The sequence below is a fragment of the Malus sylvestris genome, chromosome 8 (genome assembly GCF_916048215.2).
Source record: "Malus sylvestris chromosome 8, drMalSylv7.2, whole genome shotgun sequence".
Lineage (NCBI taxonomy): Eukaryota > Viridiplantae > Streptophyta > Magnoliopsida > Rosales > Rosaceae > Malus > Malus sylvestris.
In genome coordinates this window covers 4551932-4620229 of record NC_062267.1, presented here as the reverse complement: position 1 = coordinate 4620229, position 68298 = coordinate 4551932, and the positions used below count along the sequence as shown (strand labels likewise).

Genomic DNA, 68298 nt, shown 5'->3' with positions numbered 1-68298 from the left:
CATCTCTTCGCGTATGATCAAATTACATATCAGATGTGCTCAACTATGCTACTGTACATTCTGGGGTAGCTTTTTATGTTTCCCATTTATCTTTAGTATGTTCTAGAACCGTTCTTACTAGCTACCTGTTGCAGGAAATCAAAGTCCTCCGCACCCTAAAGCATCCAAATATTGTGCAGTATTATGGTAGTGAGATGGTGAGTATCTTTCTTACATGTGAAAGTTTATTAAAATCTAATCTTTGCAAGTTTTGCTAAATTGGGGAGTATTGTTTATGCATATGCAGACCGATGATCACTTCTACATATATTTGGAATATGTTCATCCTGGATCGATTAATAAATATGTCCAAGACCATATTGGAGTTATGACAGAATCTGTAGTTCGCAATTTTACTCGCCATATCCTCTCTGGGTTGGCTTTTTTGCACAACACGAAGACAGTTCACAGGTGATAATAATGCTTGGTAGCAGATTTATATAACATATTGTGACATCACTTATCTGTTAAAAAGAGCTTGTTACTTCACAAATTGCCACGGCTCAACAAATGATGAGACAAGAACCTTAGGCAAAATGTTTTTCTTCAAAGAGAATATTTGGATATGCTGCAGAGATTCTTAATACCTTTCCAGCTGGTTAAAATGGGCAAAACATTTGGAGAATCACTGTTGCATTCCTTCCGAGCTTTCTTTGCCTTATTAATGATGTTCCAATTATTAATCTAAAGAAAGGTTATTAGCTGATCATGTTGTATTCCTTCGGAGCTTACTTTGCTTTATTGACGATGTTTTGATGTTTGTTCTAGGGATATAAAGGGTGCAAATTTGCTTGTTGATGCCTCAGGCGTTGTTAAACTTGCCGATTTTGGGATGGCAAAACTTGTGAGTAATAAATTGTAAACACCTTCAGTTTGCTTTGGCTCCTGACATAAACTTGACAAATCAATTTTTGAACAATCCAATTCATATGACTCTGAGCACTCCCTGCAGTACTTTCGGGGTTTCATATTTAACTTACTTTTTGTATTCAGCTCAATGGGCAATCGTACAATCTTTCTTTGAAGGGCAGTCCATACTGGATGGCTCCTGAGGTAAGCACATCATCATTATATACAAAATTGTAGATGGCCTGTAAACACTGTATATCGATTATATTCGCTTGGTTTGTTTCATGCAGGTCATAAGGGCTGCAATGCACAACAATGCTGATCCTGATCTTGCTTTGGCTGTTGATATATGGAGCTTGGGTTGTACCGTCATTGAGATGTTCAATGGAAAACCTCCGTGGAGTGACTTTACAGGAGTGAGTTCATGTTGAAACTGGTTATGTTTTATTCATCATGGCTTTGGATTTTTTCAGAATATTGTCAACTACCCCTAGTTTCATGTGTACAGTAAAAATCCAACAACATGGGGTTCGAGAATAGCTTTATTGCTTTATAAGTTTTTAACATCATGTTGTCTTCCTTCTGCCAGCCTCAAGCTATGTTCAAGGTTCTAAACACCATCCCGGATATACCAGAAACATTGTCTGCAGAGGGAAAGGACTTCCTCCAATGGTGCTTCCGTAGGAACCCTATGGAGAGACTATCAGCTAGTGACCTACTTGAGCATCCGTTTGTACGATATTCACCCGTCAGACCTTTTCAATCATAAACCTAATAGTAAGTTTTCAATTCAACATCCATAGGTCAATGAAGTTTGGAAAACTAAATTTCAATGGTAACTAGAGCCTGAGAGTTTTTTATATATGACCACTAAGTAGATATCTTGGCATGTTACGTGTGCACCATTGCAGGATAAATTGCATATATCGATCCCTCCACACGCTTCTAATTGAGAGGTGGCTTTGCATCATTCTTCATCCTTGTCCCGAATTGCATCCCTTGTTCAAAGTCTCCAGCCATAAGCGTTTAAAGGAACCATGGAGTGGAAGTCCCAAAACCTCTGAAATCGGATGAAATGGAACCAAATTTTATCTCACGTTCCATTTGGAAGAAGCCCTTTTCTTCGGGAATGCCAATGCGCAGCTCCAGTAGAGATTTTCCATTGCTTGGTGTGCCTCTGATGAAGTTGCATAAGCTTCACCGGTGAATCAACTGAGCGGGATTTGGAAGCTGGTGTCGAGTTGAGGACTTGGAGCTAACACGGCGGGTTCATAGTCGGGGAGAGGATCGATTTTTCCGTGGAGTTAAGATTATTAGTAGGGAAATGCAGATAGAGACTGTATACTCACTCACTTATAACAGGTGATGGGAGTTGGTCAATCATTAATTTGTAAATACCAATTTATGTGTATTCTAAATAAGAACTTCAAAACTTTGTTTCCCATGTTTGTGAGGATGTCAAAAGATATGTATCTAATTTGTATTTGATGCCTGTGTAGTTGTGTTTTTTTGTCCATGTGGGACGCATACATATGGAAAGGATTCTTTCCATTATATTCACCCAATAAATGAATCTAAATCTTTAAAATTTGATTCAACGGTTAAAGTTATTATAATTTTTAAATGAGCTTTCTGTTTTTAGCTGCTTGATCAAATTTCAAAAGTTCGAATTTATTGATTGGATAGATTCGATGGAAGGAATCCGAAAATGATTCATTTTCCATACATATTATATAAAACAGTACTTTTTGGTGGGACTCAGTCAAACCAATGAAAAATAAATAAGTTGCTTTGAAAGTGGTGGAAACTATTTGAAAAATCATAACAAAGCATTTCACGCTAGACTAGGATTTTCTCTCCTTCCTTTTTCATTATCTTTCATCATCTCTTCTTACATTCTCTTATTTTGTCTTTCTCTTGTTATAAAAAATTAATATAAAATGTTGACGTGGCTTAACCGTAACCGTTCAAATAGAAGAGGAGATAACGGAAGGGAAAAAAAAAGGAACTTTAATGAAAAGCTTCCGTTAGTGTTCACTTTAAAGAAAAACCACATTTTTACACTAAAAAGTCAATCCTGGTACTATTCACTTTACCTTTTATTTTGTCCTTATCATTAAAACTCAAAGTTTTCAAGCCTTTTTCATTAGTTTTCCTAAAAAAAAAAGTAGAGAATCCTACTTCTTTGACGCTAGCAGCTTTATATCAATTCCCATCAACCTTAACAAATCGATTAGAGAAACATCTGCTGTCAAAACAAAATGTTGGAGCATCTATTGTAAAATCAAAGACTCGGTTGGAGATGTTCTACGTAGCTTGCAAAACAAAGTAAAAGTTCGAAGACAAAAGTGATACAAGGCTTATAGGTGGGTTTAGTAGGAAAAAGATCCTCGCTAGATTATTTTTCTGGGGATCCAGAGGATCTTGTGATCGTGTTCACTTATCGTATATCGTGTGGTAAAAAATTATTTAAAATTTAAGATTTAAAATTAAATATAAATAGCACACGATCTACAATAAATGGATACGATCACGGATTCTTCAGATCCTCAGAAAAAAAAAGGGAACTTTAACGAAAAGCTCCCGGTACTGTTCACTTTAACGAAAAACCACATTTTTACACTAAAAAGTCAATTCTGGTACTATTTACTTTACCCTTTATTTTGTCCTTATCATTAAAACTCAAAGTTTCCAAACTTTTTTTATTAGTTTTTCTAAAAAAAAATCCGATGAGGATCTTTTTCCGGTTTAGTCAAATTGAAAGTGGTGAAAAATATCTAAATAACAACTTTTAAGTTTTCATTTTCCAATGAAGATTTTTGAATTTTTTGTTTAAGTGGGACCCATACATAAATATACAATATTATTTTTTGGTGAATCTCAATCAATGAAAATTCTTTGAGTATAAGTTCAGACTCAAAACTCTTAGTGTTTTAATCTTAGAGTTTTGTGCTCATGATAAGAATCGTTCATATTATGAATCACACTGTAAAGATCTTCTCTACAAAAATAAATTAAAATTAAGATCGTTTAGTCAATCTATTGTAGTAAATATATAGAAGGTACATAATGTTTTTACCAATACTGTTCATTTGTTTTTAAACAGTTTGATGATGCGACCTTAGTTTTAATTGATTTTCGACAAAGACGATCTTTATAGGCTGATTTATAATATGAAGGGTTTTGATTATAAACACGAAGTTTCATAAATTGACAACGAACAATTTTGAGAAATTTTGAATAAGAATTCCTACTCATCTTTGAGTAGCAAAGTATTACTCAATGAAAAATGAATAAGTTGCTTTGAAAGTGGTGGAAATTATTTAAAAAAAATCAAAACAAAGCATTTGACGCTAGGAGCTTGATATCAATTTCACATCAACTTTAACAAATTGGTTAGAAAAACATTTGAGGTCAAAACGTAACGTTAAAGTCATCACCGTGAAATCAAAGTCTAAGTTGAGATGGTATAAGTACTGATTTGATACTGATGTGTTTTTATAAAAAATAGATATACAAAAAAATTGAGCTAAAAAAGATATTTGGTAAATGCTTAAAAACAACTTATTTTCACAATTTTTTGTGAAAAAAGCCTAAAAACGTGAAGCAGCAAAAATAAACTTATTCTTACAGCATAACAAAAATAATTTTTTTTTCAAAACACAGCAATACCAAAATGGCTTGCAAAACAAAGTAAAAGTTCAAATTCAAAGACAAAAGTGAAGTAGGGCCTATAGGTGGGCTTAGTCAAAATTGACCATTTAGAAAAAATATATAAATATCCATGAATCTTCTTCTTTTTTTTCATTTATTTATTATTATTTAAAAAATGCGGGTACACGTGTTAACGGGTAAAGTGATGCGCGCTTCCCTTATAAAATAATTGGATTTATTTTAGGGACACTTTGGATGCGGTCCCTAACTATCAATATTCTTTGATTGAAACCTTGTTAGTTTTTAATTTTTGATTGAGATCCCTAACATTAATGTAATAATGTAAGTTACTATATTTTTTTAATTAAAAATTAAAAATTGAAATTTGTAATTGTTTATATTAATGAGATTTTAAATAAAACCCATAATTTATGGGATTAAAAATAATAAAATATAAATTATACTCTCTATTATATTGTGTGTGTTTATATATATATATATACATATATGTATGGGTACATTAACCAAAATTAACAAAAAAAGTTATTGTACCAAAACATGGATACATTCTCAAATCAACGAAAAAGAATGTACCCATATAAGTTTAAACATGGATTAAAAAATTTGAATGGATTTTATATTAAAAAAAGGGTACATTTTACATATAACAAATTGATATATTTGAGAATGGGTACATTTAAGATTAAAAAAATTGAAAAATTATATGAATGGGTACATTTAAGATTAAAAAATTGAGAATCTTTTTATATATAAAAAAAAAACTAATAGGTACAAACTTAATTTAATTTAATTTTTTATTATTTTGGAAATGTTTGAATTGAAAATTAATTAGAAGTTTAATAGAGGTGTGAGTATTAAACCCTAAATTAATTACTAATTTTTATATTAAAAAATTATATAATAAACAAGTAAATTCATTATCACATTAATGCTAGGGACTTGAATCAAAATTTGAGAACTAATAAGGTCTTAGTTAATGAACAATAAAAACTAGGGACCGGATGCTAATTTTTCCTTTATTTTATTTCTTTTCTTTTCGAATTTAATCGGTTTAGTCTCACATTCTCACTGGGTAACGGGAATGAGGCTTCTGCTACTGCAACACCGATACAACAGCTCCTACCAGCCATCTCGCGGCCGCTGGAAGCCCCAAATTCTCCGATGGGGAAGCCTCTTTGCTACGGTATTCGACTCCCTTTTCCTTTCCGTTCCTAACTTCATCGCCGGCGTAGTTTTTCACGGAATCAATTTCGTGCTTTGATTTTTCGGCAGACGCAGGGAATGCTGAAGTTTCTCAAGGCCTGATCAATCGGCTTTACAGCGTCTTCTCCGATGGCATACATTTTGCAACGCCGGCATCCTCCTTGAGGGCCAGTGAACTTTGAATTGGTAATCTCGTCTCTTGCTGTTAAATTTGTTAGGTTTTAGTTTTACCACTCAATGCACGATATAGGGACTGTTTGGAAATACTTTTTCAGGAAACACTTCTGCTCAGAAGCACTTTTGGTGGAAGTCCTTTTATCTGGAAGTTATTGAGTCCTGGGAAAGCACTTCCTGAAGGACTCCCCCGAGCAGATTACTTTTACATGTCGGATACTGGAAACCGAAGGACTCTCCCGAGCTCCAAAAATGTCGCTTCGAGAGCGGGAAAGGCTTTTCTCTGCCGAACGGAGGATTTTGGTTTATTTATTTTTTGAAGCAAAATATCACATATTAAAACAAATTTAATTTGCTATAAGGAATTGGAAATCCGGAGATAAAGATAATTAAAAACAAAAAAAGGCCGAACACTCTTCTGTTTATCTACTCAGTGCAACCTCGATCTCTAGCTTGCACAGCTCGGCGTCTTTGCACCACTGTTCGAATTCGGCGAAAGCTTTAAACAACTGCTCAGCCCCGTCATCCTCCTCCTCGTCGTCGGCTAGGGGTACCTTCTTCACCGCCCTCTCAAACACATTCCTCGCCCTCGCAACGTCGCCATTCTTCATCTCGAAGTGGGCATACCGAATCCAGTTCCCTGCTTCTTCAGGATGGAGCTGTACCATCCGTTCATAAATATGTCTAGCACTCTCGATTAGTTCATCCAACTTGACGGAGGAGTGCTCGCTGGAGTTTGTTTTCTTCTTGGGAGGTCCGAACATATTAGCGTTCTGGAGCTCACTTGCCTGACGGAGAATTTGGTTGGCGTTGGCTCGGATTTCGTTGACGGAACTCATGGCTGTGAATCGGAAAAGAGAGGGTGATGGCTGTTAGAAGTAGAAGTTTGTATGCAGATCGATCGGTTTATAGAGACTTGCGTGTATATCATATATATACATATATATATATATGTGTGTGTGTGTGAGTATTTATCCCATAATTAGTAGGAGAGGATTAGAGGTAACAAGAAAAATCCAGAGGCAATTAGGAATCCCGTTCCCATTTGAAATAGGAAACTTAAAACTTTTTCTTGTTCGTAATTAGGTGGTTTAATTAGTTAATTGGGACAGACGGGAAGAAAGGGAGACAAAGAAAAAGAAAGACGTTGCCACGGGAAAGAGCCGCCCGCCACAGGCATAGAATAACGGAGAAGCCGCCCCGGAGGACGGCGCTGAGCGGAGCTCTGTCTAGAACTCATGCATGCATGCATGCAACTTTATCATCTCTAAGAAAACATGTATCTTACCGGATAATTGAGAAATTTACAGAAATTTAAAGTAATTTTCTTTTGTTGTCAAGAAAATTAAGTATTTTTAAAAAGTACATATTTATGTTTGTAATATTCAAATTAATTTATTGACTAATGGTAGAACTAAACAATATCAGCAACCACAATAGAACTTTATCTCACTAAGGGGACTGGGGTCCGTTTCGACTGTACAAATCTCAGAGCGCCAATGTTCTCATTAAGTAAGGTTGGCTCAGTTTTGGGTATAACTAAACAACATAAAAAAAAAAAATTCTTCTACAAGATAACACATAAATAAAAGACTAAAAACTAAATTCAAGAAGCCACTTAACACTACAGTCAACTAACCACTTAGTACTACGGTATGATGATATTCTTCTTCACTTGAAAGTAAGAGGTCTTAAGTTTGAATCTCGTGAATGACGAATTCAATACCAAATTAGGCTGCCAATTGTGTGGCTTAGCCGAACTCTCGCTATCCTTATGTTGAGCAAAAATTATACACAATATGTAAACAAATAATTCACTTGACACAATTTCACTCTCATTCATTTTTCTGAAGAGGGTTTTATTAATTTAAGTTCGACCAATTCTAAGCTATGCTCCTATTAATTACAACCCTTCTTTTGATAAATGAATACCCTTTGATTCTAATATGAATAAATCATAGTTTGGGGATTTGGGTGTTTATTTGATTTTGTGACTGCATCTAAGTAGAGCCCTAGATTGCCTACATACCCTTGTTGAGGGATCACGTCACTCGTATTTCATGATGTATTTGTTGGGGTTTCATGCCTTGTGTAGTTTCAGCTCATTCAGGCAATGAGCATTTGATGTCTTATGCAGTTTTAACTCGTGCGGGCGAGGACTTTGAGCCATTGGAGCATTTGATGCCTTGTGCGGCGAGGACTTTGAGCCATTGAAGCAATACTCAATTTCGTGCCATTTAAGATTTGATACGGCTTTGTGCCCTTTGAGACTTGTCGTGGTGCAATCGATTTTGTAGCTAGCTGCTAACTCTTCTTATCGGGCATGTAATCATGCTTGTCATCTAGTCCTTTTGTTTTGATTAAGAAGAAACTGCACTGGGGCTTGCTAGTAACAATTGACTTTTCTTCATGAAGCTTTCTTCCAATTCACTTTGCTATTTTGGAATTTGGGCATTTCTATGGTGCTTTTCTTTACGATTTGTTGTTTGTCTTCATGGAGCACAACCACTTTTAGGTTTGATGTTAATGCTTCAAAGCTTTTCTTAAATTTGCCTTTCCTCCACTTGAACTTTTCAAAAAGCTATTTTTGGTGACTTTGGATTCATGGAACATGCCATTTTGACGTCCTCTGTACTTTGGCCCAAATACTTCTTACTGGGGGCCATGCTATGTGACACCCATATGAACAATACTATTTCTTCCTCTTTTTCCAGAACATCATTTGAAGAATGGAGCAACAACCAAAGATAAAGTGTCATCATGAGCTGGACATTTCTTCTTTCAACTAGTATAAAAAAGAACTTGTCATTATAGAAAATAGTTTCCTCCTAATTGTTCTCCCTTGTGGTCAACGAGGGTTGTTGTTTATGTTTGTCTTCTCGTGAGATTACCATAGTCTCTTCTTCACATACAAAAGACGTGAGGCATCCTCCCTCCACATTATTTCTTTGTGAAATAATATGATATTCTTGAGTTCCTAGTGTAATAGAGCGCACATCAACTTGTAAAAAAAAAAGTCTTTGAAATGGCTTTTCCCTTTTGATTTTCACCTGAGTGCCTTTCCCAAGGGAAGGTTGATAGCAGGTATTTTCCTTTTCTGTGAACTTGGGACAACTTGAACTCTTTTAGGTCACATAGGACTTTATGTGCTGAAAAGAAGACCACATCCACAATTTTTATTTACTTTCTATGTAATAAAAGCCTCTTTTGTATTTTTGGCTGAAGCTATTTCTTCCTTTTGAGTTTTAAACTCGTTTTTTCCCTTTTCCTTTGCAGTTTCTTTCTTTTGACAAATTTGTAGAGAATTATGCTTAATATTTCCTCTGATTCCTTCACGGGATTTATCCCACAAGGGTTTTGTTCAAAGCATCCCTTTTTTTATATATTCTTCTTTTGAACTTTCAATCCCACTTAACATGGAACTTTAAACCCATTTGTCCCGAGTTTATCTCCAACTTTGTCAGCAAGCTAATGATGACTAATATTGATGACTTAGTCATAAAGATGATTAATATTTAAGTCATATGAGTTACTAAGGCGGTAGCATTTGGACGCTTCTTTTTGGTTTACATCCACTTGTTGTCTACTTGCTCTCCACGTGCTAATTTCGGTGCTCAGCATAAGCATAAAGGATAAAGAAAGGCTTTGCCTTTTGGTGCATTAAATCAAAGAGGAAGGCCTTTTTAATTGAACTTTTTAATTCCAATGCCACGTAAGTGGCTTTCCTCATGGTGATGACGATCATGATTTGCCGTCTTTTCACCATTTTCTAATAATATTTTGACCCTTTTTCTAGGGAATCGTATGCATGGCATCCCGATTTGTTTGCTCTTCATCACGTGCTATTTGCATTTCCTTTCTTCATGGAACTTATGAAAGCTCCGAAGACTTTTAAGAAAATTGCACCGAAAAGCAGCAACATGTTTTAATATTTAGAGTAGTGATCATTATATGAGGAAGGCAACAATGCTCTTTGTTCTTGCTACGAACTCCATAGAAGCGATAAGAAAACAGGGAGTCGTTTGTGCAGTAGATTTTTGAGAGCCTTATTTTGACCTTTAAACAGACTTTTTGAACCTCATGCTATACTGGTTTCCTTCAATTAATCCTTCTACTATCATCACATTGAGGGTGATCAACAAAAGAAAGAGAACAATTCATTTACAGCAAGCCTTCTATGTATCCATGCGCGCATCGTCCCTTTTTCTATAACTCCTGGCTGCCATGAGATGCTTGTTTGGTCCCAAAATGAACTCTTATGTGGCCTATTCTTTCTCGCTGTCCGTGACCAATGACGACAATAATTGTCCGTATGAATCCATGAGCTTGCCACCTGGATCATCATGCTCAGATTTGTGCGGTGGTTGTGTAACGGCGACGTTGAAGTGGCTGGTGTTGTCCTTGGCTTTGTCTTCCGTTTGACATCAGAAGTGGTGATGCAAATGTTGCCTTCTTTAACTTTTTCACACTGACCACCGCTGCCACCTTTTTATTCGAGCCTCTGTCGAATTTATTGATGGTCTGGACCCGCGTGCCCAACTACATCGCTTGGTTCACCGTCCTCCGATTGTGGATTACACTGCCCTTGGGCTTTTTTTCGGATGACTGCCGAAGACAACTGTTGAAGAACGGTGGTGTTGCGGTGTTTGGTTGCAGTTCTAGAAATCTTTAATTTTGAGAAGACAGAGCATGGTGTTGGGACACTCACGGAGCTTTCAGGGATGTGGTAGTTGATGACAGAGTGAGTAAGATGTGGGCGTAACTACTTTGGACTCAGATATACGGTTGTGATGGCGGTTGTTCCTTGAGAGTTCATGTGGCTTTCTTTCTTAGTTAGACCGTTATGCATATCACAATCAATTCAAGAATACGGGGAAGCGTGCTTGTCCTTGAAGATGCGATCACGGCTGTTTGACTTTGACACAAGCTCGCATGTTGTAGGGCGTTGATGACGGTGAAGGCACAACGACGGTGGTGTTAAAGCCATTACAGCGTCTTGGATTTGATTGGAGGATTGACAGCAGCAGCAGGGAGCGAAGCTCTTGTGTGTTTTTGTTCTCTTCAAATTTAGGTAGAAAGAAAACATGTGGTTGCTGCCATTTTTAGACTGTTTCGTGTTGTTATTGCAAGTATAGAAGAACGCAAGGGTTGCTAGCGTATAGATTCTTTGCTTACCAAAGTTTACTCAAGAAAACACCTACCTGCAAAACAAAATTTATGGAAAGAAAATGAAAAGAAGAGAAACATAGGTTTTGTACCTTCTAGTGGTTGTTTTTTGTTCGTTCTCCTTCCTTGAAAGACTTGGTTCAGATTTCTCTCTCAATTTCTCTCCCAATTTTTGCAGAGTCTCCCTTTCTTCTTCTCTTTGTGTCATCTCCCTTGATGCAGTTAATGCCTATTTATAGGCATCCTAGGAAGGCTCTAGAGTTTGTTACGTGGGGGGAGATGAAGGCCATGACCTCCTGCCACTTTCTCTTAACCTCTCCCATCAACTGTGCAGTTTTTCCACGCCTTACAGAAAAATAGGAGACCCTGTTGCATGTTACTTCCCCCTTTTGTAGGAAGAAATACATATTTTTTTTCTTTTTCTTTTTATTTTATTTATGGATGTTTATCTGTATGTAAAACTCATCCTCATTTTTTTTGGGTTGGATTACATCTTTGTTTTGCCTTGTAGTTTGACCCAATTTGTATGGACTCTATTTTTATATATGTTATATATTTTTGTTGTTCAACACCTTAGTGTAAAAATATCAATGTACTCAAAATAAAATAAAAAACACTACAATCGACTAGTATTCCTCCACTCTTTTGGATAAATATATAATTTATTTAAAAAGATCAAAAAAGACAAATTCAATATCAAATTAGGCTGCCCATTGTGTGGCTTAGCCGAACTCTCAATCTCCTTAGTGTAAAAATATCAATATACTCAAAATAAATAAATAAAACACTACAGTCGACTAATATTCCTCCACTCTTTTGGATAAGAGTATACTGCCGATTTGCCCCCTGAACTATCACCCAACTTTCGATTTCCCCCCTGAACTTTTTAATTGGAAAATTAAGGACTTAAACTAATTTTTTTGGCCAATTTGCCCCCTGCTGTCAATTTTTCATTCATTCCATTCAAATTTTTGTTAAATGGAAGCATATGCACAACATGTGTGGGTAGTTCGGTCGCTTCATTCTTTAAAATAATTGAAAACCTTAGATTTCTAAAATATAAACCTATGCAAATATGTATGATTCTATAGCTTTTGTATCTAAATGTCTAGTGAAATGACACTTTTGTCCACAAATGAGAGTTACGTGGTTTGCACATGATAAGAGTTAACGTTAATTTGGATGAAATCTATGAAAAACTAACTGTAGGGGGGAAATTGGCCAAAAAAAATTAGTTTAAGTCCTTAATTTTCCAATTAAAAAGTTCAGGGGGGAAATTGAAAGTTGGGTGATAGTTCAGGGGGCAAATCGACAGTTTACTCTTTGGATAAATATATAATTTATTTAAAAAGATCAAAAAATAAATAAAGTATAACAAAAATCAAGGATTCATGGTTTAAAATGTTTGCATTTGCATTTGAGTGGATTTTCTGCAAAAAAATCCCCAATATTGTTAACGTGACGCGTGTTTCCAAAGTGAAACGACAAGTCGTTGATGGGGTTTACAAAGACCTTCGTTCCCGCTCCCGCGCGCCCCCACTGCCTCTCTCACTCTCTCTCCTCCGAAAGAGCTCTACAGTTCTCTCACTCCTCGTCAATGGAAAATGTGAGAATTCTCACAGTCGCAGAGCTACTCGCGCGCGGCCGTCCCCTCACCGCCACGTCCTCCATCTCTCCCAACTCGAACCAAAAGTCAAAGCTCCCCACGCGCTCCGTTCCCACCCACTCAAACCCTAGCCCCAATCCCAACCCTAGCCCTAAGTTTCTCACTCCTCTCGACCACTTCGCCGTCATCGTCGGAACCCTAGCCCTCCCCACTACCACCGCTGCATCCGATTCTCGGTGCTCCTACAACACTTGCTTCCAATTCTCCGACGGCTCCGCCGCTTCCATCTGCTGCGATATTCTCGATTTTGACGCTCGGATTATCGGGAAGAAAATCAATGTTCTCGCTTGGAATTTCATTCCCTTGAAACGCAGCGGCGGGTTCTTGGAGATTATCAGATGGAGCTTTCAAGATTCCAATGGCGGACTACGTCCCTGCAGTTCGAATTTTATGTATGTTCCTCTGGCTCTAGGCTCTTCGACTGGCCACGGAGATGGATCCAGAGCTCGGCATGGTATATTCGGCGCATTGGATTCGGTTAGCCCTTTGTCCAATGTTCCGTGGACAGCCGGTGAGAACAATTCGAACACCAATAAGGCTTTGGATTCGAGCCATTCCTCGAATTTCCGAGGCTTTTTACTCCAATTTATGGTCTGTGAGTGTAAATTTTGTAGTTCAAAGGAATCAGTTCTGGCCCTGAAGGATTCAGTTCGAGGGAAAGATACACATTCTTTTACCAAACCAGTGTTTGTATATTGTTCCGGTTCTGCTTCATGTTGGCATCCTGTATTTACGAAACTTGTAGGAAATGTTGTTGCTTTTTCGGGCTTGAAAAAGAAGGTGGTTTTTATAGGAAAGAAAGAGTCTAAACTAATGTATGTAACTACGGAAACTTCTGCATTGCATCTGCTTAGATTGTCCAAAAACTGGTTGCTGAAATGTGCAGCTGTTACAAAAGGAGAAGGTGAATGTGGCACGTATAGAGGGCTAGTCAAAGGGGTGTATATGCACGGGATGGTTGTCGAGCTGGACAATGAGGTGTGGCTTTTATTAACTGATCAACTGCTTACTCCACCACATAGTCTAAGGGCGGGTGCTCTCGTAAGTCCTATAAATTTTGTTCCTTTCCTGAACTCGAAATATTTTGATCATACTATTTGCCTATGTATTTTCGTTTAATTCTTGGCTTCTCTATAGGTTACTGTGAGAAATACCCATTTTGTGAATCCCAGATTTTCCTGGACAAGAATGCTTATACTTGGTGCTTGCTTTAAGACTAGTGTTATTGTGGAATCTTTCTCTCCATTGGAAACTGGGTAAAGCCATGTCTTTTGAATTGTACTTGAGATTCCCTGAAATCCATGTTCACAAAGTTATCTAATTGTGAGCTGCAGGTGTCATGTACTTTTACATTCACAGAGTTCGTTGGAGAAGTTCGTTGAGTCCTTAGCATTTTCTGCCAGATTATGGTATTGGTTTCGGTGATTTCTATATTGTGTGTTTGGATGGGAAATTTTGTGGTTTGGTGTTCAATGTTTAGAGTATATTACTTTCCTGTTTGGTTTACCAAGTTAGATGGTTGGGTTTCAGGGTATTGCTTGTTGCCACATGTTTCCGGAAAAAGTTTGCTGGTATCTTATCTGAAAAGGAGATTTTGGGAACAAAATATGTAATTTACTTCTGAGCTGGAATTCTTGTTTTCTTGCATAGTAGTTGTTATGTTATATCTAAAAGGTGAGTTGGATGGTTGGAAGGTGCTGCCAGAAGGAAGGGTTGGTTCAGACATATGCTAGTTCACATTTCCCTTCTTCGATGCATAAAACTCGGGTAAATTGGTTTTGCTTAGGTAGAAACAAACTTAGTCTTTTTAAAATTTCTGTCAAGATCTTAAATAGTTTCTTTTTGCAGCATGGAGTATTTACAGAACTGTGCAACCATGATTCATGTGTCTGCAGTTGTGAACCATACATTGGCAACCTGAATTTGGTATGTCCATGGCCAGAATCATTTATGCAATCCACTTTTGCGTTGACTTGCTCTGTTTTATATTGGTACATTCGATCTAATATAAAATTTTCAATTTCTTATGGTTTTTTGGTGTTAGGTTAGTACTGAAAAGTAACTTTCATATTCTTTTCTTAAGTTCAGGTGGTGCCCTTATCTATTTTCATTTGCCGTTGTGAGGCCTTATGGATGAAAGCAGTGCAGTTGGAAAGTAACTGTGGAAATTTTCACGATAACAAGAAATATAGCCTTCAGTTCTGTGAAGGAACATCTCATGTTCAGTCAGTTAGAAAGATTTTTTCAAGTGAAGATCTAGGTGTAACTTTGATTGGAAGTTTGAAGGTTCGTGGTTGGTTTTGTATTTCCTAATGTCTTTAGTAATACTGCTGATACATTTGCCAATTATCTAAACTGTATTTGAGTTTTTACACAACAACAATACATGATAGTATCTGAATACAAAATGCTGGTGAAGTAATCGAAAGGTGTAGGTCATTGTGACAGAATATGATTTACTATATTGACACTCAATGTTCAGGTGTTAGCATTAAAGAGTTGAATCTCATAAAAACAAAAAAGCAATTTTATAGTCCAAATCTGCACAACTTTCGTTGTTTTACCATCTCTATCATTGTATAATACTATAATGTATGTGTAATTCAACAAATTATATTTATTGCAGTTGATTTATTCTTCATTTCATATTCGATTATACAGACTTCTCCATCTTCTGGAAGACTGCAGTTGGTTGATGCAACTGGGAGCATTGATGTTCTTGTACCAGACCTTCCATCAACTCAGGATGCCAGTAGGATATACAAGGTCGTGATTGACAATAGTGTTACCACTCATTCTCCATTAGAAATAACCACCTTTCTGGAATGAGATAGCTATTGATCGGTACATGTCCAATAAACCTTTTGTATCTGGACTCACTTAGTTCTGTTTGGCTTTCCAGGTAGTTGACTACAGTCTTGTTATTGAAGGAATGCCCCGGTCTGAGGATTGTACAGGATTGCTTGACAGTGATTTATTTTCATGCAGAAACATCTTTCATCTGATACCGTTGACAAGAAAGATGAACTTAACAGTTTATGTTTACTTTTGCCTGAGGAATTCTATGTGCAGAAATCTTCCCTTTTATCCTTGTACTGGACTTGGAGAAGATTTGAAGAGACTTGAAAGTGAAACGTTTGACCTGCTTTTGGTTACCCACAAATTTCCGGTTCTACAGAAGGTATATTCAAAATTTGGCCTTTTAAATAATTTCTGTAATGTTTTTAAAGCTGCGTCTATGAGCTCCATGTGTGTTTTCACAAACCCCAAAATGGAAGAGTGGGACCTTAATAGTAGACGTGGCAATGCGAAATGCTTTCTGTTTTCACTCTACTTATCAGTTATCCATTTATATGAATTTTAACAGTTTTCAGGTGATTTGGTGATAGCGAACCCTTCAAGTATGTTTGTGGAGGCCATAATCTTGCCTTGGAAATTATTGTTTTCTGGAAGTGATCAAATTTCATATCCAACTAAGGTTTTAGGGGATGATCCGAAGAATTCCATGGAACCTTCTCCCAAGAGACGGAAGGTTGATCACTCATCAAGCAGGGGTTCAAGTTCCAGTATAATAGGCACTTCCAGTGAGCCAACCAGAGAACTGAGTTCTTGTTCTATTTACATGGAATCTAGTGAGAAACAGAGATATTGTGACTTGAGTTCTCGTAAGATATCTTGTTCAGCTATGATTAGTGGAGTTAACAGTCACAGTCTAGGTTCAGTTATCTTGCATTGCACAAGTGCCAAATCAAGTAATGGCGGCTTTTCCAGACAAAGTGGACAGAAGGTATTGCTGGAGTTTACATCTGAAAGTTTTTACAAGTATCAGGTATGCCAGATTTCTCCTTTTCCTGGTTAGTAGATGCTTGAGTAAATAATTTCGTAAAATAACTTGTACTAATTTTTATTTTCTTACATTTCAGTTGTTGCAGATTGGTTGTTATTATATGGCAAAGCATGATGGAGAAGATTCCTTTTGTAATCTCAGGGATTCTAGCTTTTCGAGCAGTGATTATATTCATATCCCTTCCAAGACCCATCTGTGGAGCCTTTTATTTACTCCTGATGAGAACTGTCAAAATAGTTCATCAAAAAATCTTCCATTAGATAATTCTCTGATAAATGATGAGGTGTCTGAAGAGCGTGATGAAGTACTTCTTCAGATGTCCCCTGGAAATGTTTCAGATATATCTCTCTGTCTCCCTGAAAATGCAATCGGTTTTGGAGAGGTAATCCTGACCGAATTGGAAGAGGGCCTGATCAAACCAGTCGTGACACATGAAGAGGTTTTAATGACTCCGCCTCTTCTGTCACTTGATTTGAACTGCCTATTTCCTCAGGGAAATCTATCATCTTTGTGTGGGCAAGTGGTTGCTGTTCATAGTGTTGAAGAGAATTCTGTCGATTCATTTTTGAACTATCAGAACATTGGTGATCCTCTGCAGCTGAGATTATTGCAGAGAGATACGAGCAGCTGTATTCACGTTTTGGTGGACCATCAGATTGTAATTCTCTTCTCCTAGTTGTTAACTCCTTATTAAAATAAGATAAAATAGTGTGCCTATCTCATTTTATCATTTTAATCAAATAGGTAAGGCTATCTGGTTCTTGGAGTAAACATTCCTTTCCTGTCGGGTTTGGACCTGGTGTGGATGCAACGTTTCACCGGGTTCTTGAATTGCGGTATGCAATCTAATTAGTCTTTTCAAACATAATTAATTATCGGTTCACTTATTTAATGTTGCACTGCTATATATTAGTTTGACGGCTTGATGTCTATTCTTTGATTTCCAGGGGGCAAAATAGATGGATGTTGACATCTGCATCATTTATTGTAATCAATTCCATAAGGGCAGTATGCTTTAACAAAAATTCAGTAAGGGTAGTCAATGAATCGTGCAGTGACAAGCGCTCCGGTCCTGCTTCATACGTTCAGAATGATGGGCCTCTAGACATTGTTTCTTCAGGTTTGATTTCTGAGTTGGTACAGTGCTTGGATTCAAAGCCAATGCAGTTTCATTGCAGGGTAAGTCTTATATTGTCTTGTTTCTCTTTACGATTGAATCTTTTATCTCCTTTTCTGCTTTTCACAATCGTGTTCCTGGACGGATGAAGCTTATTCTTGTGTATCAACATTGGCCATCGAACAGGTTGTTGCTATCCATATTGTGGTTTTGGAGAGGAAAATTAGAAATGCCAATTATCAGCCTACAGATCACTTCAGGCCATATCTTGTCAACATCCCGCTTGCTGGTTTTGTTTTGGGTAATCTGTTTCTTTCTTCAGAAAGATGATCATATACAGCATTTTCGGCGTTTTAAAGTTTAACACTCCGTTCTACATGAATTCAATTTGCTATCCTTGTACTTCTTTTGGACTTGTCTTGTTTCCTTGTTCTAGTTTATGATTCTACTTCTCTATTCTTACGTGCAGACGACGGCTCATCCCCATGTTGTTGCTGGGCTAATTCCGAAAGAGCAGCAACCTTGCTAAGGCTGTATGAAGAATTCCCAGTGTCGGCTTTCGATACCAGTGGCTGGACCTTCAAGTGGATGAGAAAAAACAACAATGCATCTAGTGCCACCGTCTACCATCTTGATAGAATTTTAAAGAACCATGACCGGATTACAGTGAAGAACTTCGGATCAATGTTTGAGTCTTCCTATCAAGATCTCACTGTCTCTGTGAGTTCAGAAAACGCCCTCAGCAGCTACGACGAAAACCTCTTAAAGTTCATAATCTTTCACGCTTGCTTCAGCAAAATTTGGGTGAGTTAGGAACTGGTTCACGCAGTAACTCTTCACTAAATGGCTCAATTATCAACTGCTTACGATGCTTCTGCTTCGACTTTGCAGACGATTGTCGGGAGGACGATGGATTCGAATGCAATCGAGCGGTTGAAGACGGCGAACGTTTTGGAAACGGAGGCGTCTGTGCATTCCATGCAACATGTTTGGGCCAGAGAAGTACACTACACAAGTCCTCTCACCGAGGCCAGGAATGTTTTACAACAACTGCTCGACGGGTGATTGTAAAATGTCAAGACCAAATTTTTGATGTTCATATAACTCCATATATTATATCTCCCTTTTCTAATTCGTTTTACGAATTTATACGTATATCATATATTTTCTTAAAATTCAGCCAAACACATTTTAAAGAAATCTCAACATTAGCATTTTTCAGAAAACGCCTTTGCCTAACGAGAGTAGGTTTAAACTTGCCTAGACGCGGTCGAGGTGGGCCTGAGAAGTTCAATTGAGCGTCTATTTTGTTTAAAAGTTACCGAAATCTAAAAAAAATTTAGTCGAAATCAGCAACTTCGTTGCGAGTTTTGTCACTTTAAATTGAGCCACTTTTGTTAATGGTTATCTCAGCATATTCTTTTCTGTTAGACTTTTTGTGTTTTAATATTATGTTACATATCTCAAAAGACTCAAAATAAGACATTTCTATAAAAGCATGTTGTTACCTCAAGGCTTTTGCCTAGGCAGGACTATTATGAAACGCCTCGCCTAAGCCTTCGCCCTTTAAAACATTATTGAGAATGCAAAAGATTACACAAAATCTTGACAATTGCATAAAATTTTGTGGAAAACACAAGTTTTTTGTTTTTTACACTAAGAAGGTGCATTAGCTTGACCATATGAGCAATCAAGGCATCTAGAATCTAATCAACTTTCTGCCAATACAGACACTCAGTAACATGAGAAAAAACAAAATAATCACAAAAACATGGAACAGCATTTGTGCTCTGAACTCTAGCTATAAGTTTTGTGAGGACGCTTCACGTTGAGAAGATGAGAGAGGCCTGCTATTACGTGCAGTCGACTGCTCGGAATCCCCGTCTTTGCCGGTGCCATCCCCTTCTTGTCCACTATAACAAAGCAATGCACATATCTGATGTCGTAATGGAGGAGCTGCATTTGCATTTCCAGCGACGGAAAAACTATCAGACAATCTATTAGCTTCAACGTGTATTCAAGCGCGGTTTCAAACCCAAATCGGTGATGTAATTTTCATAGCATTTCCTTGACACCACAAGCTTCAAAATAACAAAAACCAGTGTGTTTTCATATTACAAGGTCGAAAAATTAAAATATATAACATGTATATGGAGAAAATGTTGAGGATGAAGGGTACCTCGGGATCCCATTTCGAGTTCTCTGCATCTGCCATGACAATGTTAAGCCACTCCGAGTTCCTACTCTCAACCTCCACAACAAAATTAAGCAAAGAATTGCACAGCCTGCATACTATTGGCCAACGAAAACAAGGATTGCGAAACTGAGCTTTAAATAGAGCCACTCCCGTGAAAACTTACAAAGATGAAATGATTGTCACTTTTTAAAATATCACACAACAACAAATACATCAATATTCTTCTTACCTTTTGCCAAAAGCATGTGGGCGCATTCACCCCCACAACTTTTACAACAGAGATTACTTTTTATTTTATTTTTGTTAGAAACAAACGGTAATAAGTAGAGTATCCTTAACTAACTAAGTTACAAATTTTTTGCAAGTTACTTTTCCGTTGAATTCTCTAGGTTAATGGTGGTCTGCCACGCACCAACCCACGTTTAGTTGTTTCTAGAGGCCGTAATCCCTCCCTAATCATACCCATGAACATGTTTTTCTCCCTCTGAGTGGAGTTTGGCCAAAATTCTAACCACAAGCCCACTCGTCAACATTTTGACACCCTCCCCCCTCTTAGTTATCCCATCCTACCAACTCTAAATGGTTGAAAACGACATTGGCATTAGGAGAAAACTAAAAGCCAACATTAAATATTTGACAAATCTTACATTTTATATCAACAAAAATGTTAATTTAGAACTCCCTCAAAATATCTACACCTTTTTTTGCCACTTTATACCCAACTCTAGTGAGAAAAGAAGGCGATTTCCGGCCGACTTGCTTCATAACATATGACCAAAATGTACTATATAAACCCACCAATCTGCTCAAACCCCCCATCACCTCAATCTCATTAGTCACGAATTCCACCTTAATTACATTTCTCTAATCTCCCTCCCCTATTCAGGAATTCAAACATGGGTTTCAGTTTCTCTTCACAAGGCGTTGTTTTGATTGCCGTAGCTGTCTCTTTGTTGGCGGTTTGCCAAGCCAAAACTGTCGTCGTAGGAGGCTCTCAAGGTTGGCGTTTCGGCTTCAACTACACTGACTGGACTCTCAAAAATGGCCCATATTACATCAAGGACACGCTAGGTAAGTCAACCGGACGTATTGCGCCGATCAAACCAGTTACTTACATCCCGCAACTATCTTGCGTTAGAGAAAATTCCAGCTATTCACAATGTGTGTCATATATTTTCCATTTTTTTGATGTGCAGTTTTCAAGTACAGTGCACCAAGCAACGCCGGCGCTCATGACGTGTACTTGCTGCCGGACCTGTGGAGCTACATAACATGTGATTTCCGTAGGGCAAAGCTGGTGGCAAAAGCTACGCAGGGAGGCGGCCAGGGGTTTAAGTTTGTGCTGAACCAGTGGCGGCCACACTACTTTGCTTGCGGTCAGGGAGCCAACAGGTCTCACTGCAAACAGGGGATGATGAAGTTCTTCGCCGTGCCATGGCCACACTGGCAGCTATAGTCGATGCCAGGGACGAGCTAGGCCTCGGGCCAGGGAAGAAGCAGTGCTTTAATTTTGCTGTTTTTGTGTGATTTGATATATGTATTCAATAAAAACGGAGTCAGGACCATGAGTATTGTGTTCAAATAAATGTTTCCAACGATATGAACTTCGTATGGACATAAGTATTATAATCTCTGCTATGAGTTCGATGTATGACCCGGAGATGGCCCCGATTCTGCAGATGCTTATTTTACAAGATCTCAGTCAAGTATGGTAATAACTGTTTAATTATCAGGCTCACCAAAATTTTCTACGCCTCGTTCGGACTTGTATGCCAGCTTAGTCAAAGTTGCTTCAACTAACATTGTGGTACGAATCAATGATGGCATCCGCGAGGTATTCACATTTCGCCAAAGATAATCCTGCCAGGGAAATCCTCCCGTCCTTTGTCATGTATACATGCCACTTGTTTGTCATGTTTTCGGTCTGACCAGACAAAACGGAAGGAGACCAGTTTAAATCTAGGAGCTGTGCAGAGAAATAAAGATCAAATCACAGGACTTAAAGAATGAGGATTTACCTGAGATTTGTTTAAGCCGGTGAATGAAAACATGCCGATCTGCTTAAGTATAAATGACCAATCCTTTCCACTCTTATCTGTTGCAGTCAGGTTATCGTATAGTTTTTGTCTCACGCCCTTTATCCTTCCAGCCATCATCTCCATCTCTGCTTTCCACTCGTTGAAGAGTGCTGGATCTCCAACTACATTGGCCACAATTCTAGCACCGTGGATTGGAGGATTTGAGTACATAGGTCGAGCGATCCTCTTCAATTGGCTCTTTACCCTGAGCATAAAAGCTTTAATCACTAGCACATCCCAAAAACTCAGGCACGAGTCGCAACGGATATGTCAAAGTACTCCTAGCAGAAGTGATTACGATCATAGACTCAAATAACCACAATACTGTAACCACTTACAGGAACTTAGATTATACCCAAGCCATTAAATTAAAACCTCAAATAAGATTAAGCAACTTTGTTACTTGGAAAATTATGCATTATGATGAGTGACGTTTATGCATATTGATGGTTATTATACCTTGTTGCTGCATCAGATGATGCGCAGACAACATTGATTGCTCCAATTCTTTCTGCATAGAGCCCAAGGTTTTTACTGTATGACTGAGCAACCAGAAGCTCTAGACCACGTGCAGCAAACAATCTGACAGATGCTGCATCAGTATCCAAGCTTCCACTAGCAAATCCCTACAGCACGATACCATATCAACATAAGTTCATTTATGAATAAACGAATGAAAATTAATACGAAATATAACATCAAAACTTTGATTCTAAAGATTCTATATTATCATTTCCATTTCTGTAAATACCTGGTATGCAACATCAAAAAAGGGGATATGGTTTTTTTCTTGAATGACATCAGCAATTTTTTCCCACTGTTCAGGGGTTGGATCTATGCCGGTAGGGTTGTGAGCACAGCCATGAAGCAACACAAAAGATCCTTCAGGTGCTGCCTATAAGATAGAACGGTATACAAATTAGTGGTTACTCCAGAACAGCAGACAGAGATAGAGAAGATATAAGCACATCGCAATTGTAGTTATTGAAAAACATGTCTGCTCAAGATCCAGAGCCTAGCATCAATGAGCGTACCAATTCCAAAAATCCAAAACTACAACGTATATGTACATGGTTACACAATTCCTGCACAAAGCTATCTTACCTTTATGTCTGCTATCATCCCCTCGAAATCCAAACCAACTGTTTTTGGATCATAGTATTGGTACTCTGACCATGGAACTCTGGAGTCATTAAAAATGTTTTTGTGATTACCTGCAACACAATTATGTTAGACTTAGACATCACAAATTAGTAATCTTGAGACGGTCTTATAATAATACAGAAGTGACAATACAGACCCCAGGTTGGAGAGGATATTAAAACTTTTGCCCCTGGAAAATATCGTTCGATAAAAGCCCCAGCAAGGCGAAGAGAACCAGTTCCTGATAGACCTTGGACAGTTGCTAGCTTCAAAAAATGAAAAATAAACAATTAATAGACCAAGATAAGATCAAAGAGATGTACTGCATGATTTATTTTATGAGTTCCGATTTCTTGCTTACTCTCTGTTGCTTTATTACTGGGTTGTCTGCTCCAAATAATAACTCTGCAGTCACTTTGTTGAACGCTGCCAAACCTTCTATTGGGAGGTACTACATGATTGTAAATATATTGAAGTTAGTAAATCTTAATTTTAAGAAGAAAAAAATCAGATCAGTTACATTGTTGAGTATGCTTACCTCTTTGTTTTCCCCCCTCTCAATCATAAGATTCTCTGCCTACAAAAGCAAATCATGTCGGTTTGAATCAGAATCTCAGATTGAACAGCAAGAACAAAAACAACAACAACAACAACAACAACAACAACAAAGCCTTTTCCCACTAAGTGGGGTCGGCTATATGAATCCTAGAACGCCATTGCGCTCGGTTTTGTGTCATGTCCTCCGTTAGATCCAAGTACTCTAAGTCTTTTCTTAGAGTCTCTTCCAAAGTTTTCCTAGGTCTTCCTCTACCCCTTCGGCCCTGAACCTCTGTCCCGTAGTCACATCTTCGAACCGGAGCGTCAGTCGGCCTTCTTTGCACATGTCCAAATCACCAGAGCCGATTTTCTCTCATCTTTCCTACAATTTCGGCTACTCCTACTTTACCTCGGATATCCTCATTCCCAATCTTATCCTTTCTCGTGTGCCCACACATCCCATGAAGCATCCTCATCTCCGCTACACCCATTTTGTGTACGTGTTGATGCTTCACCACCCAACATTCTCTGCCATACACCATCGCTGGCCTTATTGTCGTCCTATAAAATTTTCCCTTGAGCTTCAGTGGCCTACGACGGTCACACAACACGCCGGATGCACTCTTTCCATCCAGCTCGTATTCTATGGTTGAGATCTCCATCTAATTCTCCGTTCTCTTGCAAGATAGATCCTAGGTAACGAAAACGGTCGCTTTTTGTGATCTTCGCTAGATTGCTCCGGTCATTAGTGTGGATAAGTATATAAATGGATAGAGATAGGAAAGCAAACACAAGATGTACGTGGTTCACCCAATTGGCTACGTCCACGGAATAGAAGAGTTCTCATTAATTGTGAAGGGTTTACACAAGTACATAGGTTCAAGCTCTCCTTTAGTGAGTACGAGTGAATGATTTAGTACAAATGACATTAGGAAATATTGTGGGAGAATGATCTCGTAATCACGAAACTTCTAAGTATCGGAGTGTGGTGTCGTCTTGACTTGCCTTATCTGTCTCATAGGTAGATGTGGCATCTTCTCTGGAAGTACTCTTCCTCCATCCAGGGGTGGTATCTTTAACTGGTGGAGATGCACAAGGTAATGTATCAATTTCACTTGAAGCTTACTTGTAGTTTCAGGCTTGGTCAAGCGCGATACAAACCATGTAGTAGGAGTCCCCCAAGTCGCCGAGCTAGGGGGTCTGCTGAAAGAGGTGACAGACAAGGTAAGCAATCAGAGCTCCGACTGATTGTTCACCTTCTCCCCATCTTGCAGCAGCATGAAGGATAAAGAGAAGAAAAATGAGAAGAGATGATATGAGATACTTTTGCTTTTGAAGAAGTAACTTTCCACAGGCTTATTCTTGAACTGAGCTGGAGGGTTTTCTGGTTTCCTCCAGAGTATAAGGCCGACTGAAGAATTTGAGGGTCAAAACAAGTCCATCAAATCTAGAGTACGTTCCACCCTGCTGATATGGGATACTTTTGCTTTTGACAGAGTAATGGATGTATCGGCACGTGTGCTGTTACGCTTGTCTCCACATGCTTCCTTGTATCCTTCGCACTTGCCCTATCTGTTCCTCAAGCAGATGCGGAATCTTCCCTGGAAACATAAGATGTTGAAGATGAGTACTCGAGAGCAATGCCAGGTAAGTAATCAGGTAAGGGGTTCCAGGTAGTCAGTTCCTGGCTGGAAGCTTGATTCCAAGTGCTGACTGATTGCTCTCTTTCTCCTTGTCTTGCAGGTAAAAACAAGGCCAAAAGAAAAAACAGGGAAAAAGCATGATATGGGATACTCTTGCTTTTAACCCTGATGATATGAGATATTCTTGCTCTAGTATAGCTTGTTTGCAGAGGTATTATCGGGGGGAAAGAAAGCTGAATATTTCGAAAGGCTTTGTTGGGAGTGCCCTCTCAGATATGATGAAGGGTTGAGCATTTTTGCAGGTCTGCCTGTCCGTTGGGGATGGAGGTCGACATATATAGGAGTCTCCCTAACAACAAGTAGTAATGCTATTCCTTTACCCTGCTTGGTCATAGCACGGTAGTGGGAGCTGCCAGTTTCACATGTTTTAACTCTGTCAGAGCACTTTGAAAAAGTGGTCTGTGGTATCTGGCTCTCGAGATTCGGAGAACAATGCCTCTTCGATTTTTGAGAAAGCAATCATGCTGGGGGTCTGACTCTCGAGATTCGGAGAGCAGTGTCTCTTCGATTTTTGAGGAAGTAATCATGTTGGGAGTCTGGCTCTCGAGATTCGGAGGGCGGTGCCTCTTCGATTTTGGAGCAAGCAATCTTGTTGGGAGTGTTGTCTCGAATGTGAGTAAAGGTTGGACATGTTTGCTAGTCTACCTTGCCACGAAGCACAAAGGTTGACACACAGGGACTTTCCAATTATCCAGCAATGGTACTGTTCCTTTACCCTCTCTTCGATTTTGAGAAAGTAGTCATGTTGGGAGTCTGGCTCTCGAGATTCGGAGGACGGTGCCTCTTCGATTTTGGAGCAAGCAATCTTGTTGGGACTGTTTTCTCGAATGTGAGTAAAGGTTGGGCATGTTTGCTAGTCTACCTTGCCACGAAGCACAGAGGTTGACACACAGGGACTTTCCAATTATCCAGCAGTGGTACTGTTCCTTTACCCTTGTGGGTAATAATATGGTAGCTAGACCTTCAAAATTTATGTGTCTAAACTTTGTTAGTGCTGTTTCTTTGCTATTCTTTTACCTTTTTTTGTCAGAGCGATGTAGTGGGAGCTGCAAGCTTCACGTGCTCAACTTTGGCAGAGAACTTTGGCAAAGTGATCTGTGGTACCCATGAGTTATTGTTGCGTGTGGGAAGTGGGTGATTGAACAGTAAGATTCATGTGCTTTCTACTTCACCAGAAGTCTTCGACAGAATGCCCATAATTTCTGCAAAGCTGAGTGTGCGTGTGACAGGTGCTGACAAGGCTAGAAAAGTAGGTGCCTCTTCGATTTCTGAGATCGGCCCTCGTGGTCTCTGAGCAGCCCAGCTTTTGAGAAAGCGAGCGTCTCTTCGATTGATTCGGAGAACGGTGCCTCACCGATTTTTGAGAAAGCAATCATGCTGGGGGTCTGGCTCTCGAGATTCGGGGAGCAGTGTCTCTTCGATTTTTGAGAAAGTAATCATGTTGGGAGAGTGGCTCTCGAGATTCGGAGGGCGGTGCCTCTTCGATTTTGGAGCAAGCAATCTTGTTGGGAGTGTTTTCTCGAATGTGAGTAAAGGTTGGGCATGTTTGCTAGTCTACCTTGCCACGAAGCACAGAGGTTGACACACAGAGACTTTCCAATTATCCAGCAATGGTACTGTTCCTTTACCCTCTCTTCGATTTTTAAGAAAGTAGTCATGTTGGGAGTCTGGCTCTTTAGATTCGGAGGACGGTGCCTCTTCGATTTTGGAGCAAGCAATCTTATTGGGAGTGTTTTCTCGAATGTGAGTAAAGGTTGGGCATGTTTGCTAGTCTACCTTGCCACGAAGCACAGAGGTTGACATACATGGACTTTCCAATTATCCAGCAGTGGTACTGTTCCTTTACCCTTGTGGGTAATAATATGGTAGCTAGACCTTCAAAATTTATGGGTCTAAACTTTGTTAGTGCTGTTTCTTTGCTATTCTTTTACCCTTCTTGGTCAGAGCGATGTAGTGGGAGCTGCAAGCTTCACGTGCTCAACTTTGGCAGAGAACTTTGGCAAAGTTATCTGTGGTACCCATGAGCTATTGTTGCGTGTGGGAAGTGGGTGATTGAACAGTAAGATTCATGTGTTTTCTACTTCCCCAGAAGTCTTTGACAGAATGCCCATAATTTCCGCAAAGCTGAGTGTGCGTGTGACAGGTGCTGACAAGGCTGGAAAAGTAGGTGCCTCTTCGATTTCTGAGATCGGCCCTCGTGGTCTCTAGGGAGCCCATCTTTTGAGAAAGCGAGCGCCTCTTCGATTTCTGAGATCGGCCTTCGTGGTCTTTGAGCAGCCCAACTTTTGAGAAAGCAAACGGCTCTTCGATTTCTGAGATCAACCCTCGTGATCTCTAAGCAGCCCAACTTTTGAGAAAGCAAACGCCTCTTCGATTTCTGAGCAGGCGCCTCTTTGATTTCTGAAGCTCCGTCGAGTGCAGATTTTTATAGGGGCTGGCATTAAGTTCCAAAGCACACTTGAATCTCCACCAGTAGAAGCTTCATTCTTGCACTTCTAAGATCTTGATTTGTCCGACCTCTTCTCTCTTCAACACCTTTGAAAATGTCTGGCCCCTCCGACCGTCGTTTTGACTTGAACCTTGTTGAAGAGGCAGCCCCGCCTTCTCCAGACAACATATGGCGCCCATCCTTCGTCTCCCCAACTGGTCCTCTTACCGTTGGGGATTCCGTGATGAAGAATGATATGACCGCTGCGGTGGTGGCCAGGAACCTTCTCACTCCCAAAGATAACAGACTACTTTCCAAACGGTCTGATGAGTTAGCTGTTAAGGATTCGCTGGCTCTCAGTGTTCAGTGTGCAGGTTCTGTGTCTAATATGGCCCAACGCCTATTTGCTCGAACCCGCCAAGTTGAATCATTGGCGGCTGAAGTGATGAGTCTCAAACAGGAGATTAGAGGGCTCAAGCATGAGAATAAACAGTTGCACCGGCTCGCACATGACTATGCTACAAACATGAAGAGGAAGCTTGACCAGATGAAGGAAACTGATGGTCAGGTTTTACTTGATCATCAGAGATTTGTGGGTTTGTTCCAAAGGCATTTATTGCCTTCGTCTTCTGGGGCTGTACCGCGTAATGAAGCTCCAAATGATCAACCTCTGATGCCTCCTCCTTCTAGGGTTCTGTCCAGTACTGAGGCTCCAAATGATCCCCCTCCGGTGCCTTCTCTTTCTGGGGCTCTACCGACTGCTGAGACTTCTCCTAAGCAACCTTTGTGAAGGCTCCCTCTTGTGTGTTTATTTTGACTCATGTATATGTACATATTTGTAGCTTATCGGGGATATCAATAAATAAGCTTTCCTTCATTTCAACGTATTGTGTTAAATACACCAAAGCCTTCTTCGCTAAGTTCTTTGAATTTTCTTTTGTTGAAGCTTGTATGTTGAAGCTTTCTGAGTGGAGCATGTAGGTTGGGGTAGTGTTCCCTTAATTTCCCGAGTGAGGAAAACTTCTTGGTTGGAGACTTGGAAAATCCAAGTCACTGAGTGGGATCGGCTATATGAATCTTAGAACGCCATTGTGCTCGATCCTGTGTCATGTCCTTCGTTAGATCCAAGTACTCTAAGTCTTTTCTTAGAGTCTCTTCCAAAGTTTTCCTAGGTCTTCCTCTACCCCTTCGGCCCTGAACCTCTGTCCCATAGTCGCATCTTCTAATCGGAGCGTCAGTAGGCCTTCTTTGCACATGTCCAAACCACCGTAACCGATTTTCTCTCATCTTTCCTTCAATTTCGGCTACTCCTACTTTACCCCGGATATCCTCATTCCTAATCTTATCCTTTCTCGTGTGCCCACACATCCAACGAAGCATCCTCATCTCCGCTACACCCATTTTGTGTACGTGTTGATGTTTCACCGCCCAACATTCTGTGCCATACAGCATCGCCGGCCTTATTGCCGTCCTATAAAATTTTCCCTTGAGCTTCAGTGGCATACGGCGGTCACACAACACGCCGGATGCACTCTTCCACTTCATCCATCCAGCTTGTATTCTATGGTTGAGATCTCCATCTAATTCTCCGTTCTTTTGCAAGATAGATCCTAGGTAACGAAAACGGTCGCTCTTTGGTATTTCTTGATCTCCGATCCTCACCCCTAACTCGTTTTGGCCTCCATTTGCACTGAACTTGCACTCCATATATTCTGTCTTTGATCGGCTTAGGCGAAGACCTTTAGATTCCAACACTTCTCTCCAAAGGTTAAGCTTTGCATTTACCCCTTCCTGAGTTTCATCTATCAACACTATATCGTCTGCGAAAAGCATACACCAAGGAATATCATCTTGAATATGTCCTGTTAACTCATCCATTACCAACGCAAAAAGGTAAGGACTTAAGGATGAGCCTTGATGTAATCCTACAGTTATTGGAAAGCTTTCGGTTTGTCCTTCATGAGTTCTTACGGCAGTCTTTGCTCCTTCATACATATCCTTTATAGCTTGGATATATGCTACTCGTACTCCTTTCTTCTCTAAAATCCTCCAAAGAATGTCTCTTGGGACCCTATCATACGCTTTTTCCAAATCTATAAAGACCATGTGTAAATCCTTTTTCCCATCTCTATATCTTTCCATCAATCTTCGTAAGAGATAGATTGCCTCCATGGTTGAGCGCCCTGGCATGAACCCGAATTGGTTGTCCGAAACCCGTGTCTCTTGCCTCAATCTATGCTCAATGACTCTCTCCCAGAGCTTCATTGTATGACTCATTAGCTTAATACCCCTATAGTTCATGCAATTTTGTACGTCGCCCTTATTCTTGTAGATAGGCACCAAAGTGCTCGTTCGCCACTCATTTGGCATCTTCTTCGTTTTCAAAATCCTATTGAAAAGGTCAGTGAGCCATGTTATACCTGTCTCTCCCAAAACTTTCCACACTTCGATTGGTATATCGTCTGGGCCTATTGCTTTTCTATGCTTCATCTTCTTCAAAGCTACAACCACTTCTTCCTTCCGGATTCGACGATAAAAGGAGTAGTTTCTACACTCTTCTGAGTTACTCAACTCCCCTAAAGAAGCACTCCTTTCATGTCCTTCATTGAAAAGATTATGAAAATAACCTCTCCATCTGTCTTTAACCGCGTTCTCTGTAGCAAGAACCTTTCCATCCTCATCCTTGATGCACCTCACTTGGTTTAGGTCCCTTGTCTTCTTTTCCCTTGCTCTAGCTAGTTTATAGATATCCAACTCTCCTTCTTTGGTATCTAGTCGTTTATACATATCGTCGTAAGCCGCTAACTTAGCTTCTCTGACAGCTTTCTTCGCCTCTTGCTTCGCTTTTCTATACCTTTCACCATTTTCATCGGTCCTCTCCTTGTATAAGGCTTTACAACATTCCTTCTTAGCCTTCACCTTTGTTTGTACCTCCTCATTCCACCACCAAGATTCCTTTTGGTGTGGGGCAAAGCCCTTGGACTCTCCTAATACCTCTTTTGCTCGTTAGCAAAAGATTTTTGTATTTTGTGGAGGATAGCGATCTGACCTTCTTAACAACATCAAGCACGTATGGCTGAAGATCTTCCGTTCGATATGCCCCAACTCCAAGGTTGAGCTTTGACTCGTTTGTGCTAGCCTTGAATGCTTCAGACACTCCGAGAATTGGATCAGGTGGGGCCATCGTTACACCCTCGAATTTAGAGACATTCACGGCAGCTACCATAGATACCCTACCAAAAGACTACAGAAACCAAAACACCACCGCATTAGCATCAACGTCAAAGCAAAAAGTCGATAAATGCCCACAAAATAGCCATAGCAGCTCACAGCACATACCTCTGTCTTCGCAAATAGACAGTTTCTTTCCTTGTTCAAGCTCCAAGAAGTACTCCCAAGCTTCAACTTCCCCTGTTCAAAATACACACTAAACACGTTCAGTACTTCGATTTCAATTTCGATTTCCGAGATTCCGAGAACAAAATCACACACCATCTCAGTTTTCCCAGAAAGAGCAAATTGTAGCAATGATCCCTTAACTTTTAACTCAATTGGAACAATGGTCCCTCAACTAAAAATTCATTACCATTGGTCTCTTAACCCATCAAAACGTGTAGTTATGGTCCGTCAACTAAAAATCTATTACCATTGGTTCCTCAACTTTATTTCAACTCGAGAAATGATCCCTCAATTTGAATCCAATTGGAGCAATGGTCCCTCAACTTAAACCTAATTATAGCAATGGTCACTCCAACATAACTCATTTTGACAATATTTAGACGAAGTTGACGAAAGGGACCATAGCTACACGTTTTGATGAGTTGATGGACCCCAATTATAGCAACGTTCCTTCCAACATAACTCATTTTGACAAAATTTTAACGAAAATGACCATAGCTACACATTTTGATGAAGAGGGACCAATGGTAATTGATTTTTAGTTTATGGGCCATTGCTCCAAATTGATTAAAGTTGAGGGAACATTGCTACAATTTGCTCTTCCCGGAAACTTAACATTTTCTCGGCAACCAAACAGTAAGATCAAAGAAGAAGACGAAAATCGGAATTAATTACGAAACGATTAAAAGAGCGGTAGTACCTTGGGAGTCTCGTGATGGGACAGAGAAGCCGACGGCGAGACGGAAGCTAAGGACAGCATCGCTGAAGCCATCTGAATTCAGCAATCGAGATAAGATAACATACACCAGAAAAATTGATGAGCCAAAAAAAATTGATTAATTACGTGATCCAGGAGCAAATCAGGAGCTAAAGAGATGATGATTAAGATGTGATTAACCAGATTCAGGCGGATTAAAACAATTGAGTATAATCGGATGTGGTTGGAATCCAGGAAGACGATGAGATTAAGTTAAAATGCGAGCGATTAGGAGAACTCACCGAGAGCGAAAGAGGAGGGCGATGAACACGAAGAGGATGACTGGGCTGTTTGAGCGAGGTGATCTTTCGTTGGTTTGCTTCTATTGGCTGGGTTAAGTGGGTTTTGGATTTGCGAGCGAATCAGAGTGAGATTTTTTGTCGTTATATATTTGGAATCGTTATTGTTGTGTGGGTAGGAACGGAACTTCACTACGTCACTTCAAAATTGTTATCGTCATCATTAGTTTATTTACTCATCAAGATGTTAGTCCTTTCGTCCAACTCTGTCGGACTTCAAGAATGTGTTGAAATAACTATTGCTACAATTAGGTAAAATTGCGAGATCATGCTACAATTAGGTTTAGGGTTTAGGTTAAAATTGAGTGATCGTTTCTCCAATTGAATTAAGATTGAGAAATCGTTACTATAATTTTCTCATTTGGTTTTCCATATTTGTTATTTACTCATCAAGATGTTAGTCCTTTCGTCCAACTCTGTCGGACTTCAAGAATGTGTTGAAATAACTATTGCTACAATTAGGTAAAATTGCGAGATCATGCTACAATTAGGTTTAGGGTTTAGGTTAAAATTGAGTGATCATTTCTCCAATTGAATTAAGATTGAGAAATCGTTACTATAATTTTCTCATTTGGTTTTCCATATTTGTTCCTTAATTCAGCCCCACGTGCGCAGCATGTGACTCATTTTGATGAAAATTGTAACGGAGTTGACAAAAATGACCATACATTCACGTTTTGATAACTTAAGGTACCAATAACAATAGGTTTTTAAGTGAAAGATTATTATTCGGATTAAAATTAAGAGACTATTACTACAATTTTCTCTTAAGATTAAATATCACACTCCAAAACACACAAGAAAATGCCCAAGGAGGTTGAAATGCTAGGGGACAGAATTTTACACAGCACAATATGAGCTCAATTTCCGACGCGTAAAATTCACGATAATGATTAGAAGGAGATTGAAATACCTCTGATAGTATTTCACGTTTGTAGATCATAAGTTAAGTTCAATATCTATAAATAGCGAGCTCAATTAGCATAAATCTCCTACTTCTAATATCGTTATTTTAATGAAAGACTTCTGATCTTTCAACGTCCCTTCTCTTACATTAAACAACAAACCCCTTCGTTATAATTCTGACAACCATCAAATACATAATCATTTCCACTTCCGCGCCCTTCGAAATATTTTTAAAATAATAAAAACGTTTTTAAGAAAAATATTTTTAGAATCAATCCTTAATAAAATGACAACAACGAATCTTTTAAAAACAATTCAAGTGCTTTTGGAATCAAATATGATTTTGTACCTGACTCTTTGGAAAGAAAATGAATAAATTTAACTACAAAATTTCGATATTTAGGATCGGATACTTGTAGGCAACATGAATTCAAGGTATGTTTAAAGCGAGAGGCGAATGATTTTCATTTGGAGAAGATTAAAATGCGATTAGTCGTGGTGAAGGAAATTTATTCTTTCTAATCCCGAATTCCGGAAATTAAAAGGAAATTCAACAGCCTACCTTGAATTTTATATTTATCCACTCCGATCCAACACTAATTACCAAATTACCAATCAAGCACTTCTTGTATATACCAAGTTCACAGAACACAAGGAAAAGGAAAACAAGATTCTCCAGCAGATAGATTTAATCGAGAATTCAAGGGGAACCTAAAAGCACTTCTGAAATTTAAAAAGGGGAAGATAAAAGCACTTCTGAGATCTAAAGACTCTTATGAGTTCTTACAACTCGATGGATACTCAAGAAGGTCACAACCAAAAACTAAAACCCCTAAATCAAAAACACAAAATATGCAAAATTGCCATTGAAAATTTGGGAGCAAAGCACCTCAGAATCCGAGCTTGGTGCGGCGCCAGTGCCTGCGTTTCGCATTGTACCTGATCCACAACACGGAAAGAACCGAAAAATTATAAGCATCTGGGAACCGATCAAGAACCAAATCAAAATTAAGAGAAAATTAAGAAACAATTAAACGAAAATTAGAGTAAATGGAGAAGTATTTATGGACCTGATGGTGTTGTCGGTCCTCATACGGATCCAGTGAGGGATGGGCCTGTTCTGCCTCATCTTCTTCGCCAGCTTCTTCTTGATCATGAAGCTCTTGTGCGACGGCTGCGCATATTTACCAAAAACAAAAACAAAAAAAACTCATCAGAAACTCAATCATTTTCCATTAATAGGAGTTAGAGAGAGAGAGAGAGAGAGAGAGAGAGAGAGAGAGAGAGAGAGGGGGAGTCACCATTTTTGCGAGCTTGGAGATCCGCCGCGAAGTTTACAGCAGAGAGCAAAACAGCAAAAACCCTAACAGCGCGAAGAATGGCGAAAACCGGCGCTATTTCAGTTTTGATACAAGGGAAGGGTAAAAATGGAATTCTATCATTTGTGGCCCAAACCAAAACCACCGTCTCTGTGAATGTTGGTTTCAAGGCCCAGATTACAAGGAATTCAAGCCCAATGTCCCGGAAGGTTCGTATGGGTTAATTGGATCAACTCGGTTGTCAAACGTTATTCTTCATCACAATCTTAAAGCTCGTTTAGAAGTACTTTTCAAATGACTGAATGTGCTTTTGGTGAAATGATTTTTGGTTCAAAAGTACTTGATCTGCTTTCTGAAGCATCAGTTTTGTGCTTCTTATAGGAAACGCTTCGAGTGATTTTTTAGGATTTAGTTGTACTTTTACAAAGGATTAGTTTCAAAAGCACTTTCTTCAAAATTGTTTTCAATTATCTTAAAAGCACTTTCAAACGATCCCTTATTTTACATTTGATGATACCATATTAAGAATACTCGACTTTATTAAAGATATTCAAACTTGGATGCAAAGGAAAAAATCAATAACTGATCTAATTCACATATGCATTTTGTAGCATTTGCGCATTTGAATTGAGGATCGAGCCAAACACAACAAAAACTAACAAGATTCAAATGCATGGAAATGGGAGTCGGCATACAACTAGAGAATCTAGTAAACGTCATTCTAGCAGTATTCCAAATCAATCGTTATGAGTAAATTTCTCTTCGCTAAAAGGAAAAAATAGCAGCGGAGGAGCATGGTCGCTACCAAAAGTCTTCACCACTCAGCGTACGAAGGGAATGAGGAAGTACTCGGCATAAAACAGCTGCATTCGACAACAGTATTAAATTTAGCGTTATACAAACAAAACCTTGTATATATTTAGATTACGAAAAAACGAGATCAAGAAATCATTCAACCTTCCAGATGAACATGTAAAACGAAGTGAGTGACGCTTTATTGGCTATGTCGACGGACCGAGCTCGAACCCACAGAAGGGAAGCGAGTGCACTGTGCCCTATTATCTGCAATTCTAGCCATATCAGTAAAACAGTAAATAAAAATAGGTAGGATAGGAGAGCAACGTACATGACACGGGGACGCGACGTTGTACCGGTGCCATGTACGTTATCTCTCGTAAGTTAGACATGCAGACGTACAGTGAAAAGCTTGCATGGCAAGAATGAGGAAGAAGCTCCTATGGCCAAGGCAGCACCGTATGCCATTAACAGCATATTTACGCATACCCAATATACCTGCAAAAGAGGGAAATATACTTCAGGTTTTGACTTCATTGTTTCAACTGAGAATTACACAATATGCCCTAGAAAATAAAATAAAAAAATAAACACATTAACGAAATTCAGTAACCTTCTCTTGCCCAAGGCTAACACTGAATGATTGAATGCCAAAATCTCTATCACCATCCACATCTGGTATATCCTTTAAAAAAATGCCAAGCAAAATGTAAATTCGTAACTACGATTGTTCCAGTCGAAGATAGTATATCGGTTGTAAGGTTTGAATGCTCTGAATCACTTGAGCTATAATTAACCGAATTGCTGTTTTCGTTATATATGATTAAATCTGTTACAGTAATTAGTTAAGTTGCAGCAGGTCTAACCTTGAATAGAGCAATGACGGAGGAGAAGATGCACATGAAAAACACCGCAAACGCCAGTGATCTTGTAAGTATAACTGGTCTACCGAGGACATATTTCTGTAAATACAAACAATTAACTTCTTCAACGCCGATGGATGACAAATTAACAACTACATGTATGTAACCTGTTTCATTCGGATCGAGTCACCATTTTATGCATTTATACCTGGATGTGCACGTAGAAAGCAAGCTGGACAACGATAGCCCTCACGATTAGGATGCAAGTAGCTGCAAGAAATGCATGCCTCTTCCACCTAAGCAAGGGAAGCTACTCAAGCCAGAGAGACAGAGAAATTCAGATGTTGATTGGTTTGATGGTCACATTTTATTCTTCAGAAGCCAGTAAGAGATTATATGAGCAAGCATAAGTAACTCACCTCAACGGAATAAGCAGTTCCGAGAAGAAAACTAATCACAAGCGCAGAAAACAGCGGCGGAGACTTGAACATAAATCCCATTGCAAAACTCTTGAAAATTAACAGAAAAAAAAATTATCAGATGGTAAGAAAAAATTGGAAAAGCTTGTATATGCCTACGTCCACGGTCCAGATGACAACAAGAAATAAGACATGGTAGATGTATCTGCCAGTCAATTACCATCAGCAGAACTGTGGAAACAATTGTGATCCCAGCCCCCATGGAGAATTCACCCGAAGCAAGCGGGAGTTCGGGTTTGTTAACCTAAGCACCAAGCAAAAGAATACAAAATCAACACTATATACTAAGATTTTCACCATGTTAGAAACTCCATTATTATATGAATGAACGATATACCTTGTCTATTTCGACGTCGTACAATTGATTCAATCCCACCACATAAATGTTCATTAGTATTGAGGGCACCAATGCCTGCAGAAAGATATGATCATTTGGGGAAAAAATGTAACATATAAATATATATATGTATACATATATTGAATTTTTTACCTTCAACAGTCCTACAAAAAATGCAGTGGACAGGTCAGTAACATTTTCTAATGGAAGAAGAGAGACCGACGATATTCCTATAACCTGAAATGAAAACCAAACAAGATGAATTCGTGAAGCTTGCAATTGTTCGATATCCGAGTGTGATTATATTGATAAATGAGAGGAAATGTACGTATATGTGGAACTCACAGTGCCAATTACAGTGTGAGGACGACAAAATCGACGAAAGGCATCCCATTGTTTACTAAGGCCAGCTTGAAAGCGAGTCAGAAATTCATCACCACTTTCTGGTTTTGCTGATGCGTAGCCATTTTGAAAAGAAATAGGTAGGCAATACCATTTCTTGAATCTTTTACCACGGTTTCTGGTGGCGACTGTGATCTTCTTCTGATCACAATTTGGATTTGCATTTGTGGGAACAGATAATATCGTTGATCCGGAACAACATCGCGGGAATGGCTTCTTGTTCTTGGTTAAGTTGCAATGTGTTAGCTTCAGTACTGCCACTTGAACTGGCATTACGCAGTTACGATAATTTCAAACGATAAAAGATCATTATATCAAATAAAAAAAAGTAAAGAAATTCAACCAGGAGATTAAAACTAGTTACTGCATCTGCATGTATATGTATTTACAGCAAAATAATAATAATAATAATAATAATAAAATATAATATAAAAAATTATTTGCGAAACGAACTCCAAATTTTGCTGAACAGATAATCTTTAGAGATTTGTCAATATATAAAAAAATAATAAAAAAATAAATTCAAAAGTTAACCACTACAGTTGAGAACCGGAGAGAAATGTGCTTACCACTTGTTTGCTTATTCAACTGTTTTACTTCTCTCGAAATCCCACTTGGTAAAAGTAAATCAAGAAAAGTTTGATCATCGATTCGTACACATTTTTGTTTATTTTTTACTTTTAAATTGAATAAAGTGACCGAGAATCAAATAAGAGCTTTAAACAAAGCCTGCGAAAATCATTTTTTATTTTTTTATCAGATAAAAGAGACGGAAACTAACCATGAGGACAAGACCATGAACGTGGAGACTTGTACTGAAGCATCTCTCTGCCTCCTCTTTTCACTTCCAATCAGATTGACAAAAAAATGATAAATGTATTCAAACAATTAATCTCCATTTTTTTGGTTCAAAATGGTAAAAATGTTTTGATGGTTGTAATCTGTGCTGACATTTGAAAGTATTAAAAACCGAGAGATTTTGCCTGTTTAGCTCCTCAATAATTATTTACCGAAAAAAAGATAAATGATTGTTTGACCTTCCAAACGTACTTACGTTGCACTTTAACATGAGTTTTGTTTTGGGCCAAACTGTATTCTTGTCGGGCTTAATCTGCAATTTCAAAGCGTAGTCTGTGAAGCAAATAAGCCCAAACTTGAATCTGCGTAATTCTGACATGGAGGCCTGTAACTATAAAGCCTAAACTTTGTAACAACCAAACCCAAAGAAACGGTCACTCAACATGGAGTACAACTTTGTCTAAAATCAAAGAAAGTTTTGGATTGGGGACGAATTTCAGACTTGTATATCACACGGCACGTAGTAGGCTTGATTTCTGGCACTAGTGAACCACACAATGGTGGTCTCGAAAGAGTAGATTGCCATGGCGAAGCCATCAGCTAGTCACCTTTTAAAAACGTTATTAATTCAAAAGTTATAGCATGGTTAATATGTCATACATTTAGAGTATATATTGCCAAAAAATATATATATACATATACATATATAGGCCCTTTAAGGAAAGAAATCTCAATTTTGTTTTCAAAAATTATATATATAATATTTCTTGATGATTGCTCTGAAAAACTTATCCGACCAACCAAATTTCATTTTTTGTAATAAGGGTTTAAATGAAAGGGTAGTTCATTTTAGGAATGTTAATTTTGCATAATTTGTGCGGCACATGGCTTCGAAAGGGACTGATATTTGATGGTTGAATAACTTTCCTATTCTATTGATCGATTGACATCATGTAAGTTTCTACTGAATTGAACCATATGCATGCATGGTAGCCGAGCCTCTCAACTCTCCTTCTACGCAACTCACACAGCACGCCAACAACATGTGCTTGAGCTTGACTAATTTTTGTGGGCTTGCAACATTGCCCGGATCGTGTTCAGAGCCTCAAACAGAGACCCTTCACTTGAGTACACTTGAATCACCTTGCCTGATATCTCGGGTTTGAATCTGCGGTAATAATCCAATCAACAACACGGTGCTAGATTGGTTAGAAAGCTCAGTTTTTTATGCTGCAAACAGGGGCACGGACATATATGTCATTTTCGTTGCAATGTTGCATACCAATGAGTAATACGTTGTGATGAGGTTGTCGTTCAAAGTTTGAAATGAAGCAAGAAGACAGTGGGGCAAAAATCCCATGGGATGCGGGCGAAATCTGGAGCTGGACGACACACATTTATACCTATCACAATCACAAAAACCGCGTCGAAGACTTGATGCATGTTATTTGTATCCAAACCAAACCACAAAACAAAGAAACTAGTAATGTTTCAAGTATATAGGGCTATTGGTTAGCATAGTACATCATAAATGTGGGGATGCAAAGCTGGTTACCAACTACCAAACCACATGACATATTTGATGTTTGGGATTCATACACGAATTAACTGATAATATAGGAGGCGGTTTTGTGACACCACATTTTTTACACAATTTTTAGAGATCCACTTGGTAATATATTTTAACAATATGAACCGTCTATCTTCTAGAGCATCATTCATACATCATCCTTGCAAAAAATTAGACAAATCCAAAACAATTAAGACATTTATTTTTAGGGGAGAAAATGTACGAATACGGTTTAAAAAAAAAAAAAAAAACTCTAAACTCTTAATCCAACGGTCATATAGTTTCAAATTTGGTTGATTTTGTGTAAACATAATCATTGAGGGAAGACCTAAAAGATAGACGGTTCAGATATAGAGTGTTATCTCACATTGAAAAATTAAGCACTTGTTTGTGCATGTAAAGAATTGGATTATTGTTGCGATTGTCATTAGCCAATTGGTTTTAATATGAAACTTCAATTTCTTTCATGATACTAGAGTATGTTAATCCAATATGCCAGCCTAACAGCCATACGTACCCCACATCATACATCAGTGGGCATGTAAGAATGTGAAATGTCGTCCTTGTGTTTAGGTTACTAATACATACAGAATAAAAAACATGTGACTCTCACACTACAATTCGTTATGAAATACGAAAATCAGTAATTAGATTAATTAAGTTAGTAGATGATCTTATACACATTCATTTTCACCTCGATCGAACCACTTACCTCATTCGAAGTAAGTAACCTTTCAATAAACACTCAATCTATCTTTGGTTACGAACTTAATTAATAATCACACTCTAACATATATACATAAAACCATTTAATAAATTCTTCGTACACGTATCAATTTTTTGTCTTGTCTGGAAGGAGGATTATGATTTCCCTTGATTAAATTCAATGCATTAACATTTTCTTAACCTTTAGAATAATGTTCACCGGATTAAACGCTATCGTTTGTTAAAAAAAAATAATTAAAAAACTTATGTTTGCATGTGACTCGGAGAGGGTTGGTCCAAAACTGACAAATTGACAAATTGACATGAATGGACCGGACCGTGTCATGGGCCACAAAAACCGTGGGGGGAAGGGAAGGTTTCCAGTTTTTCCTTCGTCTCCCGTCACCCACTTTCGTGTTATACCATCGCGGGTCCCACATCACGCGCTTATTATCTGGGTCCCGCCTCTTTCCCGCGTTAATTGAAATTATAAAAAAATAAAAAAAATAAAAAAATCAAGCCAAAGGTTTAGCTGTAAACCAGGATGATTTGTGACAAAGATTCATGCTAACATGCTGTTTGTTCTTTTGTCTTTGCTCCTGTCACCTCCTGCCCTTCTTTTTCTTGCTCTTTTCACTAAATGTCTTGTCTTCTTTCTTCTTTTCGAAATCCGATCGAGGAAATTCGTTACGGTGAAAAATCTTTAAAAGCCTATATATCGGCGAGCCAAATCAAACAAATAGTATGATCTTTATGCTTTTGCGTTTACTTGTGTACGTGGTGTCGATTTTTGCGACCGAAATGCTACTGGAATCAGTCTCGTAGGCATGTGAAGTCTTGCTCTGATGAATCATATTTGTTGAATTTACATAGCAGACAAGATTCGCTGTTTTTGACACTCCTCTTTTGGTTAATCCATATTGTTATTGTGGATAAAGCTAATTATACTACTAAAGTAAGTTTTACCATGAGACTAAACCGATCAACACGATTTGAATGTCTAGGACCAACTCTAATGGTTGAATTAAAACTTAAGTTTGGGTTTGGAATAAAACATAAAATTTGGGTAGATTTAGCCCAAAAAATAAGTCAGGTTAACGGTTGGCATCAATGATGCTGACAGCTTTGTCTGCTACCGTATACCATCCCAACGATTATGTTGTAATATGACGGCTGTAAAGATTGGGTCGTTGGTTAATCCAATGGTCCAGATTCAAACTTGTATTTTAAATATAATTTATAAATACATTAAATCTAACTGGTAAGATCGAAGATGATCAAATCTAAGGATAAAAAAAAGATCTAATGATCCAAACTTCAACATCCAAAACAATTTAAAGAAAAATTATTGAAATAATCACTCAAAATTGAAGTCTTTTTAATGTTTTTTTTATTTATCGAAATCTAAATATTTTTAGGTTAAAATGTTCATAAACATAAATTAAGATAATGTTTATAAATTTTACTTTTTAAAAAAGTTATCAAAAAAAAAACATTTAGTCTAAATTTATTTTTTAATAATACCGGACTAAAATTTAACCCTAAAACTTTGGAAGAAAAAAGTTGTTTTTGAGTTAAAATCTAAATTTTCTGGATTACAAATTTAGGTTTTTATTTTTTTTATTTTATTTTAAGAATGACAACTGATGACAAACCACAGCTATTAGAGTTTGTCTAACGGTAACATTAGGTAATACCCGTAAAATATGATCTATCTAGCATTACTGCTTACGTTATCGCTTCCACCATCCGCGTGGAAATGCCAAAGGTCTTGACAAACACTAATTGGGATGCCACAAAATTGTAACCAGAAACTGCAAGTAAAGTGGAAAGTGGTTTCCAATAGGCATGCTCACTCCTGATGCCTCCAAAAAAGGAAACCAAAAGTCACAAATAGCTGCAGCAACTTGAGAGAGAGAGAGAGAGAGAGAGGCATGGAAAATAATACTCCTCACAAAAATCAAGTTAAATTAATACCTTACACAAATTAATCCTCTGATACTTTTGCAGAAAACCTGGAAGAAATCTCTAAAAAGCAGTTATAGCAGCTTATGTCACAAGCCACAAGCCTTTCCCTGCATCCGAGCATGGAGAATCCAGGTTTTAGAGCAACCCAAAAACACCAACACATTGGGTTTGCCTGCTCCGAAAACACCACAACTTGTGACGCAAGTTTTTGTGAGTTTACTCTATAATGTATTTTAATTATATGAATAGTTTATCTTTTAAAACATCATTGAAGATCATCATTGTAAAATATTAGACAAATCTAAAACCATAAGAGATTCAATTGTAGTGAAGAAAATTGACGAATTCAGTTTAAAAAAAAAACATTAAACCCTTAATCCAACTATTATATGGCTTTCATATTTCGGTGATTGTGGCAGACATAATCTTTGAGGAAATACCTAAAAAATAAACGGTTCGAATCGTTGAAATAATTAAGAAATGGACTCTACAACAACTTGTGTTAAAAATTGTAAAAATAAGTTGTGTCATGGAATTATTCCATATATATATATATATATATATGTATCCCAATACCACTTATGAAGTAGCACACCATATTTTGTAGATGGTTCCAACAATCTCCCCTGTTTTGCAAGCGTCATCACCGTAAGTTCTAAAAAATTTCAACGAGGATTCAGGAGGGTACAAATCACACGACAAAATATCAAGTTGGCCCTCTCTTACGGCAAATCGATCTTTGAAATAGCGACGAAATATATCGTTGCGCAAATTGAGATTGTTACACGTTTGATATCAATTTATTTTTGGTTAGATTTTCACACTCGAACATGCTATCAAAGCAAACCAGTCGGGCGTGTTGCGTTAGATTCTCATGTTCTAAAATCGGCTACAGGATAATTATTTTGGTTCATGAATCTTTAATCTGGGTGTCACATGCGAAGATTTGACCCGGTCGTATTGTGGTACCAATGTTTTTACTGTTTACCCTCCAAAAACAGAGCATGCAAAACCTATCAGTTTTGATCATTGCATGTAAGCAATCACTTCCAAGCTTTTGCAACTTTATATTATCAAAGAGTTGCGAGGCTTAGACCATATTTTCTCATCTTCTTAGTGTAGATACTATCATCTGTTAAAAAAAGAAAAGAATAAAGCTTGGTAGACCAGATCTTTAGACGAATTTTGTAAGTCATGTGATGTGTCACCAATCGAAAATAGACATGGTAATCAACAGTTAAGTAATAATTCAATTATCAACAACCACGTCATATAGTTTATAAAATTTTGGCTAAATAGTTTGCTTCCCTAGCATTACCTATTATCAAATAATAGTGTTACACTTACCATCTATTTGTAACATCATTCGTATCATTTCTCTAATAGAAATAGAGTCCACCACCACATGTAGATTCTAACTCTATTAGAAAGATGTTACAAATAAACAATAAGAATATCATTTTTTTACCATCAAAACATACATGAAACTCAAACTCCAAGATTCCTTGAAAAAAATAATCTTACAATAATTAATATTTTAAAGTTCACAACCATAAAAAAAGGAGTTACACTGTAATTATTTGCATACATGTAAAAATATATATGTATGAATTTTGTTGTCTGCTTACACCAAACTCACATGAAGAATCTGTGGGGACTATGACCTTGGATTTTCTTGAGGAATAGAAGGTGCAAAAAGGCAACAGAATTATAATCTAATCCGATTTACAATATTACAATATTTCTGAAACCAAAAAATAATATCAAAGCCATGTGAACTGAGTTGGTCCAGTTTGAAAATTTCCCCTCAAATATTTATTCAAAAAATCATCCCAGTTTGCAGCAAAAGTTTAATCCAACTGTTAACTGATAATATACAGAGAAAAAAGAACCCTAGACTACAAATTCTTGTGGGACCCCAAGTCCTTAGAGAGAGAGAGAGCCTCCAAAGTCCTTGTATCTGTCAGACAAGCCCCAACTACAAAAACCAATCTCTCCCCTCAAACTTCACTTACCATTTCTTCTCTGATGCATTTTCACACACTTTCTAAAAGAAACGTTTCTTTTGCACAGCAATGGCGAGACCACAACAGCGATATCGAGGCGTCCGACAAAGGCACTGGGGCTCTTGGGTCTCCGAAATCCGCCATCCTTTATTGTAAGCCCACCCTTCAAAACATCACTGTTTTTACATTCGCGTTTCGGCATTGCGACTTGGAAACTAAACGAAACGTTTTTGTTTCTTTGCTTGTGCAGGAAGACTAGAATTTGGCTGGGAACGTTCGAAACAGCGGAAGACGCAGCGAGGGCTTACGACGAGGCGGCGAGGCTAATGTGCGGGCCTAGAGCAAGAACAAACTTCCCTTATAACCCGAATGCGTCTCAGTCCTCGGCCTCGAAACTTCTCTCGGCAACTTTGACAGCAAAACTGCACAGATGCTACATGGCTTCACTCCAGATGACCAAAACTTCACTGCAAGAGCCAAAAAAGCCGCAAGCTTTAGCGTCATCGGGCGCGAAAATGCCGGATATCAAACCGGAAATTCATCAACCAGTAGCCGAGGAAAATTGGGTTGTGAGGGAAGTAAAAGTAGAGAGCAGCAGCCAGCAGTTCAAGCCACTTGAAGATGATCACATTGAGCAGATGATTGAGGAGTTGCTGCATTACGGTTCCATTGAATTATGCTCTGTTTTGCCACCACAAGCTACCTAAAGTGTACTTCTTTACTCCGCCCGCCGGTTCGCCTGGCAGTGGTCTCGCTGGATTAGTACAAGGAACCGTGAAAATCTAGTTAATCAATTCATGCACGTTACTGATTAGAATCATTTCAAAAACTCCGACCCGATCGAGAGCCTTGATTTAGAGCCCTTTATTTCTTTCTCTGCCAATGCAAACTCATTCAGCAGATTTAACCCAATTTTCTCAAACTTTGCTAGAAATTGTAGTCCTCAGCTGCATTATTAGCTTAGAACCCCATTAGGACTACCAAGTAACCCTTTGATGATGCTATGTGTACATTATTATCATGTATGATATTATTATTATTATTATTATTATTATTATGCTTAATTATTCATGGTTTTTAGTTGTTTCCAGTTCATCTTCTCCGCAATAAGCGCAAGTGATTTGGGTTTCTTCTGAAAGTTACAGAACTGATGTTTTTAATCAGCCACTCCTTTTATTTGAAAGTACATGGAAAATTCGAAGATCATAAAAAAGTGACTGCAGTAAATTTAACTAATTAGAATTCCCTGTACATACAAATATCACTCTCAATGTCCGCATGAAAAGGGAAAACCTCGTGTCACCGGATGAGTAAAATCATGCCCTTGTATTTCTAATCACGTGATACCTAGACTATTATTTCTTCTACACAGTTGTGGAGCCAATATGGGATCATTGGTTATCCATGCTCCCAACAACTTAAAAAATGCCATGTACATTTGTATGTGTATTTTTATCATCTCTATCTTTCTTTCCTCTCTTGTGTGCGACTCTACTGTACGTTTCAAATGCTCGATGAAATGTCTCAGTTAACAAGTTTTGGCAATTTTCAACATTACTTTACAGTTTATTATAGCCACCATTGACAAGCTTCTACATATCATAGTAATTGTTGACATAAATCTTCAATAAATGTGGCAAGTATCGACATATTAATACCAGATGGTCAACGAAATGGGCTAATAAAGTTTTTTAAGTCGAAATCATAACCTAAAATTCTAATTTCGCCGCTGCTTCTACACCTTATATCTTTCGAAGAAAATAAATAATAAAATTGCTCAATGCTGTGCTAGTGCGCTCACGGGACTGTAATCTCATCCAAAAAGGATCACATTGAGCAGGTGAAAAGTAATGCTTAAAATTAGGCACTTCCGACAACACATGGTTTTGTTGCTTCTTTATGTTAAAATTTACGAGGCAAAAAGAATTAAAATAGTGCGTGTAAAACCATAAAAATTTCGACCCTTACGTAAAATTTCAATCTTCTGATAACTGATGGGACTAAAACGGGTTTCTGGGTTTATATCATATTTTTGCTTCTGACTTATGAACCCTAGCAAAAACAACTTATGAGCAGCATTTTTGTTGGCGATTTACCCATTTTGGACACACTTATGAACCCTAGCAAAAATTTGGTGTATATATAAGGAGCCCTTCACAAGAAGCGAGACTTCCCTCATGCACACTGGGATGTCACCGTGAGTTTTGAACCAATGATATAACGTTATGTGGCAAAGTTAAAATGCATGACATTATACTATTTGTCCGGAATGACACAATAACATTTAAAAAGTGTAGGTACGTCGTTCCTATTTAGACTTTAGAGAATAAACTGGGAAGTGACTAATTTGGAAGCACAATATGTAAAGTTTTTCCAACATTCGTTTCATGAATTTGGAAATAACATAGTGACTTACTATGAACAGAAAGTTTAATTATAAATCACATATAAACGCCTGGTGTTACCATAAAAAACATAAGAAATTATGTGATAATAATTATAGACATAGTTAGAAATCTCTCAAATTAGGTGATTGCAACCATTGGAGAATGATCGCTATCACGCTTATGAGATCAAGTAACTATAATTCAGTAACTTTTGCTATAGCTATCTCTAGATTCTATACTGCTGTTATTTTCAAGTTCCTTTTGTAGAATGTTATCTAGCTAGGTTAGTTGAGACATAGGCATAATATGAAGAAGAGAATATTCGGTTTTTCAAGCCTTTTCATTTCAATTTCAAAGAGAATAATAATGCTCGCGTTCCACCCAGAGGAGAACCTATTTGTCCCCCACTTATGACTAACGTATCTTCACCTTACGAACATCATAATCTAAACTGTTCATTCTCTTTGTCATCATCAAAGGATCATTTATGAGAAAAATCATTCAATTTAGAGATCGTTTAGTCTTTCATTCGTGTCAAACTAATTGACGGTTTTTATAACAAGGAGTATCCTCATAATGAATCTTTCATTTGTTTGTTGCATATGAATGGCTAAACGATCTCCAAATTGAATAATTTTTCCCATATATGATCTTTAGACAATGATAATGAGAATGAACGGTTCGGATTATGATGTTTCTATGGTGAAGATACTTTAAGCATAGGCAGGGGACAAGTAAACTTGGTTTTATTTTATTTTATTTTTATTTAAATTCATATGATTTCGTACTATGTCTAACCTTAGTTATTTATATAAACGCAAACTTCTGAATAGTTAAAGTTAGATAAAACAATGTGATATCTCTTTTATATTCAAGTTTGAATCTCTCTTTTTCTAGTTTAAATAAATAAATTAATGTAAAATATCATTGATACAAAAATAAAAAATAAACCCTTATTTGGATAAACAAAAAACAATTCAACCACTCCCTAAGTATTTTTGTAACATCTCACAACGTACATGGGAGTGGATTGTAAGCCTTATATGTACATTCATATCTCTACCTAGCACGAGGTCTTTTGGGAGCTCACTGGTTTTGAGTTCTGTTGGAACTTCGAAGTTAAGCGAATTAGCGCGAGAGCAATCCCATGATGGGTGACCCATTAGGAAGTTCTCGTGTGAGTTCCCAGAAACAAAACCGTGAGGGCGTGGTCGGGGCCAAAAGCGGACAATATCGTGCTACGGTGGAATCGAGCCCGGGATGTGGTGGGGGCCTGGGCCGGGATGTGACAATTTGGTATTAGAGCTAATCTCAGGCCGGATGTGTGCCGAAAAGGACGTCGGGCTCTTAAGGGGGTGGATTGTAACATCCCACATCGCCCAGGGGAGTGGATCCTATAAGCCTTATATGTATATTCCGATCTCTACCTAACACGAGGCATCTTGGGAGCTCATTGGCTTTGAACTTCGTCGGAACTCCAAAGTTAAGCGAGTTCACTCGAGAGCAATCTCATGATGGGTGACCCACTAAAAAGTTATCGTGTGAGTTCCCAGAAACAAAACCGTGAGGGCGTGGTCGGGGCCCAAAGCGGACAATATTGTGCTACGGTGGAGTCGAGCCCGGGGATGTGGTGGAGGCCCGGGTCGGGATGTGACAATTTTGAAACCCAGTTTAGCCCAAATGGTTTTTTTTCTTTTATTCCTAGTCCAACCCTAATTTGAGTGCTTGTAGCTAAATACGTTCATCTTAATTATACTTATTGCCACTTAATACTACGGTCTAGTGGTATTCCTCTTCACTTGTAAGTGAGAGATCTTATATTCAATTTTGGCCAAAGATGAATTTAAATCACATTATTACTAGCGAATTGTGAGGCTAAGTCCATCCCCCTCATTCTTAGCGTAGATAATATCAATTGTTAAAAAAAATTATAATATTTACTAGGATTAAAAAAAAAAAAAGGGAATTCCGACTTTTTTGTTTAATTTGTGCAACAAAATGCATGTGTGTTGCTAGTTTTGAGTTTTTGGTGTCCCATCTCTATCAGTGAAAACTTCATGATTGTTCACCTGTTTGGGAATTGATTTTGCTCCCCACAACCATCAAAAACTAAAGTTGTTTACTCTCATTATATGGTTTTTAACTTTTGATCAAAGTGCTTAAATAATGACCAAAGTTAGTGAGTTCACCATCATCAATTGTTTGAAACTTGAGACCTCTCCTGGGGACCATGATCAATTTTCCACCTGAACTAAAACTACTTTCCCATTTCCTCAAATTCCCCGTGCATCAAATACAACTATAACGATATTTTAAATCAATCATGCACTAACATATGAGAAAGTTAAAACGCATAAGAGCGTAATAAACTTAAAATACCATCTCAGTGACTATCTCATTGTGAGTTTCTCCCCATATTGACCATGTTGCGAAATTACCAGTTGAACAAGAACAAATCATTTTGTTTTCTGGGAAAATTCCCATTTAGACGACAAGCGCTTCTTTTACTGAAGATTGATCTGATAACCTGATTAGATATTGAAATGGACGGGTTTTGGCTCTGAACTTTTTCATCGTTATTGCATGTTACATAGCATTTGTCCAGGTAAAAAGTAGAAAACGATGGATTAATTAAGCAGTAATTCTTCTGTTCTTTCTTCCAGAAAACCAACTGATTAGGGTTTTGGTAAAAACATGCCACGTACGGAATTTGTGTGACCGCAATGATCAAACTTGCATTTTGGAGAACAGAACAGAGGCATTCACTTGAATTTCACACCAGAAGAGAGAGAGAGAGAGAGAGAGAGAGAGAGGACTACAAGAGTCAAAGGAAAGATCTTGATCAGAAGCAAAAGCAGTCAAACAAATGATGGTGTATCCAATCATGGTGGTGTATAGAATCTCATGAAGGAATAGTTTTTGGAAGAGACAATCATATTTGGTGCTCAATCTTTTCGTGACCCAACACTAAAATTTACAAGTAATCGATTATTTCAGTTTTCTTTCTAATTAATAGGAATTATCATTTATTTTAGCCTTTTAGGTGCCTCTTGGATCAAGTGCAAAGCATGCAAAAATATCCAAAAGGCAAATTGCTTTGTTGTAAGGGAGTAGGGAGTGAGAAAAGTCTGGAAGTGAGAGGTTTGGTGGGTGGCCTACTCTCCCTGCGAAGCCAAAATACTTTGAACCTATTTTCAAGCACATAACTCATATTGTATTGAAACGCCATCACGTAGTATAATTGGTTTATTCTATTATAATATATAAATTGTTTATTAACCATAAAATGTAAACTTGTTATCTTAAGTGATTGTGAACTCTTCCCTCATATTATAAAGTGTGAGTTAAATAGATTACAGTTCTGATATCATAATAATTTTCATAAAAATGTCGTAGCACCTAATCCACACATACTGAATTTGATTATTTCTATCACATTAGGTATATCAACTTGTTATCCACTCATCTCATAGTATAAAGCGTGAGATAAACATATAACAGTTTTGATATCCCAATAATTTTCGTAAATGTGGCAACACTTAATTGACACATACTGAATTTGATTATTTCTATCACATTAGCAAGGTATATGAACTCCTTGTCCAGTCATATTATAAAGAGTAAGTTAAACATATTACAATTATGATATCGCAATCATTTTTGTAAACGTGGCAGCTCATAATCGTCACATACTGAATTTGATCATTTCTATGACATTAGGTATATGTCTCCTTCTTCATTTCTTCTTGTTTCCCCATCCAATTAATGTTCACATGGCTGGGCAAGTGCAGCTGTGCATGTTTAAATAAGTTGTTGACATATCCACATGGCGCTAACCGCACTTACTCTTTAAACTAATCCAATGAGATAAATATATGGCATGATAATCTCAGCCTCAAGCACTACTAATCATCTCTGTTAATTAATTATTTTGTCATTTATTCACGTAATTATCTGTTGAGTAGGCGATGGGCCAGTCAAAGGTTTCACCAAATTAATTCGGACATAATCTAGCAGCTTTGAGAATGCTTAAGAAGAAGGGCTGAATCTGGATACTTCACATGTGGAGGTTCGTCAACTATATATTACCTAATTTGTCAAAGTGTTACAGTGCTTGGTCGAACATGTCATCCAGTTTTGTTATTGGAAGAAGGATCTGGAAAAACAAAACTGAACGTTTGAAAATATTGACGTAGTATGGAGATTGATTATCTTATATCGAAGGATAGAAGTCTGACCTAATAAAGCCATGCATTGTAAGAGCAAGTGACACACCCCGACCTTAGTCAGGGCGTGCTATCCGTCACGTGAGAGTGACATAACCATGTGCACGGTGCGGAAGCAAAATTGATATAGAGAAATACGAGTGAATAAAAACCAAACTACTAAAAGTACTAGCTAAGGTGCTAGTGCGAGATTAAGTGTGAAATACACAATTAGAGCATAAATAGCCTAAATGCAATCCGACTAGACAAGTACTAATTATACAACACCCAAAGGTGATCCTACATTTGTGATGTTCTGTCAGAACCACCGTTGAAATCCCCATGAGCCACCAAAGCACTTCAACCTAAAACCTAGACGGGCGCAAAACGAAAAGTGTGAGTGGGCAAAAACAAAGTTTTTCAAAATCATTTAATTTCTCAAAAGTTCTAACCCCTCGCCGTAAAACCTGTATAATTTCCCAGAAGATATAATATATGCTATATCAGAAATCATGCTCGGGATGAAAATCCATAGAAATATACCATGCCCAAGTATCTCAATGAAATGCCATAAGTAATTCAATTAAAACATATCAATGATGGATATCATATCAGCCAGCTCCACCTAACGTGACCTACACGGCTGAATCTATAGCTCATAACCAATCTCAATCATATCAAATCCTGCACACGAGTCGGAAACACCTAAAGTGGCCTCTACGAGAAGACTAGGTGTAAAATAAATATGCTCTAGTGCTACAATCACGTGAAGACCGTACGAATGATCGCGGGTCACCTACGAGTTGGAACCACCTATAATGGTCTGTACGACAAGCATGTGCACCTAACTTGGATCCAATGTGAGCATATGGTGTGGGAGGTGAACATCACGTGAAGGACTGTGCCCTAACTCTGGGCGGGAGCACTAATACTGGGGTGCATGTTTATGAGCTCTCAATGCATCACATCATATCTCGCATAATTAAAGCAATCTCATATCTTTAATTTATGAACTTACCTGGCACTTACCTATGCTTCCGCAACACCAATCATAAATATATGCAACTACTAATGCATAAATAAAATAGGTAGATACTTTGCATGGCATTTCAAAACGTATAATCATTCAAATTCATTTTCTGGGAAAAATCTCAAGTATATAGGTATATACCGAAAAACAAAAAACCCACTCACTGATATGTCGAAGGGTCGTAGCCCCTGAGCTTCGATTGATGGCGCTCGTCCTCTGGATAAGTCTCACCTATATGCGAAATAACTAAATAAACGTTAATTAAAGCACAAACAAAAAACTAGGAAATAACTTCTCATACAATGCTCAAACGGGATGTTTGAATATACCAAGGTGATCTACTCAACCTCATAAACATCCCCATATTTTTAAAATAATTTTTAGACCACCCACGCGCCGACAAGGGCACGACCAGACACGCCCTCACGCGTGGCCAACCCTGACGGAAACTTAACTGCCGTTTGGAATATTCCGTCAACTTTGACGGAATATTCTTCTCCTTCTCCGTCAACAACTTGAATTTTCGCATGTTTCTGGAAAAACTTTAAAATGAAATTTGTCTCAAAATGAAGCTTGGAGTGAGTAGAACACATTCTTACCACTTTCAAGCCTTGAAATCTACGGAATCTCACCAGAGAAACCTCGAACACTCTGGCAACCTCTGCAACTTGATGAACTCGAGCTTCCTGATGTCCAAAACACTTCAAAATTACTCCCCGAACTTCTTGAAGACGTCCTAAAGCTTCCTAGAACCTTAACACTCACTGAAAATTCCACGATCACGATCACATGAACAATGCTCAAAATCTGGGATTTCTGGGTTCTCGGATTTTCAAAGGATTCAAGTTCTAAAAATAGTATGGATGTATTCCTGAGCTCACAAGGAACACGAAGATGGCTTCCAAAACCTCGATTCGTACCTAAATTGATTGGTTCACGAGTTGACCGTACAATTGTACAAATAATGGATGAAAACCGAGATAGGGAGTAGAAAGAAAGGTCAACGGGTAAAGGTATGGGTGTGTGTGGTCCTAGTTGGCAACAAAACAACCAACCACAAACTAGGAAAAATTTAGTTCTAATTGGGTCCAAACAATTAGGACTTAACATGAATTGGACCACTACCAAAACATATCACCCACAACACCAACTAACGTCCAAGGGCAATTTAATCATTTCACACCATCAATAAAAATAATTCGGGACGGCTTGTGACAGCAAGTCCATCCCTAAAAAAATGCTAGCACCCAGTCCATTTAATCCACTCAGTGAACAATGATAGACCTCAATGAACAATGATAGACCAAATGCATCTCCACCCCTAAAAAAAATAGCCTGGTCAATAATATTTTTATTATAAAATAATAAAATAATAATAATTTTATTTTTAATTTCTGACTTTATAAAAAAAATATTAATAATTTCTGACAGTTTATTTATTTATTTTATATTTTTTGGCTAAAAAATCTGGACCGTTGATCTGAAAATCGAATGGTCCTCATTGTGCCACGTCTGTAGCCATTAATTTTAAATTTCAATTTTTTTTACCGTTGGAAATCCAACAGCCTAGGATGGGCCATGTGACATCCCTATCAGATCGGCGAGTGCGCTTGCGCATGCTGGCCCCGTCTCTAATTTCTTGTGCTCGACGCGCGCCTAGTTGGGCATGCTTCCCACGCACTGGGCGCAAAAAAAAAAAGGTGGCCTTTGACGTTAGGTTGACGCAAGCCTGACGTCAGATGGTCCGACTCTTTGGTCTATCGATTATGGGTCGGCCTATGGCCTGGCTTGGACTAGGTGTCAACCTATTAGGCTGGGCTTGAGGGTTTGAACTGGGTGCCGGGCTGTTTAGGGGGCTCGATGCCGGGCTATCAAGCCCCGATGGACTTGCTCTAAGGGATCTAAACCCGCCCGGAGTGAGCCTCCAATAGAGGCAAGTGACATCGGTGAGTCGTATGATGCGTAACTATCTCCTGCGGTTTAAAGATGACTCAGCTGTTAAAACCTTTTGGGCGCGTTTGTTGCACCGGACTATGTCGGACTGGACTAGCTTCAGGGACTAAGCTGGACTGGCTTAGACTAGACTAAGCTGGACTGATTTAATGAAGCGTTTGATGCAGTGTCGGACTAAAAAGCAGGACTTTAGTATTATATTATATAATCTATATCTTTTAATATTTTATTATTAAATTTAATCAAATACTAATATTTTATAATATTTACCTTTTTTCTTCTTTCTAGAATCATCTTCTTTCAACTTTTTTTTCTTTGTTCGACATCTTCTCTCTGTCTAAACCTCTCTTTTTTCTCCGCCCACTGTTTACCTCTCCTTTCTCTGTACCTCTATCTTCTCCCATCTCCCTTTTTTCTTCCGATCCATCTCAAATTACTCTGGCCTCCTTCTTATTTTTTAAAGTTTGAAACTTGTATTTATTTTGTTTTGCCTCAAAGAAAACGACATGGAGCGGGTGCTGAGCTGCAGGTAACGGAGCGAGCTGAAACTTTGTATTTATTTTGGAATTGAGGGCTCGAGGACTTTCTGGGAGAGGGCAGAGAAGTGCTTAGGCTTAAAGCTGTGGTGTGGGGGATTATGATGTTCAGAGCCAATGCCATGTGAATTGTTTCTTTCGGATATATGGGGTGGGCTGTGGTGGTTGTTTGTTTCTCTGCTTTTATTCCTCAGCCACGGGAATGAGGTGGGACAGGACAAAGATGCAGTTTGTGGCCAAGTTCTTCATATCTTTGTTTTTTAGGTCGGAGGGCGCGACCGATGAGCTTGGTCTGAGCAGAGGTGAATTCGGACGACGGAGCTCGTGAGTTCTCCGATTGAAGTTCAAATCGAGGTCTTTGTTCATGATTCAGGGTTGGGGACGAGGAGAGGGAGAAAACGCGAGCAAATAGGAGAGTAGAGGACGTGAGCAGAGAGCGATTGAAGGGATTAGCTAGTCCTATGGTTCGCGACGTCTCTCGCTAAGACCGTCTTGCACGGTCCTTAGTCGAGGCGAGTCCGGCTTACTCCCACTAAAGCTAGTCCCGTGAAGTAACAAACATGGGACTGCACTAACTATTAGTCTAGTCCAGTCCAATGAGGGCTAGTGAAGGGAAACAAACACACCCTTTTGGTTTTAGGGTGGACCCTTTCACTTAGTTTATTATATACGTTTAGCGAAAACAATGTTTATACAGGTGAATGTACTTTAAACTAATCAAAACTATAACGAGGAAGATTTAGGTGTAAATGGAAAGCACATTTGTTATGAGCGATGTGACTATGTCAACTTCTACATGCATTAAACACATTTTATTTCTCTTTACTCTTAAAAAACTCTTTTTGGGTTGGAGCTTGGGGCTACAATTAACATGTACATAATATGGATACAAATCAATAATTTAGCACGTGGCAGCAACCTATTGGGCGATTTCGTAAGTTTATAGAAGTTCTTGCAAGTCATTGTTTGAAAAGATTTTTCATTGTGCTCGGAACACACGGAGTGGAACACTACATGTCAATATACAATTGAAGAAAAGTTTTGTTTTGTTTTCAAGTGTCTCTCCAATAGTATAATAATATGTGATATTCTGTTATGTATTCTTGATACACTAAAAAATCTCCCTGTTGTTCGATACAAGATCACATGATGTGAGAGCTAAAGGAAAGTTTTTTTCGTCACAGGCTGTTGGACCATTAGTTTGGTACTACTCTTTTCCGCCTATATAAGGTTGGGTTGAAATGGGTTAGGCCTAACTTGATTTTGGTCACTGGGCTTCTAAGTAGCCCTATCATATATTAAAAGGCCCAATAAACTCATGTTTGTGTTCATAACCTCTAAGGCTTTTTCTCGTGTACACATTTAAGTTACAAATTTAAACAAAAATCGCTATATCTTTTTGGATTAAATAATTTAACGGCTTTTATTCATACGTATAACCTGAATAACATGCACTACAGAAATTTCATCATAAACTCACTGCCTACTTGGAAATTAGGCCTATTTGAAACGCTTGTTTATAAGGTACTTCATTTATAAGAACTTCTGTGTGGGAAGCACTTTTATTAAAAGCACGTTGAATTTTTTTAATATTTCAACAACAAACCATCTTCAAGTGGTTTTATTATCCATAAGCACTTTTACCATTTCTGAGTGGTTTTATAGTCTCTAAGTACTTTCATATTTTATTGTCAATCATTGTTGCTTGTTAGAAGCGTTGTTGTTATTTAAATAATTTTAAGGTATCTCAAACCGTTTTTGGTCATTTCTGAAGTAGTTTTGAACACGCCAAATGTTTTGTCATTTTGTTTAGTTTGAAGTAGTCTCTACTCAGTTGTTGCAAATATGAATTCATTCAACTTGAGGCCCACCCACTATGGAACCTAAACACCTAACGTTGACAATTTAAATTCATAAAAAATAAAACCCAAACCTAATATTTATATATATATATATATATGGAAATTAAAATAGGAGCAGAATCTAAAGGGAAAGTACAACTTAACTCTGTTTTTTTGGAGCAGAGGTTGAAGTGTATTGGATTGGATTAGCTACTCTTATTTTAAGATTAGGGTTTCTTAATTTAAGGATTTAGGGTTCGTTAGGGTGGTAAGCGTGCTTAATCCAAGATGCAGATTCCCACGAAAAATAAAGACAACAAAATTGGGTGTGGACTGTTTTGTAGGGTATGCTTAAAGTTAAGGGGAATATTTGCACATGGTGATGGGGTAGGGGGAGGTCCTTCTGTTTTTTTCTACTCTGTTTAGGTTAACCTCTACACTCCCTGTGATCTTTCGTAGCCAAGTGCAGATTTTAATGTTAAAAATTTCGGAGGTGGTTTAGCGGTTCACTACTAACCAATATTGATATTATCTCTAATTTAATCAGATGTTAAGACTTTAAAATGATAACACTGTTCGTTAATGTTGTAATTATCGTGAACTTAACCACCTGCCAATACAAGTGAAGGTGAGGTTCTATAGAAATAGATAATAATAAATAAATAAATAAAGACTTCTTGTGAACCCTTTTGTGTAGGAAACTGCAAGAAAAAAGTGGTTAGGACTTTCGTTTGGACTAGTCACTCTGTACTGAGTCTTCTCCTTCAAGTCTTTGTTAGCATTTATTTTGACTAGTTTTCTTAAGAAAATATGAAGACTTTAAAGTGGCGGAAATTAATCATGCTTATGCATTATGCACTTCAGTGCAGGTGTGATATTCATCGATTTTCTTTCTCTCTAGCAACTAACAAATTAACCACTAAGGCCATCTCCAACCGAAGGCTGGTCAGAGGGCTCGTTTGAGCCCTCTAGCCTTCCAAGATTCCCCAAGATATTAATATTTTAATGAATAGTACAAGGCCATATTTGCCTCCGTCTCCAACCGAGGGCCAGAGGGCCAAAGGGCTCGTTTTAGCCATGTCACAAAAAACCGTCTCCAACCGAGGGCCAAAGGGCCATAGGGCCAAACATAATTTATTATTTAAAAACTACAATTTAATGTTGTATAAATGACCTAGGAAGTTATACGAAAAAAATAGAATTGAAAAAAAATATGAAACAAATTTTGTGAAATAAAAGTTATAGGAAAAAAAATATGAAACAAAATTTGATTCATATGAAAAGGAAAAAAAAAGGGGAAAAAAAGAAGTTTACATTCATTAAAAAAAAAATTTAAAAAAAAGTTTAAATTCATTAAAAAAAAAAAAAAAAAAGAGGCCTAATAATACAACGGCTATTAGCCGTTATATTCAAAAACATTTCAAACTATTAGTGTCGGTTATAACCGACACTAATAGTAGAACTATTTAAAAAAAAAAAGATCTTTAATGTTGTCGGCTATAACCGACAGCAATAGGAAATCATTAAAAAAAAAAATAGCCAGCCCTCCAGCCCTCTTCGATCCCGTGGGGCCCTCCCAGATTCCAGAGCCCTCTGGCCTAGCCCTCGGTTGGAGACGGTTTTAGGGCTATTTTCGGCCCTCTGGCCCTCTGGACCCTTCGGTTGGAGATGGCCTAACCAGGGTCGGCCCTAAGTATTAAGGGGCCCTGTGCAAAACTTAGATGGAGGCCCTTCATTTTTTTAATGTTATATTTCTTTATTATTATTATTTTTAATTTTTTTTCATCTATAAAACTAAAATATTACAAGTTACTGCAACAAAAATAAGTTGTTTGATCAGCTAGGTGTTTTTCTTTACCTTCAAAGGTCCTGAGTTTGATACCCGTTGGATTCCTTTTTGTTATCTCCTGTTTACAAATTTGCAAAAGCTTAAAAAAATATAACAAAACAATATCACTAGGATACAAACCCAGCACATGGGCTATAAGAAAGAAGAGCTAAACCGTTTGCGCTAGAACTACAAATAAGATTGTCTTTTGCATCTAATTATTTTATATGCATCTTTATACATGTAATGAAAATTTAGGGGCCCTTCCGAATTTTGGGCCCTGTGCGGTGGCACCTGTTGCACACCCTCAGGGACGGCTCTGCCACTAACACTATCGTTTAAAAAAAAATGCTACACTTTTTTCCCCAGAAAAAAAAAAAAAAAAACTTACATTTTATTAGGAAATTTTAGTGCAAGTTCAAATCAAATTCAATATGGTCAATGCAACTGAATTTGATTTGCATTTACTGCCATTTCCCTATATTTCTTATGGCCATTTCCTTGCATTTTCTCAAGTTTGACACTTTTCATGATAAGCAACTCAAATAAAATATTGCTATAAAAAAACTCCGTGAGTCCGTGACGTGGTACAATATTACATAACAACGCTAAACATCCAATAAATAGTAATGTATCACGATTTTGTGTCTTTTCATCAACTGTTTATCGTTCTTTCAGTCTTACTCTTGATTAAGAAACTATAACCGGCTCTATCCAAGCATCTTTCCTTTTTTTTTTTTTTTTTTTTTTTTATAACTAAAATACTTGTATTAGGCAGTGTAGGACAGTTTTGAAAAAAGTAACAACCCTACATTTTCATATGCCAAAATTTCTTGGAAATTCCACAAAAAAAAAAAAAAAAATCATCAGAAAAAACCTCACAATCACATTGATTTGAGGTCTAATTTGTAAAGATAAAGTACAATTAAAAGGAACGGTCGGGTGCCTAAAGTACCAGCTGGCCATTTTAAAGCAGAAGACCAAGCAAGGAGACAAAATAAAGGATGACATCTGCCAAGCACTCGATTTCTATGGTTGTTTGATGACAAAAGAAAAAGAATTGGGTCACGCCTGTCTGATACTGTTAATTTTTATCAAAAGCATCTCGTTTAATCGTGGCGGAGGAAGGACGGGCGGCGAGTTTCTGAGTGTAATGGTCTTGACCTCTTCGGAGGAGGATAAATCTCTTGTACGCAACTATTATCAAAGAGCTCATTTGGCCTAATATTTCTTCATTTAAAAATAAAAAACATCTTGCTTTCTTTGTCACTTAACCCTTTAGTCCAAGTTTACTCCTTTCATTAGGCCCTTTAAAGGGAGGGGTTCCTTCTTCTTTTTTTATATGAGAATTTAGGGGTGGGTTCGGTACGGTTACCGTATCAAACCCCTTGTACCAATTACCATACCAAACTTTCGGTTTGGTAAAATCTATTACTATTACCGTACCAAACTTTCGGTATACCGAAGTTCGGTATTGCCAAAAGTTCGGTTGGCATGGTATGGCAATGGTAATTGCCATTTTGTTTTGGGACAAAATCTGTTTTTGTTTTTTAACCCAATTCAAGGGAAAAACTTTTTTTTGTACCTTTATCTCATACATTATAGATTAAATTCATCTATTCTTCATCATTCACAATTCACACACATAATAATTCAAAAGATGCATCAAAATTCATCATGAAAATTAAGCTTACAATCCAAATAGAAGTTACGAATCAAAACAAATAGAAGTTAACAATCCAAATAAAAATTAAAGTTTCAAACCAAATGAAAGTTGGAAGTAAACTTCAAAAAGGAGAATTCATTGATCAGTTATTCAAGCTTAAGATGTCGAAGCTTTTGGAGGAGACATTGAACTTGTAGAAGATTGAGTTTGTGTCAAGCCTACATTACAAACAAAGAAAACATATTAATTAGTAGCAAGAAGAATTAAAGTTGAAAACCATTTAATAACAAATTTACTAAAAAACATAAAGCATATCTTTCTTGTTTTCTCTTTTTCTATTTCCTTGTAAAATTGAAGCATATCTTCCGTTGGTTCCTTGTAGAAGTTTACTTCATCTGCCCTAAGTCAACCACTAGTACGCACTAGTGCCTCCATTATTTTAGGATAAAATGATACCCTAAAGGGTCCACAACCCTCCTCCCTAGGCTAAATGCATTTTCACTAGTAAAAGTAGAAGTGACGGTTACAAAGATATTTTGGCTATTTGTGAAAGAATTAGGAACTCTTTTGTGTTTGATTTCCACAATTTCAAGAGATCAAAGTCACCAACAACAATCCTAATATAAGTAGGGTTTTATTTTCAAATTATTGGAATATTATAAATATGTGTTATATAATTATCTATTATATAATTTATAAATTATATATTATATTGTATTTTCGGTATGGTATGGTAATACCATGGTAATGGTATCCATTACCAATACCGTACCATGAAATTTCGGTACGGTACAATACCGTACCATTACCGATTGGTACGAAAAATTTGGCACAAAATCGGTATGGCACGGTTGGCAATTCGGTTGGCACGGCAATTTGACAAAAAAATCCACCCCTATGAGAATTAGTTGTGAGACTCATTCTACCTTGAACTTCAACGATCCGAACCGTCTATTTTGTAAGTCTCGATTTATAGATCATCCTTATAAAATTTCAATTCAATCCGAAATCATTTGGTTATTTAATTATCACATGAAACTTCATTGTTTCTCATAGAACAAAGTGTTCATCAATTTCTTTGAACTCAACTAGATGTCTCAAATACTTCCGTTTTGGTTAATATGTTGTAAGGATGATCTAAGATGTGCAACTTGAAAAATAAACGTTTCCGATTGTGAAAGTTAGATGTGTTGTGGCCCCACAACTAATCCCCATTTAAAAAAAAAAAGATTATTTCTTCCCTTAAAACCCTTCTTCATTTTATTATAAATTATAAATTTTTTTACATAAAAGACGAATTTAATACCAAATTAAGAATTTTGATTTAAACTCTACCGTTTAAATTACTAGGAATTTTGTCATGTGGCTTTTTGACTTCAAGGACCCCATAAATAGGAAAAAGGAATATGAAACTATGGATTGTGCAAATTGTGGCGCCGTTAACCAGATGGTTTTGTATCGTGTTGAATTGTGCATCTGGCGTCTGGTATGAAGTGTCAGGATTTTGTGGCGCTCTGATTTGCTATGCAACTTGGATCCTGGTTTTCTTTACTAAATAACACATGCCATGTTTCAATCTAAAATTAGACTTCTAACTTACTAAGGTTTGGCTTACCTGATGTCAGCCTCCCTATGCATGTACCCATTACCTGACTAATATCGTTTGCCGTTTTTACCTTCACGCATTCTCGTTACTTTTTTGTTATTGATTTTCTTTTATTCATACGATTTAACAACCAAAAAAGTAAGAGAGATGTGTGAAAAGTAAAAATAGATGCCGATAGCATCATCCTTCTCAAATTTGTCTATTTGTGACAGTATTCCTAGATGAAATAGTAATTAATTACGAGAAAAAAAAAAGGTAAGGCCTTCCATTCTATAGTAGACCGGAAAACTGAGTATGGTTCCAATAATATAGAATTTAAACTTCTACAATTATAAGTGAGAGATCCTAGGTTCGATTCTCGCCAAATGCGAGTTTAAACCATATTATTGCTAACACATTATGAGGCTAAGCCCACCCCTTCCCCTTAGTGTGGATAATATCGTTTGTTCATAAATAAATAAAACTTCAACAATAGGCCAGAAAATTCGAATGCTCTGAAAGTGATTTTTATTTTTTACTTCAATATATTGAACTTATGAGTGTGATACCTACTCAATAAATAAAAAGAGAGAGAAAATAGGTAACAAATTATAAATAGACAAAAAAAAAGTGAACTTTACGAAAAACTCTCGGTACTGTTTGTCACATCCTAGCCCGAGCCCTGACCACATCCCGGGCTTGACTCCACCGTAGCACGATATTGTCTGCTTTGGCCCCCGACCACACCCTCACGATTTTGTTTATGGGAACTCAGATGAGAACTTCCCAGTGGGTCACCCATCATGGGATTGCTCTCGCGTGAACTCGCTTAACTTCAGAGTTCTGACGGAACCCGAAGCCAGTGAGCTCCCAAAAAGCCTAGTGCTAGGTAGAGATGAGAATATACATATAAGGCTTAGAGGATCTACTCCCTTGGGCAATGTGAGATGTTACAATCCACCCCCTTAGGGGCCCGACGTCCTCGTCGGCACACTTCCGGCCAGGGATTGGCTCTTATACCAAATTGTCACATCCCGGCCTGGGCCCCGACCACATCCCAGGCTGAACTCCACCGTAGCACGATATTATCCGCTTTGGGTTCCGACCACACCCTCATGGTTTCGTTTATGGGAACTCAGACGAGAACTTCCTAGTGGGTCACCCATCATGGGATTGCTCTCGCGCGAACTCGCTTAACTTCGGAGTTCCGACGGAACCCAAAGCCAATGAGCTCTCAAAAGGCCTCATGCTAGGTAGAGATGAGAATATACATATAAGGCTTAGAGGATCAACTCCTCTAGGCGATGTGGGATGTTACATTGTTCACTTTAACGAAAAATCATATTTTTACACTAAAAAGTCAATCCTTGTACTATTCACTTTACTCTTTATTTGGTCCTTATCGTTAAAACTCAAAATTTTTAATCCCTTTTCATTAGTTTTGCTAAAAAAAAAAGGATGGATCCCACATTTAATATATAAAGCTCATGTATCAAACTCACACCATTATGATAATCGTGTAATACAAATTAAACTTTTTTCTTTTTTGAAAAACAATATTATCTACCTAAGGGAGTGAGGGAGTGGACTAATTTTTACTATGGATTTATCATAATAATGTGGTTCAACTTCGCCTTTGATGAAAATCGAACCTAAGACCTCTCACTTATAAGTTAAAAAGAATACCATTAGGTTATACAAATTAAACTTACAATGCATGATTGTTAAATATAAATATCACACTCACCAAAACACCGCAAGTTGTCGAATTAATTAAATATGAGAAAGTGGGATAAAATCATAATAGCTATGATATTGTCCGATTAGCTCGAGGAATATGGAGTGATAGGAACTTGCATGACAGTAATAGAATCATATACTGTGAAAGGAACTTACCTTGTTAGTCCAAGATAAAAATTAAAGAATAATTCAACTTGTCCAATTGTCTTTGTTCTTTTTATAAGGGATATGATACTTACGAAGAAATTTTCACAACCAGTCGTTAATTAACTCACAACAAGCCCTAATATGCTACTAATCAAACTCACGTTCTCATATCATTTTGTGTCGAACATGATATTATACGATAAGATACTTATGAAGATACTTTTACAACTAGTCGTAATTCACTCACAACATCACAACAAGCCACAAATGTGACTTACTATCGAACTCATTATACATATATACAATACAACATTTGAGATACTCCAATTAAGTAAAGATTGAATATCGCTAAACTGGTCGGTAATGTACACAAAATTGTTCTAATTTGATCAATTTGGTCTTTAATTCACTCATAACAAGCCACAAATGTGACTCATTATACATACCTAGAATCATCATGTTAGTTTAAGACTTTGAGACATTCTCCAATTAAGTAAAGACCAAATATCGCTAAACTTGTCGGTAATGTACAAAAAAGGGTTCTAAGTTGATAAATTTGGTTCTTGACACGCTTTAGGGAGAGACTTTGGCCTTTCCAAATTTTGATTTCAAATTTCAAAGGGGCCAAAATAATGGCTAACTTCAAATATTCCAAATGCCCTTGCCTTGACTTTTATATGTGATCATAATGTTTGAGATTTAATAATAGATAGGAAGAATTTTCAGGGTGTACCACAAATCACGTAGCGTGGGCGTTGCTTCAGGCTTTTTTATTGGCTTTTTCTTCCTCCTTGCCTTGCTTCTTCCTTCTCTTTTACTTCCCCAGTTCCCCTCCCAGCTGTGTAAATTAAAGGACTTCTATTATAAATGGTTTCTGGAATTGACCCGTCTATTAAAATGATTTTTAAAATTGGAAATTGGTGGATGTTGTCTTTGAAAATGAGTATTGCAAATCAACGTGATTCTTCCATCATAATTTCGTTAAAAATTCTATGATGTATGATGATGTGGTACATAACTGATTTTTTTCAATGCTGTGCTGTAGAAGTACTCAGTCGCAGACAATCGAATAGAAAATAGGTAAGTAATTCATGCAAAAATATGACAAATTTGGGAGGGGAAAAAAGGAGTATTGAGAAGATTTATTTACATGTCCATAATTAAAAAATAAATATACGTAATATTTAAAAGAAAAAGAATTACTATACTTTTGACACGAGTATGTCGACCAATCGGAAACCGTTCAATGTACAGTTCGCAGTGCATGTCTTCAACATGCGTGTGGATTTGTAACAAGTGGTTTTTCTTTTCGAGTCGATCACAATTTTGCATGTGCGTAGATTTTTTTTATTTTGTACTTTCAGCTGATAATTTTGCATACATTTAAAACGATGATTTTGATTATTTTGAAACGGCTCGTTACAGTAAAATAATGTTCATATTTATACTAATTTTTTTCGTCTGAAACTTTTTTTTCGTTATTGAAAGCATGCAGAAACAAAATCGTTTCAATACCGTTATAATACGCACTAAACAGATAATGAATCGTATAGAAATCTTCGGATTTAATACCACATCAACATCCACTACTTGTTTTAATTAAATTAAAACGTTGTGATCCATTCTATTTGTTCATGCTAATGAGGAAGTACAAATAGAAGACTCTTTTTACATGTGTTCGTTGAAAGTCCAATATTTCTCTGTGGAGTCCGGACGGTCTCTGTTTTCCATACCTTTGTCTCTCCCAATTTCATCTGTGAAATCTCTGACAGACCCTTCCATCCCTCTCTCTCTCTCTCTCTCCTCCCAATATTCCACCATAAAAACCCCTCCCCTTTCCACCGCCTCTATCCATCTCTCTCTCTCCCCAAAAAAGCACCAAAACCCTTCAAAGATTCCCTTAAAACACAATCCAACACTACAATCCAAGTAGGCTCTAAAACTTCAGCACCCAAATGTCCCGCCACAACTCCTCCTCCGCTTTTCCGTCTTGCTTCCGCCCCTCCACCTCCACCAACCGCCGTCTCCCACCACCGTCTCCGCTGCCTCCTCCGCCGCCCAGCTCCGGGCAACCCAACCTCACCACGTGCCTCTACCACACAGACCTCGCCCTCTTCTCCCTCACCTGGTCCCGCTCCTTCCTCGGCCGCTCCCTCCACCTTAACCTTCTCCGCCACTCCTTCGATTCCCCCCTCCCTCCGTCGCTATCCTCCCCTTCTTTCCACCTCCACATCAAGCCCTTCCTCTTCTGGAAGAAGCACGGCTCCAAGAAGCTCTCCCCCAACATTCTCCTCTACTGGGACCTCTCCAGAGCCCGGTTCGGCTCCGGACCCGAACCCCAATCCGGGTTCTACATCGCCGTCGTCGTCGACAACGAGATGACCCTCCTCGTCGGCGATTTGACCCGCGAAGCCTACGCCAAGACCCGGGCCAACAAATCAGAGACATCTCAAATCCCAATCTTGAAACGAGAGCACGTCGTTGCCAAGAAAATCTACACCACGAAAGCCCGGTTCGGCGGAAAATTGCGGGAGATCCGAATCGATTACGGGTCGAGCGCCGACCCGACCCGGCTATGCTTCAGCGTCGACGGCCAAATTGTCCTGCAGATAAAGCGGTTGAAGTGGAAATTCAGAGGGAACGAGCGAATCGAAGTCGACGGGACTCCGGTGCAGATCTCGTGGGACGTCTACAACTGGCTTTTCGAGAGCGACGGCGACGACGGCCACGCGGTGTTCATGTTCAGATTCGAAGAAGACGAGGAGATTAAAGAGAACAATTACCAATTCGGTCATCTGAATTCGTGGAATTTCGGGATGAGCGGGATTGAGTGGCGAAAGATGGGGAAGAGCTTCTCTTCTTCGTCGGTATCGATGTCGTCGGCGGGTTCTTCCGGCGGAAGCTCGTCGGTGATGGAGTGGGCGAGTACGGAGGAGAGCGAGCTCAACGGCGGTCCTGCTGGTTTTTCTCTGCAGATTTATGCTTGGAAAAGGTGAAGTCCAATCCAGTCCAGTCCAGTCCAATTTAATTCATGAAACTAGTACTATAGTGTGTTTGAGATGTTAAATCTTGGTGGGATTGGATTATATAATGATATTACTGATTAGCTAGTAATCTCTCACTAACCCATTTGTTTGTTGAACATAAATCGAATAAATTCCGATTTAATTGAAGCATATATACAAAATTCGTATATAATTAGAGCTAGCTAGTTACTCGGCAAGTAGAAGAGAAAACCCAGCTGGTTTTTTGTTGTTGATTTTTTGTATTGGGAGAATTGGTGTAATTTTCGTACTGTTTGTGTAATGAAGTTTGTGAAAGATGAAGAAAAACATAAGCATTTGCTTGCCCATCGTACTAGTAGCTCAAGCAGTTAAGAACGTTTATTCATTTAATGCAGTTAAGTGCGTTTATTCGAGGTTCATTTGTTGGAAGGAAATTCCCACTCAATGTTTGGGACTTTTGATTGTTTTAGTGGTTTGGACGTTATTTTTCAATTCACTACATCTCGATTAATAGTTTTAAGTAGTTGAAAGAGTTTATCTGCTAAATGCAGTTAATAGCGTTTATTCGAGTTTTATTTATTGGAAGGAAATTCCTAATTATTATTTTATGCGAAGTGGTTGATTATTTTGAGTGGTTTGCATATTACTTTTCAATTCAGGACATTTCGGGTTTAAATTCTTAAGCAAGATATATTTTTTATGCTGAAAAAAGCAAAGAGAATCAAAAAGCGCAAAAATAAGAACAAAAAAGCCTTAAGCTTTTAAGATTCTGACATCTGGTCGTGAGCTGTGAGATTTTGTTTGAGATTTTGTTTGGGACTATGGTAGGTAGTTCAGATGAAATTTTCCAAAGTTTGCGACACTGGGCATGTTGCATGTACTTTATTTATTTATATTTCTACTATTTAGTTTATTTTCTTGGTGTTTTTTTTTGTTTTAACAAATAATATTATTACACTAAAGTTCGAAGAGTGAATTATGCCTTATAATTTCAAATTCGTTTTTGACGATAATCGAACTTGAAAGTGAGAGGAATGCCACTAGCCAATAGGATTTTCTTTGTGAGGATCGTGTTCGTTCATCGTAACTATTTACGTTTAGTTTTAAATAAAAAAATTAAAATAATTTATGACCGTATGAAGTACGATGAACGGACATGATTTGTGTATTCCGAAATCCTCATAAAGAGGATTTGGATTCTGCCACTAGGAATTAAGCGGTTTTGTGTGTGTGTGTGTGTGTGTGTAAATTAAATAAAAGCAATATCTTGGTCATTTAGGCGCAATTTGAACCGTGAAATTTGCTGACCGTCTCTTTGGTCGATAAATAAACGGCGCATTCACACAACTCCTTTTATGTGATATACTTTTTTATTATTTTTATTTTTTTCAATCCATTTCATTTGATGATTAAAAAATAAAAATAGTATATAAAAAACAAATATGAGTGAGAATAACACCGTCTAATAAATTGTGATCGGACGGTAGATTGGGGTCACGAAAATTGATAAAGTAAAAGGACAATATTGGGCGACCAGACCTGACCCAGAAAGCTAAATGTATGAACCGGTCAAATGAAATGAATGAGTATTGGGACAGAAAAGGTCGTCTGATTCTTCAGAAGCTTTTCATGGCATAACTGGCATTGGTGGTAAGCTTGACTGCTGCCGGAAGAGACTCTGCTTTTCCAGTTTCCTCTGTATTCCCGCCTTGCATTTAAGTTAAAGGAGGGTTGAATAATCAAAGGATAATTAAGCTACATGGATAAATACAGGTGTACGAAATGAGAAAATATATGTACGAAAATTATTTACGTAACATTCAAAAGCCAATCACCAAAGGATGATTCAGTGTTGTAAACGAATTCTAGGTCTGTATTTCATACAACTCGTCTTCTATTTGATTTCTATAACCAATGAATCATACGATGGTAGTCAAGGAAAGGATGAAG

General features: G+C 37.9%; 10 protein-coding genes and 1 long non-coding RNA gene across 15 annotated transcripts in view; 5 read left to right on the top strand and 6 right to left on the bottom strand.

The window, feature by feature from the left end:
* Positions 1 to 2380, top strand: part of LOC126631854 (mitogen-activated protein kinase kinase kinase 5-like) — a 4461-nt gene extending 2081 nt beyond the window's left edge. The window contains exons 4-11 of one of the 2 annotated variants that reach the window (XR_007626478.1): positions 135 to 197; positions 287 to 450; positions 808 to 883; positions 1033 to 1092; positions 1179 to 1304; positions 1478 to 1665; positions 1800 to 1869; positions 1943 to 2380. Coding sequence is in view for 1 of the 2 variants with exons in the window: in XM_050302041.1 (XP_050157998.1) it covers positions 135 to 197; positions 287 to 450; positions 808 to 883; positions 1033 to 1092; positions 1179 to 1304; positions 1478 to 1657 (669 nt within the window). In the remaining variant the exon portion in view is untranslated. Of the gene's footprint in view, positions 1 to 134; positions 198 to 286; positions 451 to 807; positions 884 to 1032; positions 1093 to 1178; positions 1305 to 1477; positions 1666 to 1799 lie in introns of both variants that reach the window. The other variant, XM_050302041.1, reaches the window with a different exon arrangement.
* Positions 2381 to 12639: 10259 nt separating this feature from the next.
* LOC126631851 (CST complex subunit CTC1) lies at positions 12640 to 18962 on the top strand. 3 transcript variants are annotated; one of them, XM_050302036.1, is made up of 17 exons: positions 12640 to 13283; positions 13659 to 13813; positions 13910 to 14028; positions 14107 to 14181; positions 14303 to 14381; positions 14477 to 14539; positions 14621 to 14698; positions 14861 to 15058; positions 15434 to 15538; positions 15675 to 15953; positions 16140 to 16601; positions 16696 to 17277; positions 17364 to 17455; positions 17567 to 17798; positions 17923 to 18037; positions 18206 to 18540; positions 18628 to 18962. In XM_050302036.1, the coding sequence occupies exons 1-17, from the start codon at positions 12704 to 12706 to the stop codon at positions 18799 to 18801; spliced, it is 3723 nt and encodes a 1240-aa protein (XP_050157993.1). In that variant the 5' UTR covers positions 12640 to 12703; the 3' UTR covers positions 18802 to 18962. The 3 variants fall into 3 exon arrangements, with proteins under 3 accessions (XP_050157993.1, XP_050157992.1, XP_050157994.1); XM_050302037.1 differs by lacking the exon at positions 12640 to 13283 and adding an exon at positions 13354 to 13552; XM_050302035.1 differs by having other exon boundaries at positions 12640 to 13813.
* Positions 18963 to 19204: 242 nt separating this feature from the next.
* Positions 19205 to 20178, bottom strand: LOC126632606 (uncharacterized). Its single transcript, XM_050303035.1, has 3 exons — positions 20163 to 20178; positions 19916 to 20091; positions 19205 to 19692 (listed from the first exon to the last, which is right to left on the bottom strand). The coding sequence occupies exons 1-3, from the start codon at positions 20176 to 20178 to the stop codon at positions 19534 to 19536; spliced, it is 351 nt and encodes a 116-aa protein (XP_050158992.1). The 3' UTR covers positions 19205 to 19533.
* A 422-nt stretch (positions 20179 to 20600) lies between these two features.
* LOC126631869 (uncharacterized) lies at positions 20601 to 21533 on the top strand. The gene is made up of 2 exons (XM_050302062.1): positions 20601 to 21004; positions 21130 to 21533. Exons 1-2 carry the CDS (start codon positions 20830 to 20832, stop codon positions 21387 to 21389), a joined length of 435 nt encoding a protein of 144 aa, XP_050158019.1. The 5' UTR covers positions 20601 to 20829; the 3' UTR covers positions 21390 to 21533.
* Positions 21505 to 32374, bottom strand: LOC126631857 (aspartate aminotransferase, chloroplastic-like). 2 transcript variants are annotated; one of them, XM_050302045.1, is made up of 12 exons: positions 32221 to 32374; positions 31922 to 31993; positions 31162 to 31233; positions 30872 to 31066; positions 23693 to 23731; positions 23516 to 23605; positions 23312 to 23420; positions 23116 to 23225; positions 22763 to 22906; positions 22471 to 22637; positions 21952 to 22216; positions 21505 to 21857 (listed from the first exon to the last, which is right to left on the bottom strand). In XM_050302045.1, exons 2-12 carry the CDS (start codon positions 31991 to 31993, stop codon positions 21726 to 21728), a joined length of 1395 nt encoding a protein of 464 aa, XP_050158002.1. In that variant the 5' UTR covers positions 32221 to 32374; the 3' UTR covers positions 21505 to 21725. The 2 variants fall into 2 exon arrangements, with proteins under 2 accessions (XP_050158002.1, XP_050158003.1); XM_050302046.1 differs by lacking the exon at positions 32221 to 32374 and adding an exon at positions 32120 to 32142.
* On the bottom strand, positions 23696 to 29893 carry LOC126631863 (uncharacterized). Its single transcript, XM_050302053.1, has 2 exons — positions 27270 to 29893; positions 23696 to 26355 (listed from the first exon to the last, which is right to left on the bottom strand). Exon 1 carries the CDS (start codon positions 29815 to 29817, stop codon positions 28873 to 28875), a length of 945 nt encoding a protein of 314 aa, XP_050158010.1. The 5' UTR covers positions 29818 to 29893; the 3' UTR covers positions 23696 to 26355; positions 27270 to 28872.
* Positions 32375 to 33791: 1417 nt separating the features above from the next.
* On the bottom strand, positions 33792 to 34613 carry LOC126631871 (60S ribosomal protein L39-1). The gene is made up of 3 exons (XM_050302063.1): positions 34485 to 34613; positions 34254 to 34357; positions 33792 to 34122 (listed from the first exon to the last, which is right to left on the bottom strand). Exons 1-3 carry the CDS (start codon positions 34485 to 34487, stop codon positions 34074 to 34076), a joined length of 156 nt encoding a protein of 51 aa, XP_050158020.1. The 5' UTR covers positions 34488 to 34613; the 3' UTR covers positions 33792 to 34073.
* A 523-nt stretch (positions 34614 to 35136) lies between these two features.
* LOC126631858 (homogentisate geranylgeranyltransferase-like) lies at positions 35137 to 38243 on the bottom strand. Its single transcript, XM_050302047.1, has 12 exons — positions 38160 to 38243; positions 37322 to 37644; positions 37130 to 37213; positions 36977 to 37051; positions 36800 to 36883; positions 36580 to 36669; positions 36369 to 36470; positions 36164 to 36259; positions 35911 to 35982; positions 35700 to 35795; positions 35460 to 35564; positions 35137 to 35365 (listed from the first exon to the last, which is right to left on the bottom strand). The coding sequence occupies exons 1-12, from the start codon at positions 38200 to 38202 to the stop codon at positions 35324 to 35326; spliced, it is 1212 nt and encodes a 403-aa protein (XP_050158004.1). The 5' UTR covers positions 38203 to 38243; the 3' UTR covers positions 35137 to 35323.
* Positions 38244 to 44380: 6137 nt separating this feature from the next.
* On the top strand, positions 44381 to 45473 carry LOC126631868 (ethylene-responsive transcription factor ERF003-like). Its single transcript, XM_050302061.1, has 2 exons — positions 44381 to 44577; positions 44676 to 45473. The coding sequence occupies exons 1-2, from the start codon at positions 44495 to 44497 to the stop codon at positions 45130 to 45132; spliced, it is 540 nt and encodes a 179-aa protein (XP_050158018.1). The 5' UTR covers positions 44381 to 44494; the 3' UTR covers positions 45133 to 45473.
* A 5692-nt stretch (positions 45474 to 51165) lies between these two features.
* On the bottom strand, positions 51166 to 52278 carry LOC126631874 (uncharacterized). The gene is made up of 2 exons (XR_007626483.1): positions 52212 to 52278; positions 51166 to 51389 (listed from the first exon to the last, which is right to left on the bottom strand). It is a non-coding gene; the product is annotated as an uncharacterized LOC126631874 (long non-coding RNA).
* A 12748-nt stretch (positions 52279 to 65026) lies between these two features.
* Positions 65027 to 66695, top strand: LOC126631860 (uncharacterized). Its single transcript, XM_050302049.1, has one exon. It carries the CDS (start codon positions 65299 to 65301, stop codon positions 66337 to 66339), a length of 1041 nt encoding a protein of 346 aa, XP_050158006.1. The 5' UTR covers positions 65027 to 65298; the 3' UTR covers positions 66340 to 66695.
* The last annotated feature ends 1603 nt before the right edge of the window (positions 66696 to 68298 follow it).

What these genes read in the sequence shown, in the direction of transcription:
- LOC126631851 (XM_050302035.1), top strand. Translation starts at nt 12,704, where the DNA reads ATGGAAAATGTGAGAATTCTCACAGTCGCAGAGCTACTCGCGCGCGGC. An exon ending in CTTTGATTGGAAGTTTGAAG is followed by an intron (nt 15,059 to 15,433) that starts GTTCGTGGTTGG and finishes TCGATTATACAG; the next exon opens with ACTTCTCCATCTTCTGGAAG. An exon ending in AATTTCCGGTTCTACAGAAG is followed by an intron (nt 15,954 to 16,139) that starts GTATATTCAAAA and finishes GAATTTTAACAG; the next exon opens with TTTTCAGGTGATTTGGTGAT.
- LOC126632606 (XM_050303035.1), bottom strand. An exon ending in ACTCGAAATGGGATCCCGAG is followed by an intron (nt 19,693 to 19,915) that starts GTACCCTTCATC and finishes ATGCAAATGCAG; the next exon opens with CTCCTCCATTACGACATCAG.
- LOC126631869 (XM_050302062.1), top strand. Translation starts at nt 20,830, where the DNA reads ATGGGTTTCAGTTTCTCTTCACAAGGCGTTGTTTTGATTGCCGTAGCT. An exon ending in TTACATCAAGGACACGCTAG is followed by an intron (nt 21,005 to 21,129) that starts GTAAGTCAACCG and finishes TTTGATGTGCAG; the next exon opens with TTTTCAAGTACAGTGCACCA.
- LOC126631863 (XM_050302053.1), bottom strand. Translation starts at nt 29,817, where the DNA reads ATGTATGAAGGAGCAAAGACTGCCGTAAGAACTCATGAAGGACAAACC.
- LOC126631857 (XM_050302045.1), bottom strand. Translation starts at nt 31,993, where the DNA reads ATGGCTTCAGCGATGCTGTCCTTAGCTTCCGTCTCGCCGTCGGCTTCT. An exon ending in CAGTAATAAAGCAACAGAGA is followed by an intron (nt 23,421 to 23,515) that starts GTAAGCAAGAAA and finishes CATTTTTTGAAG; the next exon opens with CTAGCAACTGTCCAAGGTCT. An exon ending in TCATCTGATGCAGCAACAAG is followed by an intron (nt 22,217 to 22,470) that starts GTATAATAACCA and finishes TTTTATGCTCAG; the next exon opens with GGTAAAGAGCCAATTGAAGA.
- LOC126631871 (XM_050302063.1), bottom strand. An exon ending in AGGACCGACAACACCATCAG is followed by an intron (nt 34,123 to 34,253) that starts GTCCATAAATAC and finishes GTTGTGGATCAG; the next exon opens with GTACAATGCGAAACGCAGGC.
- LOC126631858 (XM_050302047.1), bottom strand. Translation starts at nt 38,202, where the DNA reads ATGCTTCAGTACAAGTCTCCACGTTCATGGTCTTGTCCTCATG. An exon ending in TGCCATGCAAGCTTTTCACT is followed by an intron (nt 35,565 to 35,699) that starts GTACGTCTGCAT and finishes CTAGAATTGCAG; the next exon opens with ATAATAGGGCACAGTGCACT. An exon ending in TTTACATGTTCATCTGGAAG is followed by an intron (nt 35,366 to 35,459) that starts GTTGAATGATTT and finishes TGTCGAATGCAG; the next exon opens with CTGTTTTATGCCGAGTACTT.
- LOC126631868 (XM_050302061.1), top strand. Translation starts at nt 44,495, where the DNA reads ATGGCGAGACCACAACAGCGATATCGAGGCGTCCGACAAAGGCACTGG. An exon ending in GAAATCCGCCATCCTTTATT is followed by an intron (nt 44,578 to 44,675) that starts GTAAGCCCACCC and finishes TTGCTTGTGCAG; the next exon opens with GAAGACTAGAATTTGGCTGG.
- LOC126631860 (XM_050302049.1), top strand. Translation starts at nt 65,299, where the DNA reads ATGTCCCGCCACAACTCCTCCTCCGCTTTTCCGTCTTGCTTCCGCCCC.